Raw genomic sequence first — 60,948 nt, forward strand, 5'->3', positions numbered from 1 at the left:
TTATGTTAATCATATCAGATCATTAATGCCCATTGTTCTGAATACTTAGGCCATTTAATTTTTCATATACAACCCCAATTCTGAAAAAGTTGGGACAGTATGGAAAATGCACAATGTTTTACATTGTGAATTTAATTTATCTTTGAAAACCATACTCATTTCAAATCTGATGACTGCAACACACTCCAAAACTCCCCTTTATCCTTTTTGACTGTTCACCACTGTGTAACATCACCTTTTCTTTTAATAACACTTATTAATACTGAAGACACCAGTTGGTTAAGTTTTGCGATTTAGGAATTTTCCCCCATTCATCCATTATGCATTTGTTCAGCTGCGCAACTGTACAGGGTCTTCGTTGCCTTATTTTGGACTACATAATGTGCCACACATTCTCAATCAGAGATGGGTCAGGACTGCAGGCAGGCCATGCTAGCACTCACACTCTCTGCTTATGCAACCATGCACTTATAATCCGGGCAGAATGTGGTTTGGTGGTGTTCTGCTCTGGAAGACATCATATGTTGCTCCAAAATGTGTACATATCTTTCTTCATTAATGCTGCCCGCACAGATGTGCAAGTTCCCCATGCCATGGGCACTGACACGCCCCCATACCATGACAGACGCTGGCTTTTGGACCTGACACTGATAACAGCTTGTATGGTCCTTTTCCTCTTTCCCTTGGAGAACACCATGGCTGTTTTGTCCAAAACCTATTTGAAATGTCTACTCGTTGGGCCACAAAACATGATTCCACTGTGTTACTGTCCATTTCAGATGAGACCGAGCCCAGAGAAGTCGGCGGCGCTTCTGGACAGTGTTGATGTATGGCTTCTGCTTTGCATAGTAAAGCCTTAACTTGCATCTGAGGATGCAGCGGCGAATGGTGTTGACTGACAAAGGTTTACCAAAGTATTCCCGAGCCCATGTCAAGATACCCATTACAGACTCATGACGGTTTTTAAGACAGTGGCGTCTGAGGGATTGGAGATCATGCGCATTCAAAAGTGGTTTTCGGCTTTGCCCTTTACGCACCGGGATTTGACCGGATTCCTCAAATCTTTTAATTATATTGAGCACTGTAGAAAGTGAAATGCCCAAAATCCTACCGATTTGTCTTTGGGGAATGTTGTTCTCAAAGTGTTTGATTATTCGCTGACGCATCTGTTGCCAGATTGGCAAGCCTCGACCCATCCTTGCTCTTGAAGGACCAGGCCTTTCTGGAGGCACCTTATATACTATGATTAGACGATTGCCTCACCTGTTTCACATCACCTTCTTATTTCAACTTGCCACATCGCTATTAGTCCTAAATTTGTCCCAACTTTTTTTCTAACGTGTTGCATGCATCAATTTCAAAATAAACGTTTATCTTCCAAAAACTATGCAGTTGATTAGGTAAAACATCAAATACCTTGTCTTTATACATTTTTTATTTTAAATACAAGTCAAAGTACATTTACAGATCACTCCTTTTTGTTTTTATTAGCATTTTCCATACTGTCCCAACTTTTTCGGATTTGGTGTTGTACATTTTATTCTTCTAAGTGGAATTGAGGTCCGTGTAAGGGTGGTGTTCACTCCTTTTAATATCATCCATACTTTTCCCATTTTTTTCTTTCATTATTGGGTTCAGAAATTTAGAACATGTAACAAATAAAGTAAGTGGGTCATGATGACCCGTTCAATTTTAAGATGCTTCAGGCAGCCAAGTTTTGGACCCAAATTAGAAGTCTGGCTTTATTGTTTTGAGAGAGATTGGTTTTTAAGTGTTCATCAGTATAGTTTTCCACATATAATAAGGTCCCTTTGAAGATTACAATTATTTTCCCTCATACATTGATTTTGTGTTTTCCCAGCCATTTCTGTGTTGATTTTGGTATGTATGTTGAGGTCATTATCTTTTTTGAAAGATTTATCTAGTGTGCAAACACTATATAGAATATTGGGTGTCAGGTACTTTTTCTTGTGTCATGTCTTTTCACCAAACATGCCAATGGTACAGATGGTCAGAAAGTTCAGTTTTGGTATCTGACTACAGCACATTATTCCAGTTGTAGAAAAAGTTTCTGGAAGGCCTTTTTGTGCAATCCTTCCCAATGCAAGTGAACAAGACAGATCCTATTACAAACTGTTTATGCTTTCATTCTTCAGTTATCCCTGTTGTACTGTGGAAATTGTAATAATTATATATGCAGTTATTTTTGTAACTTTGGAAATTGTCGTTATGAAGCATCATTGTTAATTTGTTCAATAATATAGCCAACAGTGTTTAAGCAGCCATTTTTAAAGTTCCTCTAATTGCTTAGTACTGATTAGGCCAGCATTGGACTTTTTTGTTGTAAAGTCCCAAAACCTTTAATTACTTGCCATCTATTGTATTGTAGTTATTTACAAGAACAGTGCTGTAGTAATATTTATCTGCAGTTTGTTAACCAGTGAATGGCAGTTGCCCAGCAAGACTGTGTTAGGCCACATTTAAACAAATAACATAATAGGCAGCTTGGAACAATATGATTAAACACACACCCTTTAGGCCTTCAAGATGGAAAAAGAAAAAAAAAAGTTGCTTGACTATGAACTAATAGTTTGAACACATTTTAGACTTTTTTGCTACTGGACAGAAGGAAAAATAAATTAATTTATGAGAATTACAAAAAGAGGAGGCACAAATGTAGCCTTGAGCAAGTTGGAATATGGTGTTAAAATGTATCTCTACAGGAAAATATTTCATTGTGTCAAGTCACTGTTCTCCCCCCCATTAAAATTTCATACCAAATGTGAATGGAACAAATTAATAACTGAAAGTTATAAAACCCCTGGGGAATATTTTGGCTAAAGTGAAATACTTTTTATCGATTAGCAAAGGCAGCTGTACCTTGCTATTAAATTAGCTAACTGAATATGTAGTTGGCTGGTACAGCGGCGCAGAGCATGTTTTTATGGGAATGACGTTTGAACTGCAGACTTCTAGAAGTTAACCACAGTTATTACTGAGAGCATTTGTGTATTTGGACAAGCCAATTTATGATGGTTAAGGTAGGCTGTGGAATGGAGGTTAGTAACTGTATCTTCTCTCACAATTTAATTTGTATACAATCAACCTCTTACTTGTTAAAAGTTTCAGTCAGTATGGGTAATTAAAAATTGCCAGATGATTCCTTTTTTGTTGGCCTAAGGAAAAATGAAACTGATAACTAATTTAAAACATTAATAAATCCTATCAATAGCGCAGACAGCAGCATTTTATTTCTCTTTCACTATAACTACAGTTTATCCTAAAATATAATCATTAAAAACACGCAAAGCCAATATTATTTTTGCTTTAATGAGTAAATCCATTTAATATCTCATGCTTAAAGCATCCTTTTCCATGACTCTTATATTATATGTAATAAAAATGTCCATTTTATTCATGTACCACAACTGGGTTACCTGCATTAAACCCTATGGAATATTTGGAATATTCTACAAGTCACATGTTGAACTGGAAATTGCATCATCCATATTTCCTTAAGATCACGGGAAGAAGAAAAGTAAGTTCTCATTCTTTTTTTTCCCCCCCTTTATCTTCATATGTATATGATCTTGTAATGTTGACTTATGAGGTCACATTAAAACACAACTGTTACACAAATTATAGGTTGGAAATAAATTATCAATAAAAATTACTTTAAGTAAATCATTAATATCTTCATGCCATTAGATGTATACTAGTTACACATTCACTAGTTAATCATGTGTATTTCTAATTTAATGCTTTAAAAATAATAAACTTAAAACTTTCCCTCATTTAAGAATAAAATGCAACCACTGTCAGCAAAGAAACCTTGAAAAAATGAAATGTCTATTTTTAACTGGTTAAATACATGTTTTTCTTACAGTCATTGTAGAGAAATTCTTTTAAAATAAAATAAAATAAAAAAGTTTTGTTTTATCAGAAGGGCTAGGTGACACTGTTTTTGGGTCATGCAATCATAATTCCAAAATATAAGCAATACACCAGTTAATAGATAAATGTACTAAATGTGGTAACCTTTCAACACTGCTGATGAATACACCACTTTTAGTCTAATAGGTACAGTTAAAATGGAAGATCTCCTGCCCCATCAAAGTATGTGTTGTGAATGGACTTTAACATGGTACTATATGGAACTACACATTTAATTTGAAGAAGAAAGTGAAAGCTTTAGAGCAGTCACTGGCCTCAATGCTAATAACATTTGGTAAGTATATAAATTGCATCTATATTCACAGTACCAGCCTCATCTCAAAAACTCTTTGTAACCTAATTTTGGACCTAGTTTTTGTATTTAGTTAATTAAATGTTAGTTCATGTTTTTTTTTTTCTTCCCTCAACCCATGTCTGCCCTGTACTTCTGAATCTAAATGTGCCTCAGAAAGATACTCTTGTTAGCATTCCTGATTGACAGCATTGTTCTTGACTTTATAACCCATGTGACCTGCATAAGCATTACTGTTGCAGCTATCTATGCTTATACATGTTAGCATAAATGCATAAAGCACAATTACTCAATATTTTCCACCCCTGTGTTAGATCTACAAAGAGACATATATGGTAGGTGATAAAAGGACCAGTGTGTGTTGGTCTGCCTAATACACAGACATTTTTAAGCGTTATACACAACTTTTCCAGAGCAGTTGTTGAGGTTGTAGGTTGTGAGAGGAGAACACATTGAAAATTTCATGCTTTTTCCATGAACACTATTATTTATACAATCTAGTAATTCATTATAGCTGTTAGCTCACACATGATTCTGCCAAACAAAGACCATGCCAGAATCCAACAGCCTTTAGTTGTAACTTTACCATTTAATCCAAGACGCCCAGAAAACTTTCCTATTGTTGCATCATGGTTTTGTACTATAAGACCAAATAGCTGAACAAGTCTTTCCTTTAAACACCATGTGGCATCCATATTTCCCCTCCTGCCAGTCTTGCTAGAAAAAATTATAATGATAGAGACATACAGGATGGACAAAAACAAAGAGAGCTCTTGCCACTAACCCAAGGACTCTGTTTCATTCCATTAACCAATCCAGTAAATTACAGAGTGGAGTGCATAGTGGGAAGCTGAGACTACTGGTTACGACTCCATCTCGGACTATTTCTGTCTTCTGCCAGCGTGTTGTGGAGGGCGGGGACAGCTCACATGTTCCTAAAACTTTTCCCCCCACTTTTCCTTTTTTTTTTTTTTTATTAGTCTCAAATGCTTTTTCTTAAAGGGAAAAAGATACATAGTCAACAGAAAATTGCAAAGATTTACTTTTTAAGAAGGTGTCTGTAGGTTCCTTTAAGTAAAAACAAGGAAATGTACTGTCTTAATGTCCACTCACAACATCTACTGTGTTCAGATTGTTTGGTGGAGGATTTTCTTTTCAAGAATGAGTTTTTGCTGGATGTATACACAATCTGGGAAATGTTAAGCTCTTAACTTGGGTATAACAAAAGTATATAATCACTATTATCATCATCATCACTATCTATTTTTATACAATGATGCTTCACCTTATTATTTAATCAACTTATTTACTTCAAGGAAATTTAGATACTGACACTTTAACGGCAGAGATGCATATAAAAGAGATTCTCATGCCTGCTATTAGGTAATGAATGTTCGATCACATCCGGAAACTGTTAACTGAAATTGTGAGTTGGAATTTAACTAGCACAGGGGTCAAAGAAGAGAGATGTTTATGTATGCACCAGTACATAAGCACATCAATAAATTATATTATATAGATTCAGAGATTAGCGTCAGGGTATGTACATGCACAATAAATTGATGTAAACTCATCTCACTGGAGCTTGCTTTTCTATTTTATTTGAAATTGATGGGTCAGTTGCATCCTCAAGAGATATCCCATAATTATGAAGTGTTTTGGGGTTTGGTTTTTTTTTGTCTGCATCAAGTCTCCACTTTTTATGAAGGAAAATCTTGTTGTTGCCCCAGGCACTGGGTTCCCATCCTTACAATCTTTCTCTAATATGTTAAATGAGTTTATATTTATCTTATTAATTATTTGACTTATGAGCATACCATAGTTCATGCCCTACTTTTCCCTACTTTAGCATAATTTACAGGCCCACTTTTGCTAAATTTTACTTTTTGCTTTACTTTGAATTTTTTTTTTTTAAATAAATTTGTACTTTACTTGCAACACAAGGGTGATGACAGAGACGGTCCAAAAATATTTATTGGTGTTTTGAATACTTTTAATACCTAGATTTTAGATTTGCTCATTATACATGGATATGTGTGTGACTGGGGAAACCTTGGACAACAAAAACATAATGTATGGTTTACTGTTTACTTTAATCATTTTTATTTTAATTCTGACAATGTAGAAAATTTCTTAAGACACAGTCAAGTTTTGTAAGACTGTATTTTGATTAGGTGATAACTCTCTGCTATCTCACAGCTCTGGTTACTGTCTGTGTACAGTTTCACATGCTCTTCCTGTGTTCACAGGGGTTTCTTCCAGGTTCTCAGATTTCATCCCAAGTCCTAAAACATGCTGGTAGGTGGATTGGCTATGCTAGATGGCCCGTGTGTGAATTTGGTGTGGAATGGAGTCCCATCTGATGTGTATTTGCATCATACAACCACTGCAACCCTTACTAGGATAAAACAGTTACTGAAGACGAATTAATAAATGAACATATTCTGATTCTTTTCTATACCAAACTACATTATTTTTTTTGTTCAACCAATGGAACAAATGGTATGTCAAGTGACAAAGGGCACAATTGTATTTATTTATTTATTTATTTATTTATTTTTATCGTCTCGGTTGATGACTGAGCTAACCTCTGAACTAAACTAAGCTCTAAAATATTTGTGTATTACACCAGATTAGTGGTGTGGATGGCTGGAGTGCAACACTGCTGACTTTTCTGCTCACATACACATACACATACATATATATATATATATATATATATATATATATATATATATATATATATATATATATATATATATATATAGTGTGTGTGTGTATTACTGCATCTGGTCTTTGAGTTGAATTGCTGGACTCAAAAAGCTCAAAAATTCTTGAAGTGAGTGCAGACACCAGAAAATACAAATAAAGCCTCATTTAAAAAAAAAAAAAAAAATCAAATGTATATAGGTTTTAAAAAAAGGTTGGATATATTTTCTACTAAAAAAGATTCTACTCTATATACAAAATGATTTATTTATTTATTTATTATATGCAACAGAGGGTGGTACAGTGGAAGCATTGTAGCCTCACAGCTTCAGGGTCTCTGGTGCAATCCTAAGCTTCGGTTACTGTCTGTATGAAGTATCTGTGCATGTTCTCTCCATCTCTGTTTGGGTTTCCTCCCATAACTTCTCAAACATTCCAATAGCTGGATTGGCTAAAATATATTGCCTGTAGTAGACGAGTGTGTGTGTGTGCATGATGGCCTGTGATGGCCTGGCGTCCCATTCAGGGTGTATTCTCACCTTGCGCACAGTATTCCCAGAATAGCTTTTGTATCCACCACGACCCTGACCAGGAGAAAGAGGTTACTGAAAAGTGAGTGAGGTTCTCCAACAGAGCTTGTCTTTTGATGCCAGTCTGTTGTTTAGAATGGAAACCGTGGATTTTAGGACCCAGGGACGCAGCTCATGTGTCCAGATCAATGTGCTGAGCAGAGCTGAATAAAAGTTGTTGCTGATTTAGGCTGTTAGTGCGCAGCGCAGGACTTGGACCCCATTTCAGTGGCTATTACCTATTCTGGATTATGCTCATTACGCATTTAACGTGATTTATTTATTCCTGCCAGTATATATATATAAAAAAAATGACCGCGAGATGTTTTCTGATTTTGGGTTATGTGTTCATATGAGTGCGTTTTCCGTCGTTGGATAACTCGCAACTTTGCGCACAGGGGTTCACTTGTCTTGGATCGCTCCAACCACCTGTAAGCGTCTGAATGGAAAGTATGTCACCGCAGCAGCATGTAAACATCAGCCAGAGCCGCTCTTCATCACTCACTGAGGAGACCATAATGTGCGCGCATCTGGATAACAAGCGGGTATGCCAAAAACATTTCTTTTATTCCTCAAGGCAGACACTGATGCACACTTCCGCGGGAGGTTTGCTGTGATTTATTTCTGAGAATACGTTTGTTTTTCCTTTTTTCTTCTTCTTCTTCTTTTTTTTATTTATTTTTTTTATTTCAAGCAAATATTGATAATAAGATTACAGTGTACATAAACCTTTGTTTATCTAATTATGCACCTTCTAGTCGTGATTGTTGCCTGGAGTGAGTTTTTTTTCCCCCCCAATGTAATCAGTTTTAATAACTAGCTGTTACTGGGGAGGGAAAAAAAACCTTGATCTGCGTGTGTACAATTTGTTGAAGTGATCTGTTGTGTGCTTGCAGTTGTTTCTGCCTAGGAAGAAGCTGTCAAGTTCACTTGGCACTTTGCGCAGTAACCCTATTTCCATTTTCTTACTCAATTCATCCCAAGCAATAAGATGCTATGGCATATAGTGGATATTTGATTATGATGTACTTTGGTTATTTGCATGCACATGGAATTGTATGTTAGAAATATCCTAAACACAGCAGTCACTACTGTGATTGTAAATGGAGCAGTTTGTAATACTCCATATGGTTTTCAAGTTGTCCTATGGCGTTTTTATATGCTCACGGTTACCTTATAAAAGCATTTGTTTGACTGATTTCAACATCATTTAAATGCACCACAGGCAAATGCAGTTTGTTGAACTCCAGAATATGGGGCTATACAGTAGGATGCTCCATAAAATCTCACATACCAATCATAATCGGTCAGTCTTGCCTTTATATTGTGTCTTTTTAGTTTGTAAAGTCATAAAGAGGTGGAAAAGCCATGCTCCGTGGTTTAAGAGCTGGCGTCTGAACGGCGCTGAAGTTAGCAGTAATTCCATGTTTATGCCGAGTTATTTCAGGGAACCCTCTCCAGCCTGGGATGCCAGTGGTTAGACCATCCTGTTTGTCATCCTTGGTTTCATGTGTTTGGATTTCCCTATGTGATTTGTCTCACTTCAGCATATCAGCATATATGTGTAGAGATTTTCTTCCCCTTGGCTGAATAGAACTGCTGAGATTGGCCAAGATTTTTGGCTTAGCATGTCTGGCTCAAGAAGTACCTGTTCCTCTTTTAGTTTGACAGCTAAGTCCATATAGTATGAGCAGGTCAACATGTCAGGCATGTTGTTGAAGGAAGCACTTTAATATTAGAACCCATCTTTAATGTCTGTTATACTGTGTTACTTTGTTGACTATATAGTTATAAATTCATTGCTTCATGCCTAGTGTTTGTACCAATCCTAAATATGAGCACTTATACCAGCCGTCATATTTGCTGACATTTGCTCTATAGGGTGTGTGTGCGCAAGTTGTGGTGCTGTTTTTTTCTTCATTTATCATGCTGTTGGTCTTGCAACACTTGAATCTTTTTAATACGCCTATGTTTGAAATCTGCCTCGCTTGTAAGTTGCTTTGTATAAAATGATTTTCCAAGTGTGTAAAATGGAATGCACTGTAAATAAAATTTGTAATGAAGTAAATTAAAAGTGAGTGACGAATGTTAAAAAGGACCTTTACTCAGAAAGCAGGTCAGCCTTTGACGGATCACAGAAGGAAGTTGTTGTGCAGAATATGACAGATGTGTCTGATGTGACAGACGCTGCCTTAAATGACACAGTGGACAAACACTAAGGTAAATTTGTGGGCGGAGGGAAGTTAGGGTCTTTTGTTTTTGGGGTTTTTATTTTTTTGACATGTTGGACATTGGACAGGGTATCACTTAAACCCTGCCTGCTGCAGGTTTCCTGTGGATAATGGAAATTGTTTGTTTCTCAAAATCAGATGTTGGAACGTGGTATACTTCCTGACATGTTCCAAGGACTGTAGTCCTTTATCCCTTCTTTGAAGACACTTTAGGGAAAAAGTTTTTTTTTTCTTCTTCCTTTTTTTTAAGCACAGGTTCAGCCACAGTGCAGTGCCTGCAGAGAAATTGAGGGTTAAGGGCGTTGTTTCTGAGATTTGAATTCCAGTCAGTAGCTCAGAACCTTTCCTGTTATCTATACAGTAGTTTTGAAGTAGTTTGCATGAAAGCAATATCTTAAAATCTTCTCATAAAGATTTATGGACTGCAGCCATAAAACTTAAGAGCTGTTAAAACATACTTGTATAAATATTTTACCTGTCTTTTTTGTTACAAGGAACAATATTGACTTGAAATACTGGTTAAATAAATCGCAGCAGATGAAATGTAATTTGTAATGTATAAATGCATTTAGATTAAGTACAAAAAGCTACCAAGTGACAGGGTTGTTGAAAAGTAAAAACTGTCTGGGTTGTATGTTTTTGATTGATATCATGCATAAGCTTTTTATATTCACCTTTGTCTGTACAGCAGCAAGTGCATGGAAGATTGAACTGTTTTTATTACGTAGCAATGCTGCACATAAACTCAAAATCAGGAAACAGATAGTGGATATAAATCAGCAAAACTTGGTGTGCTTAGTATTAATGTCAGTCAAGTGTCTGTCTCAGCCAGACATGCTGCTATAACTGTATAACTGTAGCTAATTACAGCACTGCATGTTGATCGGTATAGTTATATGTTTGTACTACGTTATAAATATTTTAGTAACTAAAAATGTCTAATTCACATAGAAGAACTGGACTGAACAGAGTTACATTTTTAATCTGTTAACCTTTTGTCTAGAAATATCACAAGGTACAATCAACAGCTTGCATTAAGAGACACTATTTGGCCTCCTCTGCACACCGTCTCACATATAGCAGGTAACAGAAGACTAACATTCCCCACTGACTAAACTGTAACAACATAACAGTATAAGATATAGAAACATTTTTTATCTTTCAGTAATACTGAATACTCACCCGAGAGCTATTTAATGATCCTCAGGTATAATGTAATTGTCTATTTAAGTGCATATGGGGCTGATTGAATCAGTTTAATGATTTAATGAGAGGTTTTTGTTTATTTTAATGAATGAAAAAAATAACAATGAATTACTATGCTGTAATGAACGTGGTAACTAAAGCAAATGAAACTAAAAGAGGGAAGTGTGGGACTTTTTGTAGTCAGCACATTTGTTGTGTGTGTGCGTTCTTCCTATTTCTTTATTAAAATTTTTATTTTATTTTATTTATTTTTTTGGTCAAGCCATGGTTTGCCATAGCCATTATACCTTGATCTTCTAAACTGATTAGAGCAATTCAATTTACTTAATAATTTAAAGGTTGTTATCTGTTCCCCATCATCAGGAACACTCTGTTGTCTTGCCAATACGTAGAGTCAGTGAATTGCACCTTATTTATCCTGAGACCACTTGTAGCTTTTTTCCAGAAACACTTAGGTCTGTGCAGGTTGATCCAAAGTCCATTACGTGGTGTTACATTTGTAGTCGGGTTTATACACACATTGTAAATAGTAATGAATCTGTCCATATTTCACAGTTTGTTAACAGTACAGAGACCAGATGGTTGCTGACAGTCTTCTCACTGTCCACACAGTGAAACACCCACTGACGTATCATAATGCCACTTCGTAATACATCAGCAGCAGTGACTGAGAAAGTGCATGTGAAATATCATCAAGAACAAGGTGGTTTATTTGCTCTATCGTCCTTTTTCCCCCAAATGTCTTTGGAGACTGGAAAAGAAACTAAAAGTAGATAGACAAAGCACACATTGTCCAATCAAAGCACAAATTAGTCTCTTTTTTTTTTCTTTTTTTTTTTAAAGAAAGAATTTGTTTTTTTCTGTTTTCCATGTTTGGTATTCAGAGGAAACATATGATAAAGCCTGTAGTGCATCACAGACTTGAAACACTAAAAATAAATTTTGTCTACCTTAAAATACAAATCAGCTTTGTCTGCCTTAAAATGTGTGCATGGGTAAGAGTTTGGCCCACATCATTCTTCTTATTATTATGATCATTGTCAATCTATTGATAAGTATTACATTTTGCCCCTAATATCACAAGCAAGTTACATTTTAATCTCAACCATATTTAATGTCAAAAAGTAATTACACTTAACTGTGGATAACAGGTGCTACACCAGTGGAAAGGTGTCTAGAGTGTATTCCAGCAATGAGATATCAATGCAGCACAAATGCATGCAGTATCTCAATAAATAAAATAAGATGTTGGTCCCACCAGAAATCATACTAGACTAGATAGGATTCATCTTAATTTACTTGAGACTGATATCCATTTTCATGTATATCACATGGATAAAGTCAGAAGAAACACTACTACACCCTGTGCAGTGAATTGTGTAGTATTATTGTAATCACCTGGGTATAAATGTTCAATATCAGTGGTCTAACTTTGTTCTGTGGACATGTAAAGTAACTATCGGGAATCTGTTTTCTTCTTCTCAGAGGACGAAGGCCCTGTCTTGTCGCAGGCAGTCTGCTCCTTCCTTGGTCATCAGCAAAGCACTTACTAGATCCAGAACAATATCCAGGTATGGAATCTGTGTGGCGTATTCAAAGTTGACAGCTTAAGTTCATAGGCTGTGTCAATATTTACGCAAGGAAAGTCTCTCTTATTCAAAGTCGGGTTAGGTAGGCGCGTAAGTTGATTTTCTGGGAAGCCCAATCAGATTGCTAAAATAACTTGTTTGTGGTTCATGCCTCATCATCAAATGTGGTCAGATTTTTCTTGGGTAGAGGTGCCTGTGATGAGATTTTCAGTTTTGTAATATAAAAGCAAGATATAATTAAAAAATGAAATGAAAACACTATTATAATGATCTATAAATGAGAAGATAAACATATAATTGGAGTCCAGTATATTGCAGCCTAAATAGTCCTAGTTGTAATTATCTCGTCAATCACTGTTCATTTGGTGTAAAAACAACATGGCAATATGACAATTGTTAATCTGCAGCTTATAAAATAGCATCTGGGCAGCACATTCTATTATTGCATGATCTTAATTCATTATCTTTAATTGTTAAATTAACAAAATAATCTGTTTCTGTTCATTTGATGTGCCCTCCTATAATGGAAATATGCCCATGTTTAAAAGACAAGTGGATGATAATGTATTTGCAATTTTCAGCCACCACTATCACCATTTTCAACCATAGCTAGCTTATACTGAAGTTCTGACAAATCTTTGTTTGCAATGGAAAAATGTTTGACCCAGATACCATGATGTACATCAGAACGCGCTATTTATAAATCACATTTTTGAGTTCAGGGGCACTTTTATGAAAGTTAAGTATGCTTTGTACAAATAAATGGTAAATATTTTATGCAAATGACAGTGTGAATCCTATTTATTGGCATGGTGGTACAGCGGGTAGTGTTTCCATTTTACAGCGCCACGGCCCCCAGGGTTACTGAGCTCAGTTTATTTTCTGTGTGAAATTTTGCATGTTCTCCCCGTGTCATTTTGTATGTTCTCCCTCCCAAAAACATACCAGTGGGTTGACTGGCTATGCTAAATTGCATGTAGTGTGTGAATGAGTGTATCACATCACCTCACTCCTAGTGTTCCCCGGTTAGGCTATAGGTACACTGTGTCCTTGAACAGGATAAAGCAGTTACTGATGATGAATGAATCAGTTAATGAATGATATAAATCATAACTTTGCACCAAGATACATCCATCCTTGTAGCAAGAATACTTTTGATTTCACTGTTTTGATCAAATTTCATGAAAATAACTCTTTTCTTTAATCTTTAATCTTTTTGTAAAAAATAAATATTGTTTTTCCATTGTTTTCATTTGGAATAGGTTGTTTTGTAGTTATGTGTTATGATAGATGTACATTGCTGACATTATTACTGTAGCGAGTAATGCTTATGTATAACACTACATGTTGCCAATATTATTACGGTAACATAGATGTGTGCAGTAATTGATGGTGGTTTTGATTAATCACTGTTTTTATTCAGTATCACATCACATTTTTCCTTCCTGTTTGAGCTTCCATTTGTCTTTTTGATGGTTTAAATCACATAACTGTATTTATGTATAGTGATGCAGTTGAGACCTTTTATTTTCCTTTTGGAATGAAATGTCCAATAAATTGACCAGCTCAGAAATTTTCATACAATTATGAAAAACATCCTTGTTAATGAACTTGAAACCGTGTTATATATCAAGGAATTAAGTTATATTATCATGTTCTTGTGTCCTAAAATGACTTGATCAGCATTTTCAGCAGTACAGTAGTTAAGCTCATCAGAAGGATAATTCTAGGGGATATAAAGGCTAAATATAGTCCTTAGGCCTTTACACACTGGAAGAGAATAACCTTGTTAAAGCAGCACTGGATGTTTGGTCACTGTTTGTCACATAATTATGAACTCATAAGCACAGACTAATGCTGATAAAGGTGTTATTATAGTCTTTTGTTGGTTGTTATTGTTGTTTGCTGAGATGTATTTAAATGATTAGCCCTTTTGCTTTATATTTATTTTCTGGCATAGTTTAATTCAAGCCAGATCTAGCACCCTGTATCTGTTTAGTCATGATCTTGTGAAAAACAGTTCTCTGTAGGAGGTGCGATGAACTAGAAAATAAAGTTGGAACTAAATTCTTCAGGGTTACATCAGGACGATTAGTGACTCCTAATTTAGAGTGACCAGAGCAGTAATCCGGATTTGTGAACATGTTTACCATTTACAAACTACACCCATATCAGCTGTCTCCTGAAACCCCTATTTAGATACTTTGCGTATTGAAAATGAAAATATGTTTTGCATGAAGCGTTTGTGCCATATTCATCCTATTCATGGTACAGAGTTCAGAGGAAGTACGATTCTATTAAGGTTTTTTGTTTTTTTTTAAACAAGGAGTTATGTGTCAATATTACTTGTAGGCTGATGTGGCTAGGACATGACATAAAGCAAAAAGCAGTAATGTGGTCTGTATTCTGTATAGTGGGGTTTCCACAATCACAAACACTTTAAATTGAGATAAATTGTTGGCATGCCCTTAAATAGAGATGCAATAATAAATAAATAAATAAATAAATGTCCTCATAATCGAAACGTCTCTTTTGATTGTGTAATCTTCTTCAGACTATTCAACATAACGTTAGCTAATTGAAATGCACAATTTACATTTTTGCCAATTTTTTTTTATAACTATTTTACAGTTTGCTGCATATTTAAAGCAAAAAACATTTTAACCTGTCTTTGAGTAATTAGTGATTTCAATTTGTTGTTGTTTCTCAGGGATAACAGTCTCTCTCCAGTCAGCCCAGAGACATGCCTATTGGTACAATCATATCTTAATCCTTCAAGGATGTTTATTGGTCATGTATATGCCCAGCTGAAGACTGGTCTGCAGACCCAGGAGAGGCATATGTTCCTTTTCACTGACATTCTACTCATCAGCAAAGCCAAGTAAGACATGTATGCAGGTATCATCCCGATGTCACAAAATTCAGTTTTTCCAATGAGTGAGAGCCATTCAATTGGATTTCATTTCAATGAAGTTGTAAAAAAATGTCCCTCAAGCTTAACCATTAGTTACTTGTTTGTGTGTGTGTATATATATATATATATATATATATATATATATATATATAATATATGAATGAGAGAGAGAGAGAGTTGTTTTTTTTCATAGAAAGGCAAGAAGAGATGTGGGAAATGTGTGTTTTAGGATAGGGATTGAAACCGAGGGAAATGATGTGGCAAAGTAAACTGAAATTTACATAAACTGGAAATTATTTAATTTTATATAATTGGAATTATGTAAAAAAAAAAAAAAAGAAAGTCTGATCTAAACATTAATGTGTTACTTAGCTTTCACACTTTATCCAGCTTTAGCCCATATTGAGCCTCTTCTTACACTGTAGAATGACTACGACAAACATTGACATTAATATATTCATGTAAAATAGGACAAATAGACCAAAAGGAGAAAATTGCTAAGAAAATATCTTGAACTTGAGTCAACTGAAACCGAATGTATCAGCAGCTTCATTTGCATTAATGTGGTAAATATAATGAGAAAAGTTATTATTCCTAGTTGTTACTGCTATCCATATCAAAGTGAGTAGGCCACTCGAGCAAATGACTTAGCTGAAATACCCATGTATGGGAGTTACCAGTGAGTGCTTAATGATGGGAAGAATTGGGCCATTCCTCCACCCTTCCCCCCCCTTGCTTAATTGTGTCTCATAGGATCATGTGGCCCACATCCTCCTTCCTTTTCCTGTAGTATCTTGCATAGCCAGAGGGTCCTTCTCAGTAATTACCACCCAAAGCACCAATTAACTCAATCTGAGGCAGAGCTTGGCATCAAAGCCACTGTAGCCACTGTGAAGTCAGCAGTGGTAAGCTTATCCATTCGAGCATTTTCTAAATGTTGACCTATCATTATTGTCAGACTAGTGTGGTTCTGACCTATATTTAATATCTTGTGGTTAGTCCTATTTCACATGTTCAAAGGTTCTTGATTTGATTTTGAATGCAAGCACACTGACTCATTGTAGGTAATGTTAATATGCATAATAAGATGACAATAAATATAATATTTAAAGAATGTAAATGTAAATATTAAAAACGGAAGCTGTGTTTAAGGTACAGTAGTGGCATTATGCAAGATTGTCACAACTCAGTAAATACAAGATGATGTCTGAGATTCCTTCATGACGATGGTTTATAAATTTAATACAAACACCAGTCAGTTCTGACATCACTGCTGTTAAGGAAAAAAGTTATTTCATATTTGCAGAAATTATACATCTTGGTAACATATCTAAGACTCTCCTGAATATAAACTCTCCTTCTCATGTGCATTAATTAATTGGCTCAACTTAAGCAATCTGAAAAGAGTGGACATTTGTGTGAGGACATCATCCAGGCTAAAATAAACTAGTAAAGTATAACAAATTTGTTTTATTTATTTTATTTAACAGCATAGATGCAAGCAAGCTCAAAATCAATAAGCAGATCATTACTGTAAAAAAAGAAAAAAAGTAAATAGGTAAACCCCCTTGTGTTTGGTATTAGTAGCAGTGCAGTTTCATTATCAGTCATATTTGCCACTCAGACTGTAGTGAAACAAGGCACTGCATTTTGAATGTTTGCACAGTATACTGACTCATTCGTTTCTTATTCTCCATCATGCCAGTTTCACAGAAAAGCAGCTCGGTTGAAAAATTAAAAATGGTTCAAATTTCTGCAAGATTGACTTGTTTATGTATGGAGGGTGATATGAATTTAGGTGTGCATTAAAAATCGGAACTACAAGTATGCACTGCCTGAGCATGTGCTGGGACATAAGCTTTTATTGTTCATTGCCAAACTATCGATAAGTTTTGCCCAACACTCATAGCTAATGTGGTTTCTTGCATACGCCGTGCATAGCATATGTATAGATTTTTATCAACATTGTCATTAGATGAATCAGCTACAGTAAATTGCCTCTAAGTGTAGACGAGTGTGTGAAAATATGTGTGCATGGTGTATTCCCACTTTTTGGCTCTGGATTCACTGTGACCCTGACCAGGATAAAGCAATTACTGAAAATAAATGAACAAATGAATGAATATGTAGCATATCACTTTAGATACTATCTTTAAAGTGGTCATGTGTTATGAACAGATCTTCAACCAACTTTAAGCTGAAGGCGCAGACACGAGTTTGTGAAATGTGGACAGCAAACTGCATGGAAGAAGTGTGTGAGGGGAGTACATGTCTTGACAAAAGCTTTGTGATGGGTTGGCCGACTTGCAACTGTGTAGCCACTTTCAGGTATAGTATATTCTTACTCTCTACTGCCCATAATTCATCAACTGAACACATATACATAAAATCTTGTAATATGGACTGAACCTAAGCCCAGTGTCAGGTTTGTTTTTTGTTTTTTTCAAATACAATAAACACCTCTTAGGCTAATGATTTACAATCAAGAAAGTAGATGTCAGGCATGGACAGAGTTTGGATGCAAGTGCTGGGTTTTATTGAATGAAGCAGACAATACCAAAAGGCAAAACAAAATCAGAGTCAACAGACTGGTAACTCAGACTGGGTCAATACCAGAAAGTGTGTACATAAACAAAAGGCTCATAAGCCTAATTAGTAGAGTGCTAGGACGATTAGTTATGGTTCCATGAACATCCACCTGCATATTATCAAACCAACTGTACTGCATTTTCTGTCACTTTTTCCATTAGTGTTGTGTAATAATGCTGTCCTTGAGAACTTTAGGGATCTCCTTCACCTTTACCGTGATTGTTACTTGTGAGAAATCTTCCCTTTATGTATACAGTCATGTGAAATAATTTGTACATCCCATGGAAGCTTTTGGCTATTTATTTATTTATTTATTTATTTATTTATTTACATATTTGAACAAGCAAACATTTGATACTCTTTGAAACAGTGCCTATTAATAAAGTTGCTATACTTGAACAAACACAAAGAAAGGGAAAATTAGCTTTTTCAATCATTTATTCTACATAAATATCAATAGATGTGATATTCTAGGTTTTTTTTTCACAGGACTATGAAATATATATACTGTGTACATGTATATATATAAAAATTTTCATATGCACAGAAGTGGATATATGCATCAGAAGTATATTAAACAAGAAAAAAAAGTGTATATTTAATAAGTACATTTACTTGTAAATGGTACCTGATGAACCAAATGGTAGTTATAGTTACACACTCTGAAAAAGTACTCTTACCTACCCTTGAAGAACCCTTGAAAGCATGATAGCACACCTTATATGATGGTTCTCAAAAAGATTTTGTCCATGAAAATGTTTTATTCTTGTCTCTATAGCTCAGTTGAACAAAAGGAGAGATGGCTTTCCCTTATAAAAAGGTACGCTGGAGTCACATGGAATCTACAGATACCACAAATTCCTTCTGTGTATTAATAGATTAACATGTCCATTTTTTTTATTGAAAGTACCCTCAAGTATAAGTGTACACTTAAGTCTATTTCTCAGTGTGGCCATTCACTTTCTTTAAAGTTTTTATTGCACATTTCTGTTGAATTCATTATGTCTATGGCCTTATTCTCTACAGTCGAATAAAAGAGGAGAAGGAGAAAGATAATCCAAAAACAATCCCCCTTAAAGTGCATGCCAAGGACATGGGGAACTTTTCATATGTAAGTCTTACACTCAGTCAGATATCTTTATCTCAGTATTCCAGTATGTTGCGAATCAAAATCTGATACTTTGTTGATTTAGAAAACCATTGCTGTGAGCAATTCTGACAGTGCCAATGAAGTTATTCGTCTAGCACTGCAGCAGTTTGGGATTCTCGTAAGTTCCTTTACATTGCATTTTCAAAATTAAGCTTCTGCAATTTGCCTATTTTCAATTATTCTCTGTAAGTATGTAAATAAATCTAAATAAATATTGAGTTCTTCTTAATATACTGACATACCTGCTATGCATAAAGCTATCCAGAGAAGCAGAAGCATTGAGTCTATTTATGTTCTCCTTAAGCAACAGTAACTGCACAGACCTCTACTTAATCAAATCAAGACACCTCTAACAGTACACAAAATTCCAGTGCACTTTAGTTAACTTTGTATTTATAGCCGAACCCAAAATACCTGTCCACAGACAAGACATGCCCTCATGGTTCTTCATATAGGCTAGTGGTGGAACCTGGTGCACAACATTTCTGCGAATTTGTTTGTCTTTGGCATACAGGGTTCTGTGAAGGACTTCCAACTGTGGGTGAGTTCCAGAAAAGACAATGCTCCTTACCCTCTTATTGGTGAGTTTGCCATAAATCCTGAAAATTATGATCATAACATCAAACGGCAGACAAGAAAAGCATTTCTAATAAACATTTTTATCATTTATAGGGCAATATTTTCCATATGCACTCACTGGCCACTTTAATAGGAATACCTGTTCACCTGCTCGTATATGAAATTATCCAATCAGTCAATCCAGTCTATCCAATCATGTGACCGTAGCACAGCTGATGTTAAAAATAGGAATAACCTTGCCTGGTCTTTTTCCAGTCTTCAGCCTGTGCTCACTATAGTCTGTGATTCCTGTTCATTTTTGACCAGAGTGAAACCCCATGTGGTTATCTGCTGTTGTAGCCAATCCACCTCAAGGTTTGACATGATGTGCATTCTGAGATACTTTCTTGGTCACCACATTTGTTAAGAGTGGTTATGTGAGTTACTGTAGCCATCCTGTCAGCTCGAACCAGTCTGATCATTCTCCTTTGACCTCATTCATCAACAAGGCATTTCCACCCACAGAACTGCTGCTCACTGGATGTTTTTTTACATCTCACACCATTCTGTGTAAACTCTAGAGACTGTTATGTGTGAAAACCCCCCGGAGTTTCTGAAATTGTAGCCTGTCTGGCACCAGCAACCGTGTCCCAGTCAAAGTCAGTGAGATCACATTTTTCCCCATTCTGATGTTTGATGTGAACATTAACTGAATCTCTTGACATGTATCTGCATAATCTTATGCACTGCACTTCTGCCATATTGTCATGCGGACAAGGTGGAGACGGATGCAAGTGCAGTTAAAGCTTTTATTGAAGAGAGGCAGGCAGACGAATCCAAATCGTATGGCAAAATGTGGCCACTAAACAGGCACAGGGTCAGGAGATTGGCAAACAACATAAACTAGGCTGAGATAAGAGTCGAGAAAAACGAGGACAAAACCATGAAACGAGGAACAAAGATCAAAGGCTTGGTACGGGTCTGGCGGAAAACACAAACACACAATACTTCGCCCCGAACAAAGACACACGAGGGGTTTAAATACTAAACATAATCAAAGGGGTTAGCACAGAACAGCTGAGACATTAGGAAACAACCAATAACATTACATCAGTGGAGATAGGACAGAAACCAAAACAAACACACATGAAACAGTAAACAAAGTCTAACAACCCGGAAGCGTGCGCTGTCATGCTATGGGCCGCTGAGCGTGCTGCTCACTCCGGTGCTCTGACACATATAGTTGGCTGATTGGATAATTGCATGAGTGAGAAGGGGTAGAGATGTTCCTATTAAAGTGGTTTTGAGTGTAGATAGATGAATGCATACATACATGGGGGAAATAAGTATTGAACGCGTCAACATTATTTTCAGTAAATATATTTCCAATGAGGCTAATCACATGAAATTTTCACCAGTCTTTGGTATTAACTCAAGAAATCTACACATATAAAGAAGTCCAAACAGTAAAGTCTATAAATGAAGTTATGTGTAATAAAGTGGAATGATGCAGGAAAAAAGTATTGAACACTCTAACTGAAATGTATTTAATACTTAGTAGAGAAGCCTTTCTTTGTAACGACAGCTTCAAGACTCTTCCTGTATGAAGAAATTAATGGGCCGCAGTATTCAGGTGTGATTTTGGCCAATTCTTCTAAAGATATTGTCTTTAAATCTTGTTCAATTGGATTGAAGTCAGGTGATTGACTGGGCTGTTCTAACACCTTGATTTTTTTTCTCTGAAACCAATTGAGTTTCCTTTTCTGTATGCTTTGGATCGTTGTCCTGCTGGAAGGTCCACCCACGTCTCATCTTCATCATCCTGGTGGATGGCAGCAGATTCTTCTCAAGAATCTCCCGGTAAAGGCCTCCATTCATCGTTCCTTCAATTATATGAAGTCTGCCAGTACCATGCGATGAAAAACAGCCCCACACCATGATGTTTCCACCTCCAAACTTCACTGTTGGTGTAGTGTTTTTAGGGTGATGTGCAGTGCAATTTCTTCTCCAAACATGGTGTGTAGTACGACAGCCAAAAAGTTCAATTTTGCTCTCGTCTGACCAGACTGCACTCTCCTACAATGTCCACAATGGTGCTTACTGGAGGATTCAGAAGTTTTGAAATACGTCTGTATCCAATTCCATCAATATGTTTTGCAGCAATAAGTTTGCAAAGGTCTTGGGACAGCTGTTTGCTTTTACCCATCATGAGATGTTTCTTGTGTGACACCTTGGTAACGAAAAGTCTTTTTATAGATCATCAATTTACTAAACCAGCTGATATTAATTTGAACAGATAGGGGGTGTAATTACTTACAGATTTCAGCTAGTTCCTTGCCTTGCAGAACTGCTTTTTCTTAGCGTGTTCAATACTTTTTTCCTGTGTCATTCCACTTTATTACACATAACTTTATTTATGGACATTAATGTTGTGAATTCTTTATATTTGCAGATTTCTTGAGTTAATACTGATGTCTGGTGAAAATGTCATGTGAATAGCCTCATTGGAAATATATTTACTGAAAAAATGTTGACGTGTTCAATACTTATTTCCCCCTCTGTATTTATGTACCTCATTGAATCCATAAGGCATGGACCATAAGGCATGCATTGCTGCAGCAAGTACAAATAACAACCAACAGCAAACAAGATAGTTTCCATAATACAATAAGAGAAAACAATTGTACAGTAAAATAAATGTATGGAAGATTGAGTGAGTGCTGTTCTTATCCTGCATCTTTTGTAAGCCTGTAGATCATTGTAATAGTGATATTTTGACAATAGCCTGATCTGTACTGACATTATCTATTTAGACTGATACTGTTTTTTGAGGAATCATACTATGAAAGGGAAAAATGGTTTCACAAATATATAACTATCAGTGGTGGCTGGTGAAATTTTTGGGGAGGACGGAAACAAACTGAAAATCACACCGTTAGTAATGCATGATTGAATGTAATTGTTAAATAGCCATTTAACAGGTGATAAAACAATCATGTATCAGCACTGCTTAGCTAAAATGGAAAGCCACAAGGTACCACAAACTAGTGAATTTGAGTTTAATGTGGGTTTATTATCAGTAATAAAGTAATCAAGGTAATCACTCAAAAAAAAACAAAAAAAAAAACACTGTAATGGTGCCTAAACAATGGCCAGTAGCACTACTTGAAAGTAAATTTTGCCCTTGCCTTCTAATGCCAATCCTGTAGCCTTCAACTAGCTGTTCAGCAATGCTAAGCTTCCCAAAAACCTGTAGCCTCATAGCATTGTCAAAATGGCTGCGGCTACTTTCATGCCATTTGCATTTTTCCCCTGTCGTTGTCCACATCATTTCGGTGCCAGGACTTACATCTCATCCAGCTAGCCAACTCCATTTGCCATAACAAGTGCCGGAGAAACCCTGGGTGTAAGCTCGTCTGCGATTACTTGACTGTTGCTGAATTTGTTGGGTCGATCTAGCACAAGATCCTTTATCCTTTTTTTTCTTGATTTGAACATCTTGTGAAAGGGTTTTTTTTTTTTTATAAAGATAAAACAGAATTTTCTTTCATCTGGTTATTTACAATCTCTTGCAGTGCCGGTCAACTGACAAGCTGCTGAGTGGGAAAGAGAGTCGTTGAGATCGGTCCAATCACATGAGGTCAAAAAATATAAAAGCAATATTGATTCGCTAACAACAAAAATGGGATTGTCTGGGACGCAATGAGCTGCGCCCCGAGGACTGTCTGAAGCCAATTAGAGTGCATTCTCAAGTCACCTGCTTTTCAGAAGTTTAAGGACCTACATATACACTCATTTGGCCGGCCGCCTGCACACAGATATAAACTAAATACAATCGAGATTTTTTAATAAATACTAAAAGGACTAAAAGGGAAACAGTACGGCTAAGTAATTTTTTTCATAATCATTTTGCAATATATATTTAACTTCTGTTTAACATGTTTAAGTTACCTTCTTCTCTTGATAACTTGAAGGGGGCAACGCCCCAGCACCCCCTACTGACCAGCCACCACTGATGACTATAGAGAAATGTAGTGATGCAGGGTTTGTCAATGTAGTGAGTAGAAAGCAGAGATTTTTCCTTCTGAAATGTGAAAAGTTAAGAGTATTAGGTGAAAGAAAAAAATAAAGTAAGATACGAACACTTGAACACCAGACTAATTGTACTTTGTTACTTCCCACCTCTGAGTACAGGTCATGAGTTTCCTTTCAGTATACAGATGAGCCATTTAAGAGAGCCTTTGGATGAAACTGGTGAAAAAAGTGATGAAATTACTCCACCTGAAAGACAAATGGAGCTACTCTTTGAGCAGTTGCAGTCAGACAGTCAGTGCCAATTCATCCTGAGGCCAAGTCGGGTCGCTGTGGGCCACTCTTTTGTTGGTAAATGTCTTCTTACCTTACGTGTTAGCTAAATGTCTTCCTAACTTTTTTTTATATATATATAGAAAGCATATTCAATAAAAGCTACATTTTACGTTCATAGTGAATGTATGAATACTAATTATAATTAATTGTAATTAAATACTAATTATAATTAATTAATAATTCATTCTGAATACTAATTAATATCAACTTTTATTTTCTCACAACCTAAGTTGATCCAGACCAGAAGCCATTCAAAAGACGTCGGTCACTCATCAACTGGGCTTTTTGGCGTGGTTCATCCAGTCAGCTCGATGATCCTCCTTTATCACCCCATCTATACACAAGTGATAAGCTCTTTGGCCTCCCGCTCAGCATGGTATGCAAGGATAACAGCCTTCCCAAACCCATCATGGTGAGTGTAGGAATCATAGGCACAATGTTCAGACACATAAAAGTCATGCTCATAAATTCTAGTCATGCAAAGAGTCAGTGATAATCTGCCAAATTTAGAGATTTTAAAGTGCAGTAGTCATGTATTAGTAAGATTTTAAAATAGAAAAGCTAACCATTTATCAACAGCATGAGAATTGTACTAGGGTTAAATACAGTCCCCTTCTAAACTATTGGAACGGAAATGTCAATTCATTTTTACATTTTTTCTATTTTTGCTGTAGACTGGATATTTTGGATTTGAGATCAAAAGATGAATATGAGAAGAGAGTTTAGAATTTCAGCTTTTATTTACTTGTATTTGTATGTAGATGTGTTAATTGGCATAGAACATAGCACATTTTGTCCAGACCTAACAATTTGTTAAAAAAAAACATTGGAAATCATGTGACTGACAGGTGTTTCTTGTTACCCAGGTGTCTCCTGTTAGATTGACTGTTTAAACAATAAATAGCTCTGAACATCTACTCTTCAGTTTCACCTGTGAAGAAACTTTGACTGTTACAAAGCACTTACAAATGAGTCTCCTTCCATAAATGTTAAATAAATGTCTCTTAACAAAAACGACAATCAACGATTATATGTTTTACTTTGTTAAACAACATGTTTTAATCTATTTATTATTAGTCTTATGTTATGTGGAGTGTCCGCCATACAAGTCCCTGTGTATGAGCTGTTACTATAGAAACAATAATGTATTAGAACAAGCACATTAAAAATAACCTTTCGTTCATGAAGGTTACAGCCAGAAATACTGTCCAAGCCATGTGTTTAAATGAAAATAATGCACATAATTCAGCAGTGTTTTGGTATAATCAAACAATAATAAAGTAGACCACATTTAGTTACAGATTGTGAAGTGATTATTAAGATACAGGTAACACATCACTAATTTTATACAGTATTATTTTATAATACATTATTATAATATATTTTTACAGCTATTTTAATACTTGAGTCTTTCTCTGGTAGCAGGACATTTATCAAGAGTATTCACAAGTCATACCTCTACTGAATGAGTGAATTGTTTGAGTATTAACACTGATGGAATGACTTTAAGATTACATGAATGTGACCATTGACAAGCATTTGATGTACAGTTGCTGGAATGACAGTTCTCATGGCAAGTTATTAGGCATTCCTTTCCACAACTGGAGTTTTCAGTAAATAATATAGTCCATGTATAGACCAATGTATATCAGACTTTATTTTCTCTCTCTGCAGGACATGCTAGTGTTTCTGTTCCAAGAGGGGCCTTTCACAAGGGGAATTTTCCGGCGTTCTGCTGGGGCCAAAGCCTGCAGGGAGCTGCGAGACAAACTGGACTCAGGAATCCAGGTTGTTCCTACGAGCCGACAGTCTATCTTTATGATTGCTGCTGTACTGAAGGTAAGTGTCATGCTGTGATTACATAACCAAAATTTAAAAACATAATAAAACTTGATATTACCAGATTACCCAAACTGATCTACTTTATTTTGCACCATGGCCACTAATCATCCTCTCTTGATTATTTGTAAGTGACGTCTGTGTATGTTTGTTTGTTGCTAGTCGTTGTGTATCCGTGCGATGTTTTTCCCTGAATCAGACTCTGTTTATGATTTTGATGATATGCATCCCACATGCAGCCCATTTGAGTTACTGGAAAAGCACTAACATAATAGCAAGCAAATAATATTATTTCTTTTATAAAATTGTAAAATGCAGATGTCCTAGTGTATATATATATATATATATATATATATATATATATATATATATATATATATATATATATATATATATATATATATGTATATATATATGTATACATACACATACAGACACACACACACACACACACACACACACACACACACACACACACCCCGATCAGCCATTCAGCGATAACATTAAAACCACTGACAGTAACAGACAGATCAGAACTGGACCATGGAGCAATGGAAGAAGGTGGACTGGTCTGATGAATCGTGTTTTCTTTTACATCAAGTGGACGGCCGGGTGCATGTGTGTTGCTTACCTGAGGAAGACCAGGCGGCACTATAGGAACATGGCAAGCCGGCAGAGGCAGTGTGATGCTTTGGGAAAATTTCTACTGGGAATCCTTGGGTCACGTGGTTCATGTGGATCTTACTTTGACACGTACCACCTACCTAAACATTGTTGCAGACCAAGTACACAATAATATTTACTTATGGCAGTGCCCTCTTTCAGCAGGATAATGCACACCACAAAAATGTATACTTTTGGTTCGTATGCTATTTGGTTAGGTTTGGTTCGGTTTCACAATTCACATAATTAAACAAACAAGCAAAATAAAAAAAACAGCGGCACATGGAGAACATGAAACTGATGCTATATAAATAATTATATAAGTAATTAGCAAAATATTAAAACAACTAAAAAAAACTATTAAAATGTTTTTTGTATTTTAATAGTGGTCAGTGTTTATTGACTCTTTTATTCATTGGTCCGGAGCGCGCACACAAAAAATGCTGTCCACAACCCAAAATACATGTCATGTTTGGTTTGTGTCCTGCAGTTAGGTGGATTCAGGGTCGATTTCTTGCTAGAGTCAAACTACTCTTGGAACTGCACTCAAGTGTAATTGCTCTGTTTAATAACTCCAAATAACTAAACTCTGTTTATATCAAAGAACCCTAAAACAACATTGCTCTGTGGATAGCATTTACTTTAAAATACTTTTACTATCTGTTTATCTGTTGTAAACTCTTTGCAAGCCAAAACCTAATATAACTTTATAGATGTGTAAAAATGTGAATTTGTGTGTCTGTGTGTTCTTAATGTAGGACTTCCTGCGCAGCATCCCAGGCAGCCTGCTGTTGTCAGATCTATATGAGAAGTGGATGGCCACCATGGATTTGTCTGACGAAGCAGAGGACAGTCAATTAAAGGCCATTCGGGGGTATGTTATACTATATCTGAATTAGGAATATAACATTTCAGTCAGAAATCCAGTATTAATATGACAGAGCCAGTAGGCTTATTGATCTTTTATCCTGTTTTTCAGTTTGGTGATGTCTCTACCTTCTGAGAACATCCTACTCCTAAAACATGTTTTGGCTGTGCTCTACAACATTCAGCTCCATGCCGAAGACAACCAGATGAATGCCTTTAACCTGGCCGTATGCATTTCTCCAAGCATGCTCTGGTCCCCGGCTCCCAACACCCCTGAGATGGAAGGAGAAGGTACAAAAAAGGTTGGTTTCACAAATTCAGATAATTGATACTGGTTAATTTCTATTAACGTAAGACTTTAGCCAACATTAGACTTTATTCCTGAAAATCAGTGTGAGTTTCAAAATGAGAGGAATTGTATAGTCTTTGAAATTGCAGCTTATCATTATTTTATTGAGTTATCATTTAGTTATTGAATTTCTTATTGGAGTGTATTTGTGGGCATAAAATATAAAGCAGGTGTCATTTTCAATGTCATTTAATTATTTACACTGGTTAGACAATTCATGTAATATATATTGTCATTCATGGCCTCTTAAATCTCTTGAGAGGATAGAATTTCACACATTTTGTATTTGTTTTGGAGATGTTTTTGAGTTCACTGGGAAATATTTCAAGCATTTCCTTTAGATTCTTGAGGTCAGTGTCATACTCTCATTATCTAGCTATGATGGAGCTCTCGAATCATGCAGTTTGTTTGGATTTGCTTGTGGCAGCCTGTGTGTTGCCATCCAGGCCCCAAAAATGTAGATTTCCACATTCCCCAACAACACTGATCGTGTCAATGTAGGCTTAAAGGCTGCCAAAGTAAACCACTGCAATCACAAATTAAACAGAATTTGTTTGTCTAGGTTTTACTGTAGTAGTAATGTTTTTTTCTTTGAGGGGATAATAAGAACCTTGGTATTTTATCCTGCAGTTCTTCTCTGTCTCTGTCACTTTGTTGTGTACAATTACATACTGAGTGATAAACATTTGTCCAGTCTTTTATGAACTAAACTTTTTCAATGTTTTGACTCCTTCAAAAAAGATAGAAGGCTGTTTTAGATCTATTTTTATTTGAGAACATATTGTACAATGTACAGGTTGGGCCTATTTCACCAGCACTACTAATATAATGTCATATTTAGATGTTACATTGCATAGTTTGCAACTAATACATACTAATAAAGGAGACATTTTTGCAGCCATTTAACATTCCTTAACATTGACATTCTTCTTTTTAATCTACAGACACAAGCAGACATTTAATGCACAACTGTTGAGTACAAACAAAAAGCAAACTTGAAGAAACCTAGTCTAAGCATCCTTCGTTGATCTCACTGCTCAATGTATGTCTTAATGAAGAGGAATCAGTAAATAAGGGATAAAGCTGATCTTCAGGTTTGCTTTGCTTTTCTTATGTAGAATCAGAAGCTGGAATCCCAAATTGGATTACTGAATTAAGCCCCCTGATGTCTTCCTGGAGTTTATATGAATTTCATCAATATCATAATAAAACAATAGTAATAAAGTTGATCTAATTCAATCCAGGGTGGGAATATTTTCCAGTTTCAAATGCTTATTCCTGGCTGGTTAAGATACATATGTAGGTATATACGGTGCAATACTGGCATAGGACAGAGACATGCATGGCACACACTACACGGAGACCCTCAAGTGCATCAGTGATATTTTTTTGACAATATAGTTAATTCTCTAATTTTGTATTACTCCACTCATTACATACACTTTTAAGAACATTATCGCAATTACTGCACAAAATATATAATTAATAAAAAAAGGCATTTAACCGCCCCAGACGTAAAATGAATGTGTTCCTTGGTTTATTAATCACATTTTATTGGCCACCAGCTGCAATGCTGAGAAACAGGATTAACCAGTTGAATCTTGCTTTTTCCATTTCTGTTTGAAAGCCAGCTATAGCTACATTCTGATTAGAGATATCAGATGTCATTTCCCCCTATTACTAGCATGTTATTTTAATCATTTTCAGTGGAGCTGTCATAAAGGTCTTTTAAAAGAAATTACTGGCTATGTGGTTAGGTGAATTTGCTACTCTAAATTGCCCTAGGTGTGAATGTGTGTGTCCTGGCCCCTTCATGGTGTATTCCTGGCTCATACCCAGTGTTCCCGGTGCTCCAGATCCACCTGCACCCTGACCAGATAAAGTAGTTACGGAAGACAAATAAATAATTAATTCAATCCATTCAATCCTTTTTTCAGGTCTGTGACTTGGCACGGGTAATGATTGAAAATTGTATTGCAATAATGGGAGAAGATGTGACTACACTATTTGATGGTTTTCCTCAGAGCTGCAGTCATGGATCAGGTAATGAAGCCTCACTCCTATGCTATATACTTTGTGCAAACTGATTCTCTCATACTAAACTCTTACCCTTTCCACACAGATGTGTCCTCTTATCAGATGACCGACTCTTCCTATGACAGCCTTGAGAATGAGCTGAATGACGACTCTGGATCAGTTTTCCAGACCATGCAAAGATCACGAGGCAAGCCAGACAGTCGCAGTTATGACTCAGTCCTCACACTGAGTGACTGTGACCTGGATCAAACTGATACTGACCCAGACATCACCATAAACCCACACCTATTGGTCCCATCACTAGCCTGCCCAGTAAAAATATCTCCAGCAGTGAGTCCATCCACTCCTCATCTGCATTCTCCTTGTAAGGAATCTTCTTTTCCTAAGGGTGTTCGTCAACTAAGACGTTCTTCTGAGCCTGCCATTTGGAATTTGACCTCATCAATAACAAGATACCTAGAACGTAGGGAAAACAGAAAGGGCAGTTACGAATGTGTGACAAGCCATGGCAAAAGTGATCTAGATGTAGCCCTTGAGGTTGATTTAAACACCTTGAGGCTGGAGAAGCAGTGTGATCATAGTCAGAGGGATCGGAATGTCCCTCAACAACTGAAAGAGCACCTGAAACTTTCACCTCTTCATCTAGATACCAGCTGCAAAAATCTCTGCTCCCCTGGGGCTTCACCAGTGCATTCTTCAGTGAGCTCTCTGGACAGTGCTTCCTCTCAGCATTCTGCTGACTTTAGCAAACATTGCCCTCATATAATAAGCAGCTTCAAGGCATCAGTGAAATCTTCTGCCAAGTTCCCTGGCATTGTGTCTGAAATATCTCCTGGTCCAACCATACCTTCTCCCAAAGACTATCCAGCTAAAGAGAAATTAGACTGGAGCCAATTGAGGAGCAGTCATGGGCTACATCCAAATACCTGGCTTAAGAAAGACCACAGACTTTCCCTGTCTAAGGACAAAGGAGGCCTGGATGACAAGGACATTGGTGATCCACTCCTCCATTATGAGAATTTCTCCAAGACAAGCCATAGCAAGGAGAGAAGTGCTCAGGAGAGCCCTCTCTGCTCTGAAGAACCCTTGTTCAAAACACAGCATTGCAGGTCAGTTTATTCTCCTGCCTTGGAAAAAACACAAACAGTGAAAGAACTGAGAGAGAGTCACAACCAGGCATGTTCACTGAGTAACCAAACCCAGGTATGGAAATACTCTCAGAAAAGCACACCAGGAGGTAATACCAGTAGTTTGCCACAGTCTGTCTTCTATGGCCAAACTGTTCGCCGCTTGGCCTTGTACAGAAAGAAATCTTACTCTCTCATTCCTGTTGTGGAGAAGTCCCCTGTACGTCCTTCCCTTCAGCGCCGAGCATCTGAACCTGGAGAGACTTGTCTGGGGTTGGATAGGGAGACATCAAAGAGTCTGGAGCATATCCACAGGCAGGCTGTATCAAAACAAGACACTTATTGTAACCCCCATACTCATGGACCTAAGGCATCTGACCTGGAGCAAGATGATAAGTATAGTAAACCCCAGTTTGGCTTGTCACCTACTGCCACAAAGGTTGTGAGGAACTACTTCTTTTGGCAAGGAGGTGAAGATACTCAGAGTAATCTAAAGAAGAGTCAGGAAGTGGCACTTGCTATTGTCCATGGCAAGCGGGAGTGGATGAGGAGGTGCAGTGATACACAGCTGGAAGACTTTGAAAAAATGCTTTTTTCAGAGGAGTCTTATGTCTAAGTTCCTGGGTTCTAATGTAGTACTTTCCAAATTCAGTCCAAGTATACAGTCATGTGAAACAATAAGCACACCCTATGGAAATTGGCTTTTTTGACATATTTAGACAAGCAAACATTTGATCATCGTTGAAACATTGCTTATTATTAAAGTTGAAATACTTGAAAACCACAAGCAAAAATAGCTTTTTCAACAATTTATTTGACAGAAATATCAATAGACTTGATATTCTTTTGTGGAAAAAGTTCGTACACTCTTGGTCTCAGAAGCTAGTATTGTCCCCTTTAGCCGAAATAACTTCTTGTAGGTGTTTCGCATAATTGTCCTCCTGTTTCTGACATTGCTGGAATGTTTGACCACTCTTCCATGCTTTTCCATATTTTTTTCAGTTACAAGATGTTTGAGGGTTTTCTTGCATGTACTACCTGTTTCAAATCCCCCACAACATTTTAATGGGATTCAAATACGGGCTTTGACGAGGCCATTCCATAACAATCCATTTCTTCTTTTTGAGCCATTGTTTGTTGGATTTGCTAGTGTACTTAGGATCATTATCTTGTTGAAAAGTCCACTTTCGTTTCAACATCCATTATTTGGGCAGATAGCCTCACATTATCTTCAAGCACTCTTTGATATGATGCAGAATTCATAGTTGAATCAATGACTGCAAGCTGTCCAATCCCTGGGGCAGTGAAGCAACCCCAAACCATAACATTTCCACCAATGTGCTTCACAGGTGGTATGAGGTGCTTCTCCTGAAATGCTGTCTTTGGTCAGTGCCAAGCATGTCTGCTGTTACTGTGGCCAAACAACTCCGATATTTGATTTGTCTTTCCAGATCACATTATTCCAAAAGGCCTGGTCTTTGGCTATATCCTCATTGGCAAACTGTGGTCTTGTGCTAATGTTCTTTTTAGACAGCAAAGGCTTTTTCCTGGCACGCCTCCCATGCAGGTAAAGTTTGTGCCATCTCTTTCTGATTGTATAAGCATACACATTGACACCAACAGTTGCAAGACTTACCAACAGTTGCAAGACTTACTAGCAGATCCTAAGGTGAAATTTTGACACTCCCTATGCAGGTTCTAATCACTGGCACCCAATCCTGAACACCTGATTCTAATTTTATGGATTTGAAGGTGTGATAAATGTAGGGGTGTACTTACTTTTTCCATGTGACGGATCTGTTTTTTGTTCATTTAAATTATGAAAATTACTACAAAATGTCAATTTTATGTCATTTGATAGTGTATCACCTTTGTTAATACTGTTTTAAGGAGTAGCAAATGTTTGCTTGTCCACATATGTAAAAAAAAAACAAACAAAAAAAACCCTATTGTCCTTATTTTTTCACATGACTGTAGTTATCCCTGGTCTAAACACCAGATTCAGTATATTTGTTCATTGGTAAATGCATTTAGTGCGTTAGATAAATAATAAGAAATATAAACAGTGCATAGTGATTTAGGACTAGATTAGGAAGACACAGCCCTAAATACAGTCAGCTCCAGAATGAATGGTGCTTTTGGTAAAAATTTGTATAAAAGGTTATGAAAAATTTGGTCCTTGTGGTTAATTAGTTTAATCTCCCACTGAACATGTGAGAGAAATCTAACCTTTAATTTTTTTTTTATTTTGAGAAAAATGTAAACCCTTACCAAAAATATATATCTCAACAAAAGCACATGTCCTAATTATCAGCACCCCTAGAAATTCTTTGAACAGTCATCCATGACTTCCTGTTTCATTGGGTATAAACATGAGGTGACAAAGGGGCCAAATTCCCTTTGTCATGGGGAAAATGAGAGCATTCATAAATGAAATTAGACAACTGTCTAATTAAAAGTCTTCATAAATCAGGCAAAGGCTATTAAAAAAAGCTACATTCCTGATTGCCCGTATTAGAGCAATAATTAAGAAGTTTAAAACAACTTTAGATTTAATGAACCTGTCTGCAATAGATCACAAGTGGTTTTCCCTTAAGTAGAGTAAGGAAGTTAGAGAGGCAAAAAATGGATCACAGTTGGAAATTTGCAGACGACAGCTGCATTTTGGAGTCACCAAGTCTCCAGATCTACAATTAGACGCCACCTCCATGCCAACAAACTGTTTGGAAGGCATGCCAGAAGAAAAACCTTTCTTTCATCTAACCACAGAATGAAGTGCCTGGAGTTTTCTGGATGCTATTGTAACTTTGACTGTAACTTAGGTTCTAGGGTGAGATGAGACAAAAATCCTGGAAAAAAAGCCTTTTGGCAACAAATGTTCAAGGTGGGTTTTGTGTAACAAGAAGCTTCCCCACTTTTAGATATGATAGACAGTCTGTGATGTTGGGAGGCTGTTTTCATCCTAAGGCCCTGAGAATCCTGTTAGGATACAGGTACCAGAAGAGTGTAAATGAAAATCTGACTGCCTCTCCCAGGAAGCTACAACTGGGTCATGGTTGGATCGTCCAGGTGAACAATGATCTGAAACATACATCTATATCCACACAAAACTGGTTCAATGACCAAAGAATCAAGCGTGTGACCTTACATCCCAGTCCCCTGACCTAAACCCAATTGAAAACCTGTGTGATGAGCTGAAGTGGAGAGTCCACATGAGGGTCCCTAGGACCCTGGAGTATCTGGAGAGATTCTGTATCGATTCCTAGCTATGTGTTCTCCGTGGTTTATAAGATATGACTTAGTGCCATATGTTGGCAAAAAAAGATTGCAGTTCAACAAGTGCAAAATGCAGGGGTGACAATAATTCTGATATCGTTTTGTTTTTTAACAGAGTTTTGTTTTTAAAAAGGGGTTTAAATGACCTTTTTAAAATCCATATTTAAAGGGTGCCAATAATTCTGGTCTGATTGTATTATTAAGGATTTTAAATATTTGATAGTGAATGTGGCCTGTTGTGTATGCTTACCTAACCTTTAATAAATTTAATACTTAAGTTTGCTTTAAAGCTTTAACAGGGCTTAGTTAGAAGCAATTGTAATTTTCTGCTACACTTAATTAGATTTTTGTTTATTATAATATCAATCCAAGAAATGGAGTGAAGTGCAATGACTCTAGGTAATATATGTAATATCTTACCAATTAACTAACTTTTAATTTAAACTAAATTTTAATTTTAAAGTTGTGATAAGTAAAATAAATATATAGATTGTGCACACATAGACAACAGAATAACCAATGTGATGGACAGACCTTAACTGATCCTGTTTTTTTTTTTTTTTTTAAAGGGAATTATTAAATCAATTAATTAGTTACAATACTAGGTTTAGAAAATTTTGATTTATATGTTTAGAAAGTTCCAAAAAAGGTTTATCATTAGTCTGAATTTTGATTATATTACATAATATGCTTGCTACTGCAAAGCACAAAAACTTGTGAACAAAAAGAGTGAAGATATATAATTAATTGTCAATAATGTGTAAGAAACTTTTTTCCTGGCTACAAAAATGTTGACGCCTGAGGTTCTGCTTTGGTAGGTGTAAATAATCGGTATAAATTGTATTGCTTTTTATTTGGTGTCAGTGAGAATTCTTGCTTATTTAATAAGTTTAATACCGTGTATCAACTTCTTTATATGAATTTGCTACTGGATAGGCTTTCTTTCAAATATGAATAGCACATCTGGAAGCCATGTTTCTATGCTGCAGACATCATGTATATTTTTAAGAATCTAAAGAGTAATGTCTTAAGTATATTTTCTTTTGTTTTATATATATATATATATATATATATATATATATATATATATATATATATATATATATAACATTTTTCCCAGTGACATTGCTGCCAATTCTTTATACTCATATTACCTTATGGCAGGAGTTCTCTCTCTGCAGTCAGGGATGGAAATTTTTGTTCCTTAAATTTCCATTGACAGAACACGAGGTAAAATTCGACATTATTTATAGCCCAACGTGTTTTAAAATTTTGGAGGTTTGGATTCCATCCATCCATTTCCTGTACCCCTTATCCTACACAGGGTAAATTGGGGAGCCTGGAGAATATCCCAGGGGACTCGGGCACAGGGCGGGGAACACCCTGGATGGGGTGCCAACCCATTGCAGTGCACAATCGCACACACATTCACACGCTACAGAAAATTTAGAGATGCCAATCAGCCTACAACACATGTCTGGGCTCGGGGAGGAAACTAGAGTACCTGGAGGAAACCCCCAAAGCATGGGGAAAACATGCAAACTCCATGCACATAGGGCAGAGGTGGGAATCGAACCCCCCAACCCTGGAGTTGTGAGGCAAATGTGCTAACCACTAAGCCATTGTGCCCGCCAGGGTTCGGATTAAACCTATTTAATTCAGGTGATCAGTCAAACCTGTAAGAATTCAATAATAAATTAAATAGTTTTGAATTGTGATTCCACCACTGTAACAATATAAAAACACCACAGGGCTTTTCTTCACAGAGCCCATTTTGAGAAGCACTGCCTTTTAGGATGGTGATAATAGAGAATAGGCTAGCAGACATAAAAAACTGTACCTCTATGTACACTTACCATCCACTTTTTTTAGGACCACCTGTACACCTGCTTATTTATGCAGTTATATAAACAGCAAGCTGTAGCTGGCTGTGGCAGTAGCACAATGCATAAAATCATACAGATACAGGTCAAGAGTTTCAGTTAGTGTCCACATCAAGCATCAGAATTGGGGAAAATGGGATCTCTGTGACTTTAACTGTAGAATGGTTGTTGGAACCAGATGCCTCATGCCTCATTCCTGTTCTTGGCTGACAGGAGTGGACCCCAATGTGGTCTTCTACTGTCACAGCCCATCCACCTCAAGGTCAATGTTTTGTGCATGTCGAGATGCTTTTCTGCTCAGCACAGTTATAAAGAGTGTTACATGAGTTACCATATCCTTCCTGGCAGCTTTAATCAATCTAGACATTTACCTCTGACCTCTCTTATCAACAAGGCACTTGCACCCACAGAACTATCATGTACCCAATGTTTTTCTGATTTTCACACCATTCTGTATAAACTCTAGAGAATGCTATGTGTGAAATTCCCAGATCAGCAGTTTGTGAAATACTCAAACCAGCCTGTCTGCCACCAACAACTATGCTATGATCAGAGTAACAGAGATGACAGTTTTTTTTTTTTCATTCTGCTGTTTGATGTGAACATTAATTGAAGCTCTTGACCTGTATCTGCATGATTTTTTTTTTTTTTTTTTTTGCATTTTCTGCCACATGATTGGCTGATTAGATAACTCTGTGAGTGTGCAGGTGTTCCTAATAAAGTGGACACTAAGTGAATGTTTATATAATTCAAATTGTGACTTAAGGCTCTTAATGCATTTTTGTACATGCCTGTGCTGCTGCTGTCTTAAACTATTTGTTATTGCAAAATTTGTTGTGTTGTGGTTTGTATATTTCTAAATAAGTTATCACTTCAACAATGTAGTTTTGCCTTATATCAGGAGTCTCCCAAAACCCCATCCTAAAATGAAAATGGATTTCTAATGGCAATTAACTATAACAAAGTACCATGTTAAATCTGGTTTTGTTTTGGGGTTTTTTTAATGAGGAAAAAACAACACCACAAAAACACTCCAGATGTAGTTCCATACTGTACTTCTAGACAGGTTACCAAGTTGGTAAGATTTTTTTTCCTTTAAAATGGATATAACTGTCCTTTAAAGGAAGCACTTCAACAAACCCTCTTAAATACTTGAGACTCTGCCAAATTCCATCTTACCTAACTAACCTGCAGCTGAACCTTTGAACTGGCCAGACGAGTGCAAACACTCAGCGTGAAGCTTTGTCAAAATATTTGTAGTGATGCAGATGTATTTTCTCGACAAGCCTTAAACCTTTTCCACTTGAACATTTCACACCATGGAATCAGTCTGTTTGCAGACGGAGTTGTCTTATTGAACAGTTAGGGTTGGTTTTTAATAAGAACTGTCTATCTTATTTTCTTGTCTGACGAAACCTGTATCTGAAACATGACAAGGATATCACAGCATATTTAGGGGTAGTCCCAGTATCTAAAGTGACTCATAAGCAAAGCATAATACAAACCAATCATATAGATGTTGAGGTTTTAGGGTCTTCGCCAGGGGCTGCTCTCATATCCTGAAAACTCACAACCTTCACTTCACTAAGCAAGTAGTAGTTTTAACTTTTAGTTTTACATTTTTCAACACTTGAAGTTCTTGTATTCTAACAACTGTCAGTAAAATATCTGCTTGGAGAATAAACACATATAGACCTTTAGACATTTAGACCTTCATGTCTGGCAATAGAATTTCAAAACAGTTAATTTCAGCCAAAATTGCTGACTATATCTAACCACTGACGTACTACATCCCCAGTGGCACATGCAGAAATGCGAAACATACCAATTTCATTAAGTTGCATTGTAGGTTCCTGTATACTGTAATCTTCCGTACCACTGATGTTTAGCTGATTAATGTTAGACCTGTGCTTTAAATAAAGGTCCTCAAGATATATTTTGTCAAAGCAGTGTTTACCTGCCTGTGTTAATGTATTATAATCTACCATAAGCTTGCCTTCAAAGCTGACATTTTCCCCTCACACTGAGTCACTTCCTCTTTCATGCAAGTGTCAGTGTGTGGCAAGTGACCTATACAGACTGTGGGAGAGGATGAACACACTGGCCGTTCTTTAGGACTTTTCATCTTCTAGTTTAAGACTTGCTTAAAAGTCAGTTTCTCCAGAGTAAGAGAACTCACATTGAAATAGTTTAGACCTTTCTTTTCTGGATTTGCATTTATAGTGTGGGCAAATACAGTTATATGGACAGGAAGATGATCGCTATGTAATAGGCCTTTCAACCTTTAGAAAGATACAACATTAATAATTTGGCTTAGTTCATGTCAAAATGTTTTTTTTGAGAGTGGTGTAAATATTACTGTTATTAATAACACAAACTACACAAAAAGTTTATTTAATATTTAATTAAAACATAGCTTAGAAGTTTCATATGATTATTTCAAAGATTTTGAATCAGTACTGTTTGGGTTAATGAGGCACTAATTGTTTAATACACTATAAAGTGGCAAATCAATGTCCAAAGTATTAGTATGAGAAAATCCATTGCATACTGGGCAAGACCTCAAGCTTGAAATCTCTAAACCACGGTGGCATGTAAGTGAAAAACACATGAACAAAACCAAATAAATTCAACAGCAAAATCAGAAACAAGTCAACATAAACTCAAAACAGAAAGGATAGGTCATTATTGAGCATCACATGCCCGTTGGTGATTGGACACGGCCTTTGAATATCACAAGGGAACATTATTGGCTGTTATCTACTTAACCTAGCAAGAGCAATTTAATGCAAAGTGTCATGTTATTCTAGAAATAATTAGAATATCATTGTTATTGTAAGGAGTAATTATTCTGAATAACTAACTCAGCTTCCTTTGGATGCTTTTCAGCATTCACATACTCATACTAATGTCATGCAAAATTTACAGCTGATCTAAAGTAGCATCATATGAATGTTCAAATGAAGCACAAATAAAAACATTACTTGTTTAGGCTCATATTTCCTCTTACTGTAAACATGCTCCAGTTCTCCATTTTCCACAGTTTTGTCTATTTGTTCTTACCGTTTGGTTTGTTCATGTGTTTTGCACTTACAGCTTACCATACTAACATTTCTCATTTTTTTCATCTTAAAAATATGTTTCTTTGCAGTTTGTTGTGAATTCTGTGTTAACTACTTATAATCAATATATGAAACTTTCACAGAATTTATGGCCCATTTTTATGATCCATTGTTATTTTCAGAAATGTGCTGATAAATTGATCACAACCTCCATGTAGCTGTACAAGTGAGCTGTTAAACTACAACCCAGTACTGTAGCCATAAAGGGACTGGACAAAACCATGATTCCTAACATCATAATACCTTTCTAAATACAATCATGCTCTTCTGGACCTCAATCAATACAATCACACAAAAGGTTTGCCTTTTCTCATGATCAATTTACATTGGTTTATGGTAGGTAGACAGGCACGAAGTGGCTAAAGAAACTACGCAGAGCCATCTGACTGTCTGATGTCCGCCGAGCTCTCTGGAACGCGCACGGTCATGCCATCCAGAGATTTTGTCAGGCAGATCTGACAACCCAGACGAGACCTGTAGATGAAAGAACGAATAAAGTGAGGAAATGTAACAGGCGTTTGGTCTTTTCAGTTTAAACAAGGGCTGCTTATTACAGCAAAGTAAGTGAAGCTATAATAGTTTAAAATGTCGAGGACTTTGACCCACACTCTTATAATATCCGGTCATTACAAGAAACCAGATCATAAAAATAAAACACTGTGTACTCATATAGGTAGCACACGCACTTAATCAGGTGATAATACTGTGGTAAGTCATTAAAAAAAAAGACACTAAAGATGAATTCACACTAGTACAAATCAGAAAATAATTAAGCTGGAAATTGCAGATTTGCATTACATTCTACATTCATCACATATAAAAGCATGAACAACTGTCTCATTTATGAGTTCATAATTAAGCTCAGTCAAGGTTCAAGGTCAGTTCTTCAGAAGAGGTATCAGAAAAGATTTAAACAACAGCCATTTAAACAACAGTTAGTTCCAGTCCACTAATTTGATTTGTTGATAGTACTGTTTGTGACACTCTACTCGTCTGTGTTCGCAATATAAAATTCCACTTCCTAGTTTGAAACGGTTACTGCAGTAGAGTTAGTGACGTCATCAGCGGACATGGCAAACAAAACGTTTTAGTAATATAACTTAATTTAAAATATGAAAGCTTGACAAATGAAGATGATAAGGAAGAAGCGGCACCAATTTCAACAGAAGCACCTTTAACAGGAATGTACAAACTACTATAAGCCGAGTGTGGCTTCTTCGGCATCCATTTCCGTGAATGGAGCAAAAATGAACAAATGTGTCCGAAATGTGTCTGTTATATAAAAGGAATATCATACTCGGGATTGTGCAGTTATACCGAATATTCACAGCTGTGCAGATATTCAGAATAAACCACACTCTTCTATCCATCCATCCATCCATTTTCCACACCGCTTATCCTACAGGGTCACGTGGAGCCTATCCCAGGGAGCATGGGGTACAAGGCGGTGTACACCCTGCACAGGGTGCCAATCCATCGCAGGGCATAATCGCATACAGATTCACACACCCACTATGGACATCTTGGACATGCCAATCAGCCTACCATGCATGTCTTTGGAAAGGGGGAGGAAACCGGAGTACCCGGAGATAAACCCTACTCCTGCTCGTGCCATATTGCTAAAATGAAGGACAAGTGGGTGCAAATTAGTACAATCAATTCTTAACCTCAATAATTCTAAACTGCATCCTTAATTGCTTCTGCAGTTTTACAATTACAAAATCCTTAATGATCACAAATTATTATAGAAAAACTTGTCAAAATGTCAACACAAAGTAACAGCAACAAAATGCAGCCATGAGCAAAATCCCCAATATAACCTGCTGGCATTAAACACTAATCCTACTGTTTTTACCATGACCTCCTTGTGACATTACAGATCAGATCGTGCAGATTAATACTCAAAGCCTGGGAGTGTGTCCTGCAAAATGTTTCCCAGTTTTTGGGTAGGCCTGATATTTGGATTTGCCTTTACATTTACTACAGGACTGAATGACTTGGGACTATTCCTTATTTTGAACATTCAGACTTCTTGACCTGATTTTTCTGTGACCTGATTTTTAAATGAATATCCCATTATCTCAGCAATGTTAACTGCTGTGTATTTAGGAGTCTATCTTAAGTTATTATAGTGGACCAGAGCAAAAAAGTAAAATAAGTCGAAAATGTAGAACAAACGTCATAACTGTGCAAGAAACAAATGCAAAAATCATAAATATTTCGAAACATTCACACAAATAAACTGTACATGAAGTAGATTTTTATTCATGTATTTATACATTTATTTCCTCTTACTACTAATTTTTGGTATTTATCATCATCAATCTCTAAACACTATTTCTATATTGTTATGATAGTCATGGGGCTGCCAATCAAAGGTGTAACAGTGTACCTGGCTTGCACAACAATTTTGCTATATATAGTGATAGAATACTATTTTTTAAATATATGTTTCTTTTAACAGCAGAGTTGTGACTACGGTTTTCCAAAAAAAATTAATAAATCATGGTCTCAATTTTTTCTCAGTTTAATTCTACTCAAGAACAGTGCCAATTCTTCAACACTTGAGGTCAAGCAGCCTTTACATAAAACAGAGCAGCACTATTCCCCTCATTCGCTGTGACCAATGACCTAATGCATGCAGTTGAATTTTGGCTCTTTTGAAATGGTTCCTGCCTTCCTCCGATTCGGGAAGGTTGGACACATGCTTCCTCTGAGACTAGAGTCACTGCGATTAACACGGTTGGTCAGTTTATGGACTTGCAATCTCCCGACAATGGTGTGCACTCCTTCCTGGCACACCACTCACTATGTTGCTTCTGTCCCACTGCTCTGCTGGACCACTGCTCCATGACAGCTTCCCTCACTTCCTGTAGCTAACCTTATCCCTAAGCCCTGCAAGATCCACCTGCTTGTAATTTGTAACTGATCCAAATTAATGCTAAACTTATTGTAATCATTTTGTACAATAATCTTTAATGAAACACCGTTCTGAGTCAATTCTTTAAAGCATCTTATGGGGCATTGAACCATAGGCATTTGCCATGTCTAACCAGAGCACCACCAAGACTTCTTTGTTCTCTCATATTCCCTTCATCTTCCCCTCCATGTCTAGCAAGGAGCCTGAAGTGGTCAGTTCTTATGGACTTTGAGGATCTTCCAGAGCTAAATTTACCAATAGTGGTCAGTACTTGTAGCCTTGTACACTTTGTAAGGTGTACTCCATTTGGCCCTGCTGCTGAGCTTGATTTGCTCTCGTCACCACCTCCTGCTGGCTCAATACTGTTAAATTCAGTGCCCGAATTGTGTGTATCTATCAGCATGTTTCACTGGCCCAAGTCCTTCCCTCTGTTCAGGTGTTTTGGATGCACATATGAATTTGCTCTTTAAGGCATGTCAAGCTGTTACTGCATTTCTGGCTCAGAAGTTGTTTGGTGACTTTGTTTTGAGAAACACTAGATATAAATGAGGACAAGGCAAAAACTTGTCTGTGTCAAGCAAATCCTATATTACTTTACAGTAATAATGGGTTGATGGATGCTTTGGAATTTAGTTCTTATGGTTTACATTACATTGTTTTGCACTGGGAGAGTGTCAAATGAACACTGTGGCCATCTTACATACACATACTTAAAAGCAATTATAAACCTGGCCTAAAGTAACATTATCTTAGGGAAAATGGAAATTGTGTCACTGATGTTAAGGCCACCTTTTTTATGCAACTAAGCAGGAAAGGAAACTTACGTATCTGTGAGACCATAGGCAAGATCCAGCATATCCATTTCCTCATCACTAATTGGTCCAAGCTGTTTATATGTCTCCTCTTCAAAAATGACATGACACGTGGAGCAAGCTAGAGTTCCCTCACATGCTCCTGGTAGGAATAACATTATAATTAGACTTCCTCCCGTTTTCAAGGTACTTAAAGACATGCTTTCTTTTCAGTCCTCTTGCTTATTTCACTTTGGGGGACTCCACCCCCATTTTAAGAGCTGTTTCATTACTTTAATGGCTTGAATTAAATTTGCACAGGTATTAAATCCTAATGCATATTTATTTTAAATTGCATTTTCTACTCACACAGAAGCAGGTTATAGAAAGCAAGTGCCAAAAATGTGTTAAACTCACCATAACCATCAATGTCAAGGTCTTGTTGAACAACTACGTCTAATATTGTGTCACCAGGGGAAGCCTTGACTGTAATCTTTTCTCCATCACGATTGATGAAATTAACAGTCACCTTGTTTTCCGACCTAGCACCAAGAAGAGAAACAAGTCATGCTGTGCAACCTATTTAAACAGGCAAAATGTCAAAGTTAACAGTTTCCGTTATTGGTTCTACACACAAACATTAAGGGCATGCTGCCCTCTCATGGCTCAGAAAACATAAGATACTGAATGGTCTCTGGAAGGTTGTTAATTTAGACTTAAAATTAAAAGGTTAGTGATGAGAGTGTCTATTATTAAGCCTTAGACTTTTTACAGCTATTGTATGCAACAAATAAAATTGGAATTTAACACAAAATACAACAATTTCATTCAAAAAATTTTATATGAAAAATCCATCCTGAGTGACTTGCATATCAATAATGATGATATCACTGGTGCAAATTTATTTTATAATTAAATTTTAAGTTGCTTTATTTAATTTTTTCAAACTTTTTTTCATAAACTATTTTCAACTCCTTTGGCTTACGGTTTCCTACATTACCCACAATGCCATTTGATTGCCTGCTGATCATGGCACCAGTGGGAATTCATCTGTACCTAAAGAGAATGATGCAGCAGGGCTTTACACCTTTAGTCTGTCCAGCTCTCTCACCTCCTCATCTGTACACGCTGCTCAAACAGATATGCTTCCAAATCGTCAACTTTTATACTAATATTGCTAACAATGCTATTGTGCTCGTCATGTCATAGATCACCAATTAGCTGAGCAGAGTTTCTACTGTAACTCGTAATGTACAGGTACACTGTATTCTGAAACCTTCAGTCTAATGTTTACTATCTGCACTCCTTCCATATGGGATTCCTCAGTAATATGAGATTGATCATCACAGGAAAACGGTGAGTGAGAAAACAAGTTTTTACTCTTTTGTGTTCAGGAGCCAACACCATTGTATCTGAACAAGCAATGTCCCCCTGTAACAAATGTCTTGGGATAAGTATTTATTCCACAATCAGATGAATGTAATTGCATTACTGTTATATAATGGGAAAGCTGCTTTAGAACTTTACACTGGAAAAGACACAAAACTGAGAGGGACAAGGGACATACAGTAGTATAAAGTATAGAGGGCAAGTTCAAAGCTTCAGAAGGCAATGGAGGGTAAGTTATACACTACAGAGAGTAAGTTATACACTATGGAGGGTAAGTTATACACAATGGAGGGTAAGATATACACTGTGGAGAGCAAGTTATACACTGTGGAGAGCAAGTTATACACTGTGGAGAGCAAGTTATACACTACAGAGAGTAAGTTATACACTACAGAGAGTAAGTTATACACTACAGAGACTACGTTATACACTACAGAGACTACGTTATACACTATGGAGGGTAAATTAAACAGCTTGAGTTGAGCATGAGGATTTGTGAAAAGCCTATTTGATCTCAGATTAAGACTTTCCAGACAGGAACAAGTTTCCCCAGAAAATAATTTAAATGCTTGAAAGAACCACGAACTAAATCATCCTTCAACGTTATCTCCTGTAATGTTATCTATGATTGAAAGATAACAAAACTCCTCCAGTCAAGTTGCAGCAGCTACCTTTTCCCCCTCGTGGTCAAAACGTGAAATAAATCTAAACCCTTCAACCGACTAGCTCATGGTGTTCATCAACTGTTGTTTACTAGCACAAGCCATAAATAATAATAAAGCTACCTGGTCTTGCTAGCTCAGTATTACCAGTCAAAGGCCGAACCTCAAATAGAGGACTACTCCCTACCTGAGTGAACTATAGAACATAGAAGATTACTGCGTATACGCCCTAAGTAGTGCACTTAAACTACTACAGCGGGGGAATTTGGCATTCAGACGAAAAAACGTTAGCGTTTATACTGGCTAGTTATGTGTGAAAATGTCCTTTACCTGAGAGGCTGCACGACACTGCAGGATGTTATGTCTCTTTTACGAATGAGGTCGTTATTTGGGTCAGATAGTTTGTTCGGCGATGCCAAAGTTTTCGATGAAGTATTGGCACCCCTTGAAAGTATCCAGGAGGTCCGCGAAAGACTCAAACCGACTAATCTCCCTGCTGCCGTTGTAAAAGACATTGTTTTAAACGCATAGACAGTATTCGTGCGATTAAAAAAAGAAATAGTATTTGTGACAGTACCGTCGATCTGGATTAAAGCCTGACCGAACTAGAGAAACTAGTCGCCTGGCTGTGTGTTAGCACTGCTAGCTAATGATAGAGCTCAGAGTACAGGGAACAGTTCGGGTTGCCTAACCGCACCGTCCTCAGGCATCAGTTGCATAACACCTTTTAATAATAATATTAATAACGATTAGTCGATTCTCTTCATATATAAAACAAAATAAAATAGAATTTTAAGAATAGAATAAAAATTATTTCATAAAGCGCCACATATAAACATTTTTTTCCACAATAAATAAATAAACTTAAACGTAGTTCCTGAAAGACATAATTGACACTTGGATACAACCAATCAGAGTGAGATGTGGAGTTATAGGCGGGATTTGTGCCGCACTCAAGTCATGTGGTGTAGCAAGGCTATTAGTTTATTAACGACTCGTGTCCAATGAACATGCGCACACACGCTACCTCCCTGTTACTGCAGTGTTGCCAGATAGAAAACCCTAATAAATAATCCCCCTTTTAATATGTGAGAAATGTAGTTGAGCGAGCAAAGTAGTTAAATAAACGAAACTGTTATTAAACCGATATTTTGCATGATTCTTATGGCTTTCTTTTTGCCATAATGACACACTGTCATAGAGTAAATGCATACGTGACAAAAATTTTAATACAGGCATGACACCAACTAGGAGCTCCCTGCAGGTCGGATTTGCAACGGGGATTTGAAATCCAATCTGGCAACACGTATATGCATAAACAAAGGCATTGGCAGAAATTGACCCCTGAATCTGGCACATCTTGTGCAAAAGGTTGCATTCAAAGGTTACAAAGCGAAAGGGAATTATTATACCCTCTTTTTTTTAGCATTATGTAACGTCCAGGATTACGTGTTAATGCATTTTTTAAATGGTCATAGTTAGTATGCGTGGATTTTATCTATATATGGAGCTACACTGTTAAATCGGGTGTTTTTATAAATGAGCAGTTTCATAAAGTCACTTCTTAGCTGACACCTGTACCAACATGATAGATCAGGGTTCTTCAAATCTGTCCTGCAGAGTTTATCTCCAACCCTAATCATTCAAACACACGTGAATAAGCTAACTAAGGTCTTCAGGATTACTAGAAAGCTACAGGCAGGTGAGTTTGGAGGTTGGAGCTGAACTCTGCAGAGTTGAAGAACCCTGGGATTGATCATGCTTCACTGTTGTCACAATATCAAATGTAGTAATATTTTAGACCTCATTGACAAGGATAGTCTATTGTATGTTAATCCTAAACATAATTATGATAGAATACTGATCATTTTTATTATTTGTTATGCTTATATTACATCTGTTCATTTCTCAAAATGCATGACTAAAGTAGGCTTCTCTCCAGATTTTTACAAACCCTAGCTCTGTAACCAGTGAAATCTCAAACTCACTTTTTTTGTTGTTTTTTTTTTTTTGGTTCATATCTTGTCCCCTACCAGAGATATTCAACCCAAAATTGAGGGGAATTTAAAAAAAAATATTGCACTTTCTTGTGTCGTGGAAAAAATCTTTCCAGTATAAGTCAATAAACTTCTGAGACTGAGGGTTTATAGATGTCAAAAACTAATTAAACTTTATTCAAACAATAAAGTGAGACAGTCTGGAGAAAGTCTAAATTATGCAAACACACACATGTCCTTTTCATTCCTTTCTCCACAGCGTACTCATCTTAGGCGGGGTTTTGCCTTTTCTCGTTAAAAACAGACAACTCTTCTTCGCCACAGTTAATCATTCATGTCTATATGTTCTCTTAATTTTGTGCAGCATGCGCAGTTAGTTGTTTTTATTGAAAAGGTTTTATTAGGACAAGGTTACCTTTTTTTTTTTTTTTTTTTTTTTTTTTTTAAAAAAAGGCAAGGTTTCACTCAGAGTGTTTGTTTTTTGTTTATCTCTAACCAACACTCCCTTCTTATGTCTCATTGAGCTTCTGTCTGTTTCTATATGCCGTCCTAGCTGATATCTACCTCCCTTCCTGAGGCCCTAGCCTAACTCGTTAATTGGTATTGAATTCAAGAGCTCAATTTTGACTGTCATGGAAAACGCTGTGAATACTTATGTACATGTGCTTTTTTTGTTTTTTATTTTTAATAAATTTGCAAAGATTTCAAACAAACTTCTTTCACGTTGTCATTATGGGGTATTGTTGTAGAATTTTGAGGAAAATAATGAATTTAATCCATTTTGGAATAAGGCTGTAACATAACAAAATGTGGAAAAAGTGAAGCGCTGTGAATACTTTCCGGATGTATTGTATGTCTATGTGCCTTGTAATGTGTTTTTGTTCCAAGGAGCTAGGACCATCCTGAGGCGAGATTTTGAGGTTTCCATAAAGAGCTGTATAACCACAATTTGTTGCATGCTATGACACAAAGACGGTTAAAACAAAAGCAAAAAAGTGGTGGTTTTGCAAAGCCAAAACACTGAGAATCACTTAGAAAAAAAAAAGAGAAAAATGAAAAAGAGTCAAGTAATTACTTGAGAAGGACTGACCCTGCTGTCTTCAACAGCAGAAAGCTAATGCCTGAGAAATGCATAATCTATTATGAGGTGGGTGTGATCTAGATATGTGATGATGTGTTTCTGATATTTGTACAGGTGCATCTCACAAAATTACAATATCATGGAACAGTAATATTTTTTCCATAATTTAATTAAAAAAGTGGACAGTTCATATATTCTATATTCATTACACATAAAGTGAAATATTTCAAGCCTTTTTTTTGTTCTAATCTGGATGATTATAGCTTACAGTTTATGGAAATAAAAAAGATACCAGTATCTCAAAATATTAGAATAAAGAATTTGTAATAAAGAAATGTTGACCCCGGAAGAGCTCTAATCAGCTAATTGACTCAAAACACCTGCAAAGGTTTCCTGAGCCTTTAAAAAGAACTGGACCGTTGCTTAGTGGTCCAAAGTCCTCTTTTCAGATGAAAGTAAATGTTGCATTTCATTTGGAAATCAAGGTCCCAGAGTCTGGAGGAAGAGTGGAGAGGCACAGAATCCCAGTTGCTTGAAGTCCAGTGTGAAGGTTCCACAGTCAGTGATGATTTGGGTTGCCATGTCATCTGTTGGTCCACTGTGTTTTCTCAAGTCGAGAATCAATGCAGTGTCTACCAGGAGATTTTAGATCACTTCATGCTTCCATCTGCTGACGAGCTTTAAGGAGATGCTGATTTCATTTTCCAGATGGATTTGGCACCTGCCCACAGTGCCAAAACTTTTAGTAACTGGTTTTCTGACCATGGTGTTACTGTGCTTGATTGGCCAGCTGACTCGCCTGACCTGAACCCCATAGAGAATCTATGAGAGACACCAGACCCAACAATACAGATGAGCTGAAAGCCGCTATCAAAGCAACCTGGCTTCCAGAACATCTCAGCAGTGCCACAGGCTGATCGCCTCCATGCCACGCCGCATTGATGCAGTAATTTGTGCAAAAGGAGCCCAGACCAAGTATTCCCAAATGCACTGAACAATTTCTATGCATGGTTTGAAGCACAGAACAACATACCAGCATCAAAGACCACCCTAACTCCCACCAACCAACCAACCAAGTATTTTGTCTGTCTGCAGTAGATGTCAAATGTCCAGAGTTAACCCACAGAAAGCTGCTGGTGCTGACAACATACCTGGCCAGGTGCTCAGGGAATTTGCTGATCAGTTGACGGATGTCCTTACAGACATCTTCAACATTCCCCTGAGCTAAGCAGTCATCCCTGTGTGCTTCAAGATGATCCCTGTGCTGAAGAAATCGTCTGTGTCCTACATGAATGACTACTGGCCTTTTGCACTCACACCTATCATCAGGAAGTGCTTTGAGTGGCTAATTATGAAACACAGAAAGAGCAATCATCCCATCACACTGGACCAAGTTCAGTACACCTACTGTCCCAACCGCTCAACATAGGATGCCATATCTGCTACCATCCACCTAGACAAAAAGGACAACTACTGTATGTGCAGATGCTGTTCACAGACATCAGTTCAGCATTCAACACTATCTGTCTGATAAGAAGCTGAGCCTGTGTGTGTGTGTATTTATTTGCCCCAGTATAATAAGTGACTTAAAGATTATTATTATTATTATTATTATTATTATTATTATTATTATTATTATTATTATAGGAGGACTTGTCCTGCTTATAAATCTACACACAGAAAGTGGCTGTGGAAGGAGTGAGGTTGAGTCAATATTCGGGAGAGGGCTCCCTCTGGCGGTGGGATGAGTGGGTTTCAGATTGTGGCCTTACATTCATAATATAGGTTTCTTTTACGCCTGTTTTGTATCCTATACAAACCTTAATAAACGGCGTTGTCTGACTCTGGAGCAGAGCAATAAAAGTTGGTTATGAGGTTTTGCCCCTTGTGATTTCACAATTATCATATGTAGAATCTGTGCATCCAGGTGGGACAAGAGAAGCGTGCACTTACCAATAAGCGTTGAGATCTCTTTTTTTTCACTGTAAAATCCACCTGTTTGATGACTGCTTTTTGCTGGAGGCTGTGGAACATGCTGTCTCATCAAATGCCTTTAATTAGATATCTTCTGGGTGTGTTTACAAACAAAATATTCAAGTTTAATCTTATATTTGAAGTTCAGTTTGCAGTGTGTTAAACATACCACAACTCCCAGACTGTCCCACCAGGGGGCGTTATCAGACTGAACACTGATGCAACACTACACCTCTTATTAAGCTTTTGTGTGAAAATATGTACATTGTATAGTAAATTGTGATAAGTACTTAAAAAATGTATTTAATTATGACAAGAAATAGAAAAGTACTTAATTTTGCATAAAATGATATAATATTGTTTATAGAGTTGTATTATCTTCATTGTCATTGAGATAAACAGGTTGTAGTTCAGAATCAGAACACGTTATTAATCTTTAACATTACAATATATCAATTTATTTTTGGCAATAGTGTATGGAACAATGTACACATACTCAACACTACATGATAAAATATAGAGCAAAGTGAGAAAAAGCAACACTAAATATGATGTTCTATATAGGCTATATGTTTAATACATAACAAACAAAACACAAAACCACTAATTCACTTATTCAGTCATCTTTAGTAATTGCTTTTGCTTATTCAGGGTTGGATCTGGAGCCTATCCCAGGAACAATGGGATCTTAGGTGGGAATAAAGTCTGTGTAGTACACCATTAACACACACATTTGTACACTTATTCGGATTATAATTCTAATCTGGCGAGGGACATGTTAACCTTCCTTTGTTACTGTTTGTGATCTTTGACTGCATTATCTCAGGAGTGAAGCCGATCATGTCGGTTATATGACTTTGTCCTCAGAATTAGACTTCCTACATCAGCACTGCATTCTCAGCTGTTTTGACAGTAGTCATGTGTCTCTTTTACCTTTGAACACCTGAATAGGCATTGTCATAGGAAAAAAGGTAGATTTCAGTCCATCGTTAAGGCACAGACAAGAACATCTGCTGTACCACGACTCATGTCTGCTTAAATAAAATCCTGAGCATTAGGTCTTCTTTTCTCCCAAGTCTGATCATTCCATCTTCAAGAACCATTTCATCGATCCTACACTGTGTTAACCAATTGTGTTTGATAAAAATTAAATCATTTAAATTTTAAATGGAAAATAATACAAAACTGAAAATAATTGCACAGTGCTGAGAACACAATTATTTAGATGATTGGGATTTGACATAAAAATAACCCATAATTTATGGGATGTTGAGGTTTAAAACAGATGTGCACATTTAATACTTCAATTTAATTTCTCAAAAATGCTTACAGTATACAATCAGAACAAATTTACATGCAAGCATTTTATCCTAAACCATGAAATTAACATCCTAGACTTCCTTGAATTTTATTCAAATTAAGGACATATGTGATGCAACCTATATTTGTGTTGCATGAATACAGAACAAATGGTTTTCCAAGGCTATTATTGTTACAAGTGGAAATCCCCTGGGTTACAAGAACCAAATTAGATGCTATAAAAACACTTTTAATGTTTAAAGCTTCACCTCGTTATATTAGTCTTTTTCAGAAATCATTAACGTCTAACAACTAGAAGAGGGTGTGTGGTATTCTGTTGGGAAATCATAAAACTTGGTTTTATTGATCAGCTGTCCTTCCTATCTCCCTGTAGCACTGACTTAGGCATCTTACATTACAGACACTGCAGTTTATTGCTCTGGCCACATCTACATTCCTCATGCCTCCCTGCAGCAGGCCTATGGCATGTTCACACAGGTGAGCAGGAACCCTAGGCATCTCTCTTCTGGTGTTTTTCAGCTTCAGTAGAAAGGTCTCTTTAGTGTCCTAAATTATTGTAACTGTGACCTTAATTGACAACCGCCTGTAAACTGTTAGTGTCTTAAGGACTGTTCCACAGGTGCATGTGTAATAATTGCTTATGGTTCACTGAACAAGCATGAAAAACCTTGTTTAAACCCTTTCCAATAAAGATCTGTAAATCCTATTTAGATTTTACAAAGTTGTCTTTAAAATATAGTATCCTGAAAAAGGGGCTTTTTTTGCTGAGTATATAAAATAAGATTAAATAAGTATGGGATAGAAGGAACATTAAAAGTAAAAAAGGCAATTATTGAAAATTACAATTACAATTACAGCTGATGGGAGCAAAAGAAAGTTACATAAAGCCATTCTATCTTGGCCTTGGCACTTTCAATGTGTGCTTTGATGGAAGCAAATTAAATGCCACCTGGGGTCATTGTAGTTTTCCGTGTGTGTGTTAGTGTGTGTGTGTGACAGGTGAAGTGAATAACATGATGTCGGAATTCCATTTTCCTAATATTTACATCTAGATGTGTTAAACAACTTAGAACATAGCACCTCACATGTTATACTACCCAATTTTTAGATGAGAAAAAAATATTGGAACGGATTGTCTTAAAGTAAATAAAATGTAATATTTGGTTGCATATCCTTTGCTTGCAAAACTTTATCAGGCCAACAACCACTGACAACACCAAACTATTTTATTCTTCCTTTGTGAAGCTTTTCCAGGCTTTTACTGCAGCTTCTTTCAGTTGTTAAAGTTGTCATTTTGGGGGATTTCTCCCTTTAGCTCCCTCTTCAGGAGGTGAAATGCATGCTCAGTTGGGTTAATGTCTGGTGATTGACTTGGCCAGTTGGAAACCTTCCACCCCCCCACCCCCCACCCCCCCATGAAGTCCTTTGTTGTGTTGGCAGTGTGTTTTAGGTCATTGTCTTGCTGCATGATGAAGTTCCTCCCAATTAGATTGGATGCATTTCTCTGCAAACGTCTTCAGTGTATGGTAAAACAATAGAATTGGCCTTGCCAATCCAATACTTTTGGAAGGGATCGGGTATACTTTTGGCCATATAGTGTAGGTACAATAAAACTTGGCTTTTAAGGTAGGATTTGTTATATTATTAGTAAGAAATGGACAGGAGACAGCGTGCTCAAAACGTGGAAACTTCACTAAAACTCCCCCTCCTCCTGTGCACCCCACAAGTGCGTACATACACATCCAAAACATCCTACCAGTAATGGATTCAGATCACTAACCCATACAAGACAGCACCTGCTGTAACCCACCTCAACTCATGTCTGCTTAAATTAAATCCTCTTCTTATCTCCTAAGTTTGGTCCTTCTATCTTCAAAAATCATTTCATCAATCCAATACTCCATTAACAATTTGTCTAATTTGATAAAAAATGAAATAATTTTAATTGGCAAAGAATGCAAAACCAAAAATAATTGCACAGTGGAGGTGTAGAATGCAATTATTTAGATTATTGTGGTTTGATTAAAATAAATAAATAAATATAAATAATATATGGGATCTTGAGGCTTAAAACAGATGCGGACATAGAACACTTCCATTTAATTTCACAAAAATGCTTACGCATATGCTATAAACATGTAGAACAAATTTACAGTACATGCAAGCATTTCCTCCTAAACCATGAAACTGTCATCCAAGACTTCCTTAAATTTTATTCAAATCAAGGACATGTGTGCTACTATCTATATTTGTATTACATGAATACAGAACACAATGCTTTTCGAAGGCTATTATTGTTACAAATGGAAATCCCCTGGGTTACATGAACCACATTAGATGCTATAAAAAGACACTTTAAATGTTTAAAGCTTCACCCCATTGTATTAGTCTGTTCATAAATCATTATCACTAACAACTAGAACGTGGTGTGTGGAGTTCTCTAGACAAATCCTACAGAGGTAGGTGCCAAAGAAATTGGGACTATACTACATCTAGACATAAAGGCCCAAAATATTCAATACTGTTTGTTTAAATATTTTTAAAGCTTATTCCATTCATTTTATTCAACTTATTTCCCTTTGATTAATTCTATTTTGAATTAATACTTATGTTATTCAGTATTTTGAGTAAATTTGCCTTGTGTACTTTGTAAATATGGTTTGAGCATGCCTTAAATTGTGGATTGTTAAAAATTTACATTATAAATTAAATGTCCTTTGATGGCTTTAAGATAGTAAACACAACAGGTATTTTTTTTTTATTAGAACATTTTATCCATGGATTCTCCACTGGAAATATTGGATTATGACTCTCAAGACAATAATGGGTAAGTACACAATTATGAGTCTCAGATAACCTGTAAAATACTTGTTCTCAGATTTTAATCGTAATATACCATTACAATCCTTTGTTTTTACAGAATGGCAAATCAGCCAGCTGAAGAGAGGACTGGATTGTTTCTCAAACAATGGGAATCCCAAGTGCGCCCCTACATTGAAATGATTGACTACCTACGGCGTATCGGCATTGAGAAGGATCTTGCCCTGCCCTCCATTGCTGTTGTCGGAGACCAGAGTTCTGGGAAGAGCTCAGTTTTGGAAGCATTGTCTGGCGTGGCTTTACCCAGAGGCAGTGGTGAGAGATGAGTCTGTTCATTTGTACATGCTGAGTGTTCAGTGGTATTACAAAGATCGTAGTTGCCTAAAGAGAAATTAAACCTATTGACAGCATCAAAGAGATGAAAGATTACTCAAGACAATCACACACAACTTGTTACTTAATTACTTATTCAGTAATAAAAATGTCCTAGTGTAATAAAAAAAATATATGATTTCAAGCTCCTAGGAAGTTTATTTCAGCTGTATGCAGGTCAGGTATCTTATGACTGTCATTAACAAGTGAAAATGAAACTGAGCTTAAAGTTTTATAGGCATAATTAACCATCTAATGTAACAGAGATAGTGATAGTGGATATAAAAAGTTTACAGACCTCTATTAGAATTTTACTATGTAAAAAATTAAACCAGAACAAATCATGTCACATCTTTTTCCATGCTTTGTAAGCTTCTTGCAGACTTCAGCAGTCAGATAAAACCAAGATTTCAAGAAAATAAATAAACAGCTGATCTTTATTTGTGGGTTAATAAGAATCACTTAATTAATGGCAATTGTATGATAATTACTTCTGAACATGAGTTTGAAAGTGATTAGTTATTTTGAGTACAGTCACATAACCCATTATAAAAGGGTGTGCACACTTATGCATCCATGTCATTGTAAGTTTTTATTTTTTTCCCCCACTAACACTTTTCTATTTGTTTTTCACTTGAATTGTGTTGGTTTGTATATCACATTAAAGACAAAAGATCTGACATGGTTTATCTTGATTTAATTTTTTACATCACAAAAACCTGCAATTTTAACAGGGTGTAAAGGCTCATATATCTATATATCTGTATGTATGAAGAATGGTTTTATAGTAAACCAAAAAAAAAAACTGATTTATTATAAGCCAACTTTTATATAAAAACACAGTGATGATTTTCTGATTCTACTTGATCAGAAGGTGTTGATAATTTTTCTGCAACATCAGCTCTGACTATAGTTCAGGCTATAGGTTTATATACATGTGCTTTTTTTAATACTTTATTGTTTCCTTAGTAAGAACCTGCACAGAGACATGTATTGCAAACATTCAACATAAATCGATTTTTTAAAAAGCAGGTGTAATTACTCTTATGGTGAAGTTTTCTGGGAAAAGCATTTTATTTAGCATTTCAGTGTTAGTGCTTTGTAACAATCAGAAGTAAAGCTATTTTTTTTTATGTTTTTCCACACAGGACAGTTTTTAGGACAGAGGACTTTTTGTGCTTTTTTGTGGCATATTAAATTCAATAGAGAGAAAAAATAGAGAGGAAACCAATGCTTATAGCTTGCCCTGGAACAGGAACTAATTTGTTTCATAGTCAAGAAACATATTAAACATATAATGAATAATATTACAGGGCTAATAAATGAAGAATTAAATATTTGGTTCCATATCAGGTATCGTCACACGTTGTCCACTGGAGCTGAAACTGCGGAAGCTGACTGATGGCTCAAAATGGACGGCTATAATCTCTTACCGAGATGTGCAAGAGACATTCATGGATCCTTCACAAGTTGAGGGTTACGTCAGGAGAGGTATGAACTCAGAAATTAGTTTTTTATTTGATAAATCTAATTTTTTTTAATGTTTTTATTAGTGATTGTATGTTTGTGTGTGTGTGTGTGTGTGTGTGTGTGTGTGTGTAGCCCAGAATGTTCTTGCTGGAGATGGTGTTGGGATCTGTGATGAACTCATCAGTTTAGAGATCAAGTCTCCTGATGTATGTGACCTCACCCTAATTGATTTACCTGGTATAACTAGAGTACCCGTGAAAGGCCAACCTGAAGATATTGGAGATCAGGTATATAGACAATTTACTTGAATTACAAAGCATCCATGCAGGATTTTGGGAATGTTTTTAAAAAAAATAATTGACCTTTTGGTTTTCAGATTAGACGTCTTATATTGAAATTTATTGAGAAGAGAGAAACTATTAATTTGGTTGTTGTACCGTGCAATGTGGACATAGCAACAACCGAGGCACTGCGGATGGCACAGGGTGTGGATCTGAATGGAACAAGAACTTTAGGTATAAATTCAGATGAACATTAAAAGCCCTATTTCCAAAGGCAATTTGCAATGTTCAATTCACTTTGAGAACTTTACAAATTACTAGACTTGAATATTTTTAGTTGTACAATTTTTTGTTGCATTTCCTCATTGCTCTCTTTATTTCCACAGCAATTCTTACGAAGCCAGATTTGGTGGATAAAGGGGCGGAAGCTGACATTTTGCAGGTTATGCAGGGTAAAGTTGTTCCTCTGAAAAAAGGTTACATAATGGTACGATGTAGGGGTCAGAGTGACATTAATGAAAACATCTCCTTGGCTGAGGCCACAAGACAGGAGACGGAGTTCTTCAGGACCCACAATCACTTCAGGTAGCTGATTTCCTTCATACAAAACAAAAGCAATACACGACATAATGCACCTTTGATAATATTGTTCTATCTCCTCCAGCTATCTTTTGGAAGAACAGAAAGTCACAACACGCTGCCTTGCTACCAGGCTCACCAAAGAGTTGGTTGAACATATCAGGGCAAGTTGAAAGATACTGTTAAAAGATTTATACATGGTCACATAAAAATGTGGCCCAATTCTTATCAGATGTTCTTCCTTATTCACAGGCATCACTGCCATCACTCACAGAGCAGATTCAAATCCGCTTGTCTGCTGTTAGGCTAGAACTCAGGAGCTATGGCCAAGGTCCTCCATTAGAGCCAGAGAAGATGGCGGCTTATCTGAGTAAGGTAAGTCCTTCAGGTACTTAGCAGAGGATGGGGTAAACATTTATCTTATGAGGAATTGTAATGTCTCTTATTTGATTTGAGCAGAAAATCTTGGAGTTCAGCGATCAAGTCACTGAGCTCTGTCGGACCGGGGCATCAGGAGAGGGAAACATCTATTCTCTCCTGCGACCTGTGTTCAAGCAATGGGAATGCCACCTGAGAGACTCCAAAGCATCATGTAGATTTTTTTCATATTTTTTTCATACACATAAACATATAACATAGTACAAGGTTATATGTAATACAGAACAAGGTAGTAATGGAAAATGTGTAGTAAGGAAAACATCAAGAAAGGACAAAATTTAACAGAGGGTTGCACACTAATACCATATACTATCGGATTATAGTAAAGCGATAAATGTATGTCACAATGGGGGACCAGGTGTGAAGGTATGATTTACATTTGGTTTAAGTTGCTGAGTGCTTTGTTAAATGGTTCAGCCAGTAGAGAGAGAGGATATTTTAGTTTCTTCATTATAGTTTAGTAGTATGATCTTATATCATTGTTATCGTTGTTAAATGGTAGAGCGGACACCTCTTTGAACACTTTCTCTACCAGTTAAGATAATCTTAATTGATCTTAAATACTGTACATAATTTCTATAAGATGAATGTCTTTTTATGAGAAATTGAGTGAAAGTTTAATGTTGAAAAAATATAAGGTTTCACATTATCTGAGTCATAGTCTGTCTTTGGTCTGAACAAAGTCAGGGATGAAGTGCGGGAGATGACGGAAAACTATGAGGCACATCGTGGGAGAGAGCTGATAACATTCAGTGACTACTGTGTATACGAATCACTGATTCAGAAGCATGTAAACAATCTCACACTACCAGCTATAGAGACTCTGAAAACTATTAGAGGTAATGTCAGGTCTTATATATATATACACAGTGCCTAGCATAAATATTCACCCCCCCCCCCCCCCCCCAACATTTGTTATGAAGAGTTACAACCTGTAATAGAAATGGACTTAGTTTACCAATCTGAAAGTACAAAATATTATTAATTGCAATATGCAATATTTATAATATTGGCAAAATTGCACTAGCTCTGTCAGATTGTATGGAGACCATTGGTGAAGAGCAACAATTCTTGCCACAGATTCTCAATGGGACTGAAGTCTGTGCAGTGATTGCGCAAGTTTAACACATGTTGCTTCTAGTTTTTGAACCACTCAAATGTAGGTTTGGCAGCATGTTTAGGGTCCTGCTGGAAAATGAACCTCCAGCCCAGTTTGAATGTTGTGCAGGATGTCCATCATTTGGGATATTTTATTAGAACAAACTCTTCACCAGAACTAATGTAGGGGTTTCAGAAAATGAGGTGTGAATACTTATGTAATCACATTTTCTAAATTTGCAAATTATGAATGATTTGACCAATATATAATTCCGTACATAATCCAAATTAAGTCAATATCATAAAAATAGTGGACATAAGCTTATCACTTGATTATATTCATTTATAATTTTATATATTTAATTATCAATTATTAAAATTTTCTTTGCTAATAAAATATTTTGACAGGCATTGTGCAAAATGAGTTCAGAACTCAGTGCGAGCTCTGCTTCCTAAATTACCCTCATCTGAGATTTATGATAATAGTAAGTAAAATTATCTGGACTTGTCTATCATAAAACATTTCCTGTCATCTGTTGATATGTAACAGAAATAAATTTAGATAAAGGAACATATGAAATACATTTGAATATGGGATACAAAACTGTAAAATATTCTGACTTTATGTCTTCAGAATCAGATTGATGACATTCAGTCACAGCAGGAGGCAAAAGTGGAGAAGAGGATCATGGAGTACATCAGCATGGAGAAACTCGTGTTTACCCAGGACCCCATTTTCAACCAGAAGATGGTCGACTTCCGTTTCGTTGAGCAGAGGCAGGAGTACGAGTCTGTGTGTTTAGATACCGGAGAGAATGCAACCTCTCCCAACAACTGTGCTGTCTTTGACACCAGAAAACTAACACCTGAAAAATGGATAATATACTATGAGGTAGGTGACAAAAAAAAGCTAATGGTGTTTCTTAAACACACTATTTGCTTCTTAGACATATGATCATGTACTATAGATTTTTATGTAACTTGAAGCTACAAATGAGAGTGACAATTTATTTTTGGTTTAACTCTGTGTCACTGTCAGGACTGAAGCTTTCAAATCTCCCTTAGTTAGCTTTATTTTACTTTCAGTTGGATCCTCTCAGCACTGAATCAATGCCATTACCACTAAATCTAACTCTTTTTCCTATTTCTAACAGATTGTCTACCAGCGTCTGGCAGATTTTGTTCCCATGTTGATTCTGCTGTTTATGTTGAAAGAAGCGGTCGTAATGTTGCGGGCAGAGTCCATGGGCCTGCGTAATGGGGCTGATGTGGCTAAACTGCTCAGTGAAGACTCAGAGTCAGGACGAAAGAGAACAGAGTTACATCAGCGCATGGAACGACTACGGATGGCCCAGGAGAGGATCACCATTAACCTCTGAAATTTTGCATTTTTAACACTTATCTAAAAACATACATAGATATTAATTAATAATGTTTACAAAATAGTCTGGCTTTAAACACACTTTTAGGATACTGTGTGGAATGTTCTTTTTTATCCCAACAATCTTGACAATTGACATGTCTCTTGAAATAAAATGGAACGGGACAAAGAATGATTGCCAGTCATGACTTCAACTTTAATTCTTCAGTCATTACCATATAAATTAGGGGTACTCAAAGTCCAGCTATACAAAATTCCAAGTTCTGAATAAGCAACTAACATGACTGAATGACAACAGCAGTTACCTTCATTAGTAATTAGTTTATGGCTTTAAATACACTGATCAAACATAATATTAAAACCACCTGCCTAATATTGTGTAGGTCCCCCTTGTGCCACCAAAATAGTGCTGACCCATTGAGGCATGGACTCCACAAGACCTTTGAAGATGTGTTGAGGTGGCACCAAAATGTTAGCAGCAGATCTTTTAAGTCCTGTTAAGTTGTGAAGTGGGACCTTTATGGATCGGACTTGTTTGTTCAGCACTTTTATTTTCTTTTGATTTTTTAAAAATACATTTATGGCATTTGAGAGACGCCTTTATCCAAAGCGACTACATTTATCTCATTTTTTACGCAACTGGAAGGTTAAGGAGTGGAAGGTTAAGGGCCTTGCTCAAGGGCCCATCAGTGACAGGTTGGCAGTGCTGGGATTTTCTGTTTATGCTTCCAACACATCAACTTCAAGAACTGACTATTCACTTACTGCCTAATATGTCCCACCACTTCACAGGTGCCACTGCAATTAAATAAATGTTATTCTCGTCCCCTGTCAGTGGTTTTAATGTTATGGCTCATTAGAGTAAGTTATCAATTTGAGGTGGTTATTCTTTGTTATATAATGGCGCTTCAACTTGATTCTTTTAAAATTTTATTTAAATAGCACTTTTAAAAATGGACATTGTCACAAAACAGCTTTACAGATATCGGATATACAGTCATAGGAAAAAAGTAAAAAATGAGAGACTGGAGTTAATAATCACACCAAGGTCTTTTCCTGCTGCAGATGTAACTGAAAGGCCAT

At 36.5% G+C, this 60,948-nt stretch overlaps 3 protein-coding genes across 3 annotated transcripts; 2 read left to right on the plus strand and 1 right to left on the minus strand.

Annotated features, from left to right (window-relative positions):
• The first annotated feature begins 7,258 nt into the window (after positions 1 to 7,258).
• LOC128602084 (rho GTPase-activating protein 20-like) lies at positions 7,259 to 31,794 on the plus strand. Its single transcript, XM_053615627.1, has 15 exons — positions 7,259 to 8,069; positions 12,447 to 12,532; positions 15,261 to 15,431; positions 17,643 to 17,792; positions 18,832 to 18,873; positions 19,080 to 19,164; positions 19,247 to 19,321; positions 19,718 to 19,784; positions 23,956 to 24,144; positions 24,360 to 24,541; positions 25,804 to 25,968; positions 27,390 to 27,505; positions 27,611 to 27,800; positions 29,785 to 29,890; positions 29,970 to 31,794. Exons 1-15 carry the CDS (start codon positions 7,968 to 7,970, stop codon positions 31,625 to 31,627), a joined length of 3,384 nt encoding a protein of 1,127 aa, XP_053471602.1. The 5' UTR covers positions 7,259 to 7,967; the 3' UTR covers positions 31,628 to 31,794.
• Positions 31,795 to 38,496: 6,702 nt separating this feature from the next.
• LOC128602213 (adrenodoxin-like) lies at positions 38,497 to 45,905 on the minus strand. The gene is made up of 4 exons (XM_053615878.1): positions 45,385 to 45,905; positions 43,421 to 43,545; positions 43,037 to 43,166; positions 38,497 to 39,766 (listed from the first exon to the last, which is right to left on the minus strand). The coding sequence occupies exons 1-4, from the start codon at positions 45,567 to 45,569 to the stop codon at positions 39,661 to 39,663; spliced, it is 546 nt and encodes a 181-aa protein (XP_053471853.1). The 5' UTR covers positions 45,570 to 45,905; the 3' UTR covers positions 38,497 to 39,660.
• A 7,882-nt stretch (positions 45,906 to 53,787) lies between these two features.
• On the plus strand, positions 53,788 to 60,235 carry mxh (myxovirus (influenza virus) resistance H). The gene is made up of 14 exons (XM_053615724.1): positions 53,788 to 53,885; positions 54,192 to 54,253; positions 54,347 to 54,561; positions 55,972 to 56,109; positions 56,221 to 56,375; positions 56,465 to 56,603; positions 56,756 to 56,954; positions 57,034 to 57,112; positions 57,201 to 57,323; positions 57,408 to 57,540; positions 58,070 to 58,225; positions 58,893 to 58,969; positions 59,119 to 59,376; positions 59,639 to 60,235. The coding sequence occupies exons 2-14, from the start codon at positions 54,204 to 54,206 to the stop codon at positions 59,861 to 59,863; spliced, it is 1,947 nt and encodes a 648-aa protein (XP_053471699.1). The 5' UTR covers positions 53,788 to 53,885; positions 54,192 to 54,203; the 3' UTR covers positions 59,864 to 60,235.
• Positions 60,236 to 60,948: the final 713 nt, after the last annotated feature.

Source organism: Ictalurus furcatus, chromosome 26, assembly GCF_023375685.1.
Source record: "Ictalurus furcatus strain D&B chromosome 26, Billie_1.0, whole genome shotgun sequence".
Lineage (NCBI taxonomy): Eukaryota > Metazoa > Chordata > Actinopteri > Siluriformes > Ictaluridae > Ictalurus > Ictalurus furcatus.

Bases quoted from the DNA above. Each gene is read 5' to 3' on its own strand.
- LOC128602084 (XM_053615627.1), top strand. From the start codon at position 7,968: ATGGAAAGTATGTCACCGCAGCAGCATGTAAACATCAGCCAGAGCCGC. The intron at 17,793-18,831 runs GTATAGTATATT...TTGTCTCTATAG, and splicing joins AACTGTGTAGCCACTTTCAG to CTCAGTTGAACAAAAGGAGA. The intron at 29,891-29,969 runs GTAATGAAGCCT...CTTTCCACACAG, and splicing joins GAGCTGCAGTCATGGATCAG to ATGTGTCCTCTTATCAGATG.
- LOC128602213 (XM_053615878.1), bottom strand. From the start codon at position 45,569: ATGTCTTTTACAACGGCAGCAGGGAGATTAGTCGGTTTGAGTCTTTCG. The intron at 43,546-45,384 runs GTAAAGGACATT...TCTTGGTGCTAG, and splicing joins AGTGTCGTGCAGCCTCTCAG to GTCGGAAAACAAGGTGACTG. The intron at 39,767-43,036 runs GTAAGTTTCCTT...TTTCATCTACAG, and splicing joins GCCTATGGTCTCACAGATAC to GTCTCGTCTGGGTTGTCAGA.
- mxh (XM_053615724.1), top strand. From the start codon at position 54,204: ATGGATTCTCCACTGGAAATATTGGATTATGACTCTCAAGACAATAAT. The intron at 54,254-54,346 runs GTAAGTACACAA...TTGTTTTTACAG, and splicing joins GACTCTCAAGACAATAATGG to AATGGCAAATCAGCCAGCTG. The intron at 54,562-55,971 runs GTGAGAGATGAG...GTTCCATATCAG, and splicing joins GGCTTTACCCAGAGGCAGTG to GTATCGTCACACGTTGTCCA.